Here is a 72,089-nt window from a genome sequence, read left to right on the forward strand (position 1 = left end):
ATTAAAAATCAATCAAAGAGAAAAACACTTAGGTATCCAATACTTCAGGACGTCCAGTTACAATGAGTAGTAGATTTTGGAGCAACTTAATATAGTAAAAGAGGTAAGAAAACAAAAGAGTTTTCAATCACTATAATGATTCATTGTTCTGAAGAGTGATGATACAAGACAATAGTAACCTCAATTGGCTTTATCTGTTTGAATGTGTGAAAGTGAAAAGACGTAAAGATATATTATAATGATTCTGCGTGTGCTAAATGTAATGCTTGACAGTAATAATTCTAAGCGTTCTGCAAGACTATTAATTAATTTAAATATTATAATATGCTCATAAATAGTACGCCATATTTCGAAACATTTCAATTTAAAATGTTTAATTTGGAAGGAAATTTTGGAAAGTAAATTTGCAGGTGACATTATGCCTGAAATGCACGTTTCCATGCAAGTTGCGACATTCGTATATAACAAGTCTATGTTTTACAAGCATGCGCGAGAAGTGGTAGCATACGTTTGATGAACACTTTTAAAGTTACTATTCAAGCGATTTATTATCTCATTTCAGTATTAATGGTTCGGACATTGCGATAACATGAAGAAGATGGCCAAAATGTTGATTTGAGTTATATTTACAAGAAGCGTCTGTCAAATGTGACATTTTGTGTGATTTAATCGGGTTCGTGACTGTTTGCAAGTATAACTTCAAATGTCTTGTTCAAATGTTATATGGCTTTTCGTCTTAATGTGTTATTTTGTGTCTTTTTAAGTATTCTACCCGAGTGCATTTATAAGAACATACATTGCAATTATATGTTTTATCACCAGTATGTGTCAATTTGTGTGATTTTAGGGTTTGTGAATGTCTGCATGTATAAGAACATACATTGCATGTATATGGTGTTTCACCAGTATGTGTCATGTTGTGTCTTTTCAGGTGATGTGATTCTCTGCATGTATAAGAACACACATTGCATTTATATGGTTTTTCACCAGTATGCGACATTTTGTGTGTTTTCATGTGATGTGAATGTTTACATGAAAACGAACACACATCGCATTTATATGGTTTTTCACCAGTATGCGACATTTTGTGTGTTTTCAGGTGGTGTGATTGTTTGCATGTATAAGAACACACATCGCATTTATATGGTTTTTCACCAGTATGCGACATTTTGTGTGTTTTCATGTGATGTGAATGTTTACATGAAAACGAACACACATCGCATTTATATGGTTTTTCACCAGTATGCGACATTTTGTGTGATTTTAGGCTTTGTGATTGTCTGCATGTATAAGAACACACATCGCATTTATATGGTTTTTCACCAGTATGCAACATTTTGTGAATTTTGAGGTCTTGTGATCGTTGGCATGTGTAAGAACACACATTGCATTTATATGGTTTTTCACCAGTATGCGACATTTTGTGTGTTTTCATGTGATGTGAATGTTTACATGAAAACGAACACACATCGCATTTATATGGTTTTTCACCAGTATGCGACATTTTGTGTGTTTTCATGTGATGTGAATATTTACATGAAAACGAACACACATCGCATTTATATGGTTTTTCACCAGTATGTGTCATTTTGTGTGATTTAAGGTGATTAGACAGTTTGCATGTATAAGAACATATATCGCAATTTAATAGTCTTTCGCTCATATCTGTTTTCTTATATATTTTAACACTACGCAAATGGGAACGGCCATGCGTTTCACTATTTTCATTAGTATTATTGTGAATAATTTTGTGACTCCTTAAAATACTTGAGGATTCTAAGACTGCATTACAGATATTGCAAATAAAATTTCGCAGATAATGCACTACTCTTCTCAACACCATTGCAGCCACCTTCGGAGTATTGGCTGCGGATATTTCCTTTTTTATATTTTGTTCATCTATAGTTATTTCTGAATAGTCTATCACCCCATCTTGGTTTCCATCAGTTGTTGGTTGTCGGCTACCACATGTATTGGGACACTCTGTAACACACCGCTGGGAAGAAATCTATAACAAGATAAAATATTATATGTATAGACGGAATATACAATATAATGCTATGATTAAATTGTATGCAGCTAATTTTATATCAACAATTATTGTAGTATTGGGACACTCTGTGACACACTGCTGGGAAGAAATCTACAACGAGATAAAATCTATATTATATGTATAGACGGAATATACAATATAATATTATGATTAAATTGTATGCAGCTTATTTTATATCAACAATTTTATATTCACTCTCATACATAAATACCCGGCATGCGTTGCAACGCCACACAAAGAAAAAAAGTGTTTGTGTTTTCATTTTGTTTATTGAAGAAGCACGAAAATTCTACAAAATTGACAACAATTACTAGTATTACTAGGATACTAGTACTATTATTACTACCACAATTACTACTAGTACTTTTACTACAGTAGTATTACTACTAGTGCTAGACATACCATATTTTGATATAATGTATATTATCACTAAGAATAGTCTGAAGGTATTTATAACTCATTATAATAATTAATAAATTTAATAACATTATAAACTCGAAAGATCCAAACCGCTGAAAAAGCCCAAGGGTATTATACATTTGAGAAGCAAAGCCGAAATTCAAACCGAACTGATAAATAGACTAACATCTTTCCAGGATTAAAATGATTCTATCTCCCTCTCGAATGCAGAAAGCATAACGCGCGTAATACTAAAATCTGCAAAACAACCAGACAAAGTTGCATCAGAGCCCGCACCCCCAACAAAGCTTTAACCAATACGTTAAATCTAATGAAACAGCGAAGGGAAACAAAGAGTCATATTCAAAGTCAAACGACCCGAATACTCTACTCTTTGCAAAACTCTCCGTAAAAACATACGTGAAGACCTCCGTAGAATTAATATGACGCTGATACAGGCTACTGTGGAAGCAGGGAGAAGTCTGAATAAAAACAAACAACGATTGGTTATAGGGAGAAGGCAAAAAAAGCACTAGAAGCGGAAGACGGCACTACTGATTTGCGAAACTGGAATAGTTTATTGAACAGAGTGGTGGAATTCTACAGTTCGCTCTATAATGACAAAAATGGAAAAAATGCGACTAGTTTAAACCATCTGAGGATGGATGATGATGAAAACTGTCTTATTGAAGTCACTAACTACGAAATAGAGCATGCAATAAGAGACATGAAAAATGGAAAAGCTCCAGGAGAAGATGGGCTTGCGATCGACATTCACAAGAGAGCCGGACAGACCGTGAACGAAGTGCTAGCACGGCTGTTCACAACCTGCCTGCGCGAAGAAAATGTCCCAGAGACGTGGAAAAGTGCCTCGATCATCATTCTCCATAAAAAGGAAAATCAAGAAGACATGAAAAATTATCGGTCAATCAGCTTATTGCCAATTCTGTACAAAGTCTTTACAAAAATACTCTCCAACCGCCTAGAAACTGCTCTAGATGAGAATCAACCGAGATAGCAAGCTGGGTTCAAAAGAGGCGATGGACCACATCCAAGTCGTCAAAGAAGTTATAGAAAGGTATCAAGAATACAGACTGCCACTATACTTTGGTTTCATTGATTATTAGAAGGCATTTGATTCAATAAAAAAATCTTCTATTATAGACGCCCTTAGCAACCAAGGAATTTCCAGACACTACATAAACATATTGAACAGTATATACAGTGATGCCAAAGCATGCGTGAAACTCCACAAACGGTCGTGTAAATTCTCCATTAACAAAGGTGTCCGGCAAGGTGATACCATTTCACCTAAACTATTCACCGCTACTCTTGAGGACTTATTTAGAAGACTTGATTGTGAGGAAAAAGGTGTTCCAATTAATGGGGAGCACCTCAGTCACCTGCGCTTTGCAGATGATATTGTTATACTTTCACAAGACCCGAAAGACTTCCAAGGTAGAATGCAAGAACTCGCGGATGTCAGTCAAACGGTTGGCCTAAAGATAAACGTCTCAAAGACAAAAGTGATGAGGAACTGTTTTTCGGACCCTGCGATTATCTGTATTAATGGCACCCAAGTCGAGCAAGTCAGCCGCTACGTCTATCTCGGACAGCAGGTGTCCATAGACGGAAGCATGCACGATGAAATTGCTCAAAGAACAAAGCTAGGATGGAGTGCTTTCGGACGTCTGAATAGTATCTACAAGAGCGACCTAGCATTGTGTCTTAAGCGTAGGGTGTTCGACACATGTGTGCTACCCGTACTCACGTATGGCTGCGAGACGTGGACCCTCAATAAGAGAGATGTCCAAAGGCTTAGAGTCGCACAACGAGGCATGGAGAGGTGTATGTTGGGCATCACGCGAAAGGACCGTAAGAAGACCGAAGAAGACAGGGGTACGCGATGTAATAGACGTTGCCAAACAGCTGAAATAGAGATGGGCGGAGCACGGAAGGACGGCCGCTGGACAAATGTCGTCATCCAGTGGTATCCAAGGGGCACGAAACGGCTACAGGGTCGCCCTAAAAACCGCTGGATTGACGAACTGGTTAAGTTAGGCGGAAATACGTGGCAGCGAATGACACAGGACCGAGAGAGTTGAGAGAAGCTTGGGGAGGCCTTCATCCACATCCAGGCAGTGGATTGACCCTGGCTGATGATGATGATAATACTATCGGCCGAAAGTACTTGATGGAATTTCAATTTATATTCAAATGGATTTAAGTGTTGTACCATTTGAGTCGTTTTTTGCGACCCAGGTTTCGCCTTTCGACATTTCCAGGCGCTGTGTATACTCACCAAAGGCAAACACACACTGTCAACGAACACTATTTACAATTCTTACTTATATAATAAATCAATACAATAAAGTAGGTAAAAACTCAATTACCTACCTATCAAGTCAAGGGTCACAATAAAAAAAATAACAAACAATTTATGAAGAGTTCAAGTGTTGGTAAAACACCCCCTATCGTATTAATAATAATAATACATTTGATAAGCATAATATTAAAATAAATCATTAAAATTTAATAATAGATCATTAGTGCTTATAAACAATAAAAATACTACACTCAAGAGGTGTAAAATCGTGCATTCTGGGAACAATGGTAACGTATTCGAAATTAATGGAGTTAACTTATGAGATATTATATAAATATGATATCACTCTTTAAAAGTTATTACTGATTTAAACAATTTATTAATTGCAGTTTCGCAGATTTAATAAATTATTTACATGCATGTTTCTAATTGCAGGTATTGCCAAAATAATACCCCATTTACACATGCATATTATATGTACTTCTGACAATACGTATTATCGCGGCCACAACAATACAATGTACATGTAAACACGTATTATCATGCAAGTTGTAAGGTCGCATGCATGAATCAAAAATGTTCGTAAGCGTCTGAATGTTTACACGACAGTTGGTAATGTTCAAATTTGCGCCTGCGTAGTAGAACAATAGTGGTGAAAATGCCGGAAAAAAACGAACGCGCAGACTCATTTTGAGGTTAACCGAATTTCACGACCTGTCAAATAATACTATATAATGTCTTGTTTACTCTGAATAAGATTGGCGAGAAAGCATTTTGACGGGTAAAGAGTTAGATATTATTGCAATAGTTTAAAATACACACTATTGCTGCAAGTAAATCCATGCACGTTTACTAAATGGCGCTATAAGCCTCGAATACCTATGTAAGTATATAATTTATAGCATTGGCTAGTATATAATTAGATTTGAGTTCAATTTGATATTTTACGCAAATCGCATATTGCCATATCAGAGAAATAGATCGACCATTGTTATTAAGATGAGTAATCACGTAAAAAACCAAGAAATGCATGCGTAGATTATCGTCAAGTCACAACGCAAAACATCCGTATGTTTTCAGCACACTAAACTTTGTAAGTCATACTTATTTATTTTCATTGAATTAAGAATACAATAATTTGCAGATGGTGGTGGTTACTTTTTACAATTCAATTAAACCCTAAACCAAAAAATAATAATAATTTAGGTATTTATACTTATTTGTTTTCATTGATTAAGGATACATATAACAGCTAGAGTCTGTATTCTATAAACTAGCGTACACGTCACACGAAACGCATTGTGCCATTGCGTTCAAATATTGCAAGTTTTCACTGGGCGGTAACGAGATGGATGCTGAAGCGGGCTGGGAAGGAGGGAACCGCAGGCCAGCTTATAGAAGACATACTCTGGTGTTGGTAGTTTTTTAAAATTCATTAGGCCCTCAAAAACCAAAACATAATCGATAAAAAAAATCTTCCATTTATAAAATACCTAGGTATCTAAAATAAAAATAATATATGGTTTAATGGCATAATTTTAGATGTTTTATTGATAAACGAATATTTTCGATTATTATTTACTTTGGCTTGGATTAGGCAGGCTTAATTGAATTTAAAAAACTAACAAACACTTTTTACACATCGTACCTTTAGTTCAATGAAAACCAATATTTTTGACATTCGAAGTTTAGTGTACTCTATGATCGATCTCAACAGCCTACATCCACCCTTTGCTATATTTACCAGTATCAGCTTGATTCGAATATCAAACCGTCTTCAAAATTTCAAATACGGACTCATTCTATACAGAATTGTTGGATATAACCATTGACATATTTATTGAAAAACTAACCTCAAATCCCTGACCGGCTTCATACAAATGTTTGTTCGTAGAATCTATGGCGTCAGAGCTGTTTGATCGCTTTATCGGAACGTCAAGCCAGACGGGACTTCGCGGCCGTTCTTCGATATTATATTCATTGTCTTCTGGTTCCTGCTTTATATCCATTTTTCGACTTAAATTAATTCGTTTTATTCCGTACAGCAGGACAACGTTGTCAGACATGTTTGACAGTTGCCATAGACCAGTGTTGCCCTCTTTTTGTCATCGAATTCTAGCACTGGCAGTCATGCGGTCTCAGCGGGTCTATTCTATACACACGCCTGCTTTCGGTCCACTACGGCAGCTAAATAGGGTAGGAAAGTGTCGAATCATTAACACTACTTATTGTAACAATTACAATAAGTTAACCGTCTGAACTGTCTATATTGGTCTAAAAATTATCACAGGGGAGACAGGTGCTGTTGAAACATGGCACTTATTCTAACAATTTATAACTAAAATATCGTAATTGTTACTATAAGTTAGTGTTAATAATTCGGTACTTTCCTAACTTATGTAGGTGCCGTATCGGACCGAAAGCAGCCTTGAAAGAATAAAAATGAAAAAATGAATAAAAATATTATAGTAGGTAGGTATGTACCTACTAAAATAAGTACATTTTTTTTTAACATTGATAAAATGTATTTGTATTACAAATACAAAATAGGTAGGTACGCCAAAAGGATTACAATTTCAATATTTCTGTCCCGTAAAATTGGTGCAAAGTACCTATTATAATTTCGTTGGTAGGTAATTCTAGAAAATTTGGCAAGCCGGGGAAAAAGTTGGTCGGAAAAGGTGAAATCAGGCATTGACTTTGATATAATAAACATACTTTTATTCTTGTTGTATGTAGACATGTAGATCGTATTTTTTCGCCTTGTGGTCTTTTGTGCTGGTCTTTTTTACCCGTTTTTCATGTTTTCACTTGCTTTTATATCACTGGTCACATTCTTCTTGCTATCGTTGAAAAAAGCCATTGATTTGATAAATAGGCATTTTTGGTGGGAAGGCGTCCCTCAATAGAACCCGGCCTAGTGATTTCGGGATTTTAGGAAAAACCAAAAACCCTATTGGCAACAATCATGATATGTCCCTACATGATAGGTTTTTTACCGAATGGACCTGACAAAAAAATGGCAACACTCATTTTTAATGTGTGACGTCATGCTATGCTGTCAAAGTGTTCCTTTCAACTCAGTCGCTGAGTTGAGTTGCATAGTTATTCAAATAAATTCCATTATTATTAACTAACTAACAATGGATATAAAGCGAGAACCAAGCGAGGAAAAATCCGATTCAGAAGGTCAACCCTTTTATGATGTGCCAATTGAATGTTCAAACTTTCCTGACGACAATATTGATCTAAAACAAGAGAATTTCGACAATGCTGATTGCAGTTTTGAGGTTTGTTTTTGACAGAAGCTGATAATTAATGTTTATACAATACGTTTGATAAGGAAATCTTTAAAAATGTGATTGTCATTCTTAGCTGCAATGTTAATTCCAGGCAATAAACATACTTGTATAACAGTAGGTACTACTTAATATCAACAATTATTGAGTTTCATATGATTGAATTATTAATACAAATGCACGACCAAGTTGATGAAGTCGACTTTAAAATTTAAAATGGGATCGTAAATTCTACATAACTGTGTGTGTGTCTCTCTCTTTCTCTTGGTCGTTACCTCATGGCCGAAGATCGTGACCACATTTAAATTCCGTTGTCTTCTGAGCGACCAACACAAACATGGACCCTCCAAACTATCCCGCCTCGTACCACACTTTGTCTTAATCGAGCGTATCACGAGACCCTACATTACGTTGGATGTGAAGCATCAGCAGTTGTCCACGCCCGGGTATGTCTCAGGAGCAGATACCCAAGTGGGCTTTGGCTGGGTTTACTGAAAGACGCAATTTAATAATAAAAAAAAGTACTATAGCAGAGAAGGGCACGGAGACTTGACAGAAAAGAATAGATTTAATGATATAAATAAGATACAAAGTTAAAACATTACAGACAAAGAAACTATGTGAAGAGATCTTCATGTCCGCAATAAGACGCTGCATTTTTTTTAAATGCAATATAAGTGGACATTGTGGCGACCATTTCGGTCGGCCCGATGGGCCCAACAGCTAATTGAACCAACTTTAAGCATATCTTCTCTCCCTGAGCTTCTCTTCTGAGCGTTCTCGTCTGTCCATTCTGTCCACAGTAAGTTCATTCACTTGATTGCTCCAGTGCGCCGACCCTGTCCTCTCCTTTGCCTTCTCTGGAGACTACCCAAAACCACCAGCATCCAGGTTATGCGGTCCGTACCGAACAGTATGTCCATATAACCTGAAGATGGCTCAGACATATTGTGGAGAGCTGTTAGTTTATCTGTAGTTTTTGGATAATCGACTGCTTCATCCTGTGCTCCGTCCAAGAAACATGAAGCGTTCAGCGCCTATACTACATCTCACTACCGCATCTCCCTTGCCCTCAGGGTCCATGATTCGACAACGTACATAAATTTGGAGGACACCAATATTCGCAAAAGCATAACTCGCACCCCCAGTAAAATACTGTAGTAAGTCAAAAATTGGCATTTTGCAGGAGAGCCATTTGAAGTTTCAAATATTCTTTGTAAATACAGGAAAAGTATGAATGTAAAAATTATTATTTATTTTTATGGAAAAACATGATCTATTTTCAACTGTATTCATCATTTTTCTCTAAAACATATACAAACGGAGATATTTGAACATTTCTGAGTTACGATTGTATTTTATTAGGATATTTGACAATTTCATGGTAAAATTTGAATCAACTCAATACTTTCTATGTAAATTTCCCTACCATCACTCTAATAATTTCAACTAATTTGTTGGGCACTGTAAAGGAAGGTTTTCAAAATATCAAATTATGGTACAATCTTTAAAGATTTATTGAAAAAAAAAGAAAAATACAATTATTAGTTCAAAACAACAAAAAAATACTTAATTATTTAATTTAATGGGAAAATATTTTTTTTACATACGATTTTTAATTTTTAAACATCACTTGGAAGAGAATCAAAAAATCATAATAAAATTCACGATGTTTAGCGGTGCAGAGGAAAGCAAATCCTTCTTTTTAATTGTCGTTATTTTTGGCCACTCTTTATATGCTTTGGATATATTGAGACCATCCATTGGTAACGGTTTGCCTATTTGCTGTTGTCGAACATTCAATTTCCTACATTCTTCATGATAACTGGTTTTAAAAAAAATAATGTATGGATAGTCTCTGTCTACTTTTATAACTTTAATCTTCTGCCACAAAACTTTTTCTCCATTTTCATCCGTGTTGTAATTTTTACCGATTTCATCTGCTAGTTTTTTCATGTTGAGAAAATTATTTGTCGTCATGGGTTTAACTATGCATGGTTGTCTTGTTTTCTTACTTGTTTGTACAATGGTAATCATTTGGCTGGGCACAAATATTGGTCCACTTTTTAGAGCCCTGGCCTTCTGCTGCTCAATTGTAGAATGGACGATATCGCCTTCATTTTGTTTATGCCCCGTGACCAAAAACTTATGAGAGATCGTTGTATTTTTTGTGAATTCCCGGTGGCATATAAATACATTGCAGCAATGTATTTATTTTTATTCTGCCCGGCACAATTGTCACTGTAAAAAACAAAATGCTCATTGTGGTGATATTTTTTATATGCATTGTAATCGAGTACACAGCTACCAATTTTATTGGATCCTCATGCAGCTTGACTCTCGTCTCACATGTATCAGTTTGCAATATTTTCAGTGATATTATAGACTGTACGATTGTACATTGCCAAACTTTCGTTTATAATAGAAAGTTGACACATTGCTGACACACGCTATTTTGGCCTCGGGACTCTGCTACGTCTTTGATCTTTTCATCTCTTGCCTCTTTTTTCCAGGTTGATGTGTCTCATATTTTTCTTGAAGTTGTTTTTTTTCATCTGGTGGTGAAGAATTATTGTATAGGTCGCATTCAACGCACAAATCTTTTTTTAGGCTTAAAGAAGCCAATATTAAATTCGTCATTAAATATGGATGCGTATAATAGTGTTCTTTTCCAAATGGCATATTGCTGTCAGCTTGTTGTTTTTTGTATAACCGATACATTTCAGCAATTGTTAATTTACCATCTAAATACAATTTGGACGTATGTATGTGCACGCAAATAATGTTACTCGATCACTGGCAAAGACTTAATGTGAGCTCTTATATCATTTTTTTAAACATCACTAATTTTTTTGTGATTTTTGTGATCTCTTTGTTCTGGAATTGGCGTTCCGGAAAGAAGATTTCTTGTTTTCCATGCAGTGGAGCAGTACCTTTCACTCACCCCAAATGTATTGATAAAGTATTTTTTGCATACTTCTTGTATTTTACTTCCATTTAATTGTTGATAACAAAAATTGTTGCCTCTGCTGCTTCCAGTTTTTTTTGTTTGAATACTTTGGAACAATAATATCCATGCAATTAGTGAGAAAATTACGCTGTATCTCAAGATTTTCCTGTAGTAACAGAGTTACAACAGTATTTTTTTGAAAAGTATTGTTTTAGTTTTTTAGAAAGCTTCTTGTAAAATACTGTCGTAACTTAGGTACAACACTATTTTATTATCTATTCAACAGTTTTCGGAAAGTAATGTACTGTATTAAGTGCTTTCTCTCCGACACTATTTGAGTTTGAGATACGATAGTATTTTATTAAAATAGCAAAAAAAAATACGAATCCAACCACATCCATAACTCGAAAACGCCCATTTCAGACTTACGACAGTATTTTACTGGGGGTGCGAACTATTTTAACATTTTATAAATCAGCGCATCAATTCATACACAAAGCTGGTATCGACAGCTATCAAGGGTACCTAGTTTATCGTGTTTTTATATTGAAGTAGGTATTATAATTGTTACACAAAGTATGCCGTCTAACAATGTAAAAAATTGACAATATCGCTCTAAAAGTTAACACAGCCAAAAGAATTGCTGTTAAAACATAGCACTTTTTGACAGTTCAGACGAATAACTTCTTGTAACAATTAACCGTCTCATTACATACATATGATAAACTACCCTCGAATTGGCGCAAAATTCATGTCTTGAGTGAATTTTATATCATTTATTATATTATTACATTATTAATTATATTATTTCCAGAAGCTTGAAAACGATCTGATAAATTTAAAGTCTGAGAATGATAATGAGGCAGTCGTCATCAAAGAAGAAATTGTTGACAACGCAATCAGCCTAATTATCAATGAGAATCCTCGAACAGGCTGCTCTTATTCAAAATACAGGCCAGATCAGGTACGTTCAATTATAAAGTTTATTTTTAAGCTCGACAGAACTTTAAATAGTAAAAGTAACACACGATAACTTTTAATCATTTTTACACTTTTTTTATTACTTTTAAACAATTAATTGTCAAACCAAATAGTACCTATCTAACCGATATTAGGGAACAAAAACACGTTTTATTTAATTTAATATAATTGAATTGATAATACCAACTCGATGCTTTTTACAGATCTCTACTCAGCAGTATTTCACAGTGCGTTACAGTAAACCACTGGACATCGTGAGAAAAGATACAGTTGACAATAACCTGGTCAACAATAAAATAGCACATGCAACCAATTACGTCAGAGATATGACAAAACACCATTCAGAGATAACAATAGATGAACAAAACATCAAAAAGGAAGTTCAGAAATCATACGTGCAAAAGGAAGTTCCAATTATGTTGAGAAGATTTACATATTTTCCGCGTAACTTTATTTGCAATGATTGTTGTCGAGTGTTTGGTTCTGTAAATCATCTAAATAGTCATTTCAATTCGTGCATGAAGTCTAAGCAGATTGAGTCATATGATACGCATACTGGCGAAAAACACAGTGAATGCAATGATCGATCATATAAAATATCGAAGCGTGGTATTCAGAAGGTATATATTGGTGAAAAACTACATCAATGCGATGTATGTCTTAAAAGTTTTCAGCGAATTGATAATCTTAGAATACACAAGAAAACACATACTGGCGAAAAACCTCATCAGTGCGATGTGTGTTTTAAAAGATTTCTACATACGAGTGATCTCAAAAAACATAAAATGACACACACTGGCGAAAAACCACATCACTGCGATGTGTGTTTTAAAAGATTTCTGCAAATTTGTAGTCTTAAAATACATAAAATGACACATACTGGCGAAAAACCACATCAATGCGATGTATGTTTTAAAAAATTTCAGCGAATTGATAGTCTTAGATCACACAAGATGACACATACTGGCGAAAAACCACATCAATGCGATGTGTGTTTTAAAAGATTTCTGCTGAATGGTAATCTCAAAAAACACAAAATGACACATAAAAATGAAAAGCCACATCAATGCGATGTCTGTTTTAAAAGATTCCTGCGAATTGGTAATCTCAAAAAACATAAAATGACACATTAATGCGATTTATGCATATATAAATGTACGAAGCTCAGTTATCTTAAAAGGAATAAAATGAGACATTCGAGTGAAAAACCATAACAGTTTTGTTTGTTGTTACATTAAAGGGTACATTGTTGTTTGCTATCAATTTGTTACATCGATCACAAATGAAAACAACCTAGCCATCCTTACTGATAACATTTTTCAATTTTTATAGTAATTCTAATGCAACTACTAGCAATGAAGATGTTTTAGAAGTGTATGTGGCAATATTTTTAATGTATATCCCTTTAAATAATATTTGTCACTAGTGTGTTATACTAGGATTTGTCGCAAAGTTAATGATATTATAAAATAAAATGAGTTAAAATTGTAATGAACAATGTAATATAGTTAAAATGAAATTGCCAGCTAGTTTATCGATAGAACATGAATTATAGTACTTTTTAATCTCAAAGCGTATAGACTCGGCTTTCGGTTAACTTGAATTTTCTGCAAGGAATGCCTCATCTCATTTCTCTCTTAACTTTAATAAAATGCCATTTGTAACCTCGTTTGTAATATGAAAATATAATATTTGGGCGCCTTTATAAAGTGTATTTTACAAATAGAAATGAACAATGAATTAAAAACATTGCGTAGATTGTTAAAAAAAGTTATTCAATTATACACAATTACGTACAACATTTAAATTTTGAAATGATAAAGAATAAATAAAAAAAATAATACAACGTTGAGATATATTCGATTGGTACAGTGAAATAGAGTTTAATTGGTTTTAAATTGTATTTAGCTTTATTTTAAGTTGAAGACTGCATTTTCAGCTTGGCTGGATCTGTTGTTTGTAAACTTGTCCCCATCCGAAAAGGGAACATTAACATGGCGTAGAACTGTTATCTAAAGTTAAACCGGGAGACATCCATCCTGTATCGATTCTAATCTTGGAATGTAATGTTCCGTGGGCGGAAATAGTGATTTGGTCCTGACCCCTTCCACATAACAGCTTATTGCATAATCTACCAAAAGCGGGAAGAGTTCTTATTGGTTGATTTTTATAACACTCATTATCAACAAGGATGTGTCGAATAATATTTATTATTTGTTAATTGTAAGTTGCGTTAAAAGATGTAGACATGTCACATGAAATGTAACATGACAAGTGTTTATAATAATTTATTTTTCTGTTTTAATTGGTTTTCATTATAATACTTTCACTTAAATATAAGTTTAGTTAAAACTAATAGAAACGTCTGCTATTAAAATGCAAAATAATCTGTTTCCTAAATGTTATTTGTTGTTGTTATTTATAAAAAAAGTGTAATGAAAAAAAAATGCGGTCCGAAGAGAAACAACTACACTACTGTCATTAAGTTTAGTGGCCTGTTGTTTTTAAAAAATATATATTCAATATATACCTATCTAAAATTAATAAAAAATATATGATGCTATATTGCGATTTTCAATAAGAAACCCTAAACCCTAGATGACTAACAGTAACAATGTTATAACATGATTGTTATTTCTCATTTTTTAAAACAAAAAAAAAGTAAAAATAAATCGGCACATTGTTCAATTCAAGTATGCCTACCACCACTTGGTAATCAGACGAATCGACCAATCAATATAAGAGAAGGACGGAACTTTGTGGTGGAATTCAAGTTTGAACACAAGTCTGTTCGGACTCTAAGCCATGCTTCTTCCCGAGAAAAGCACTCTTTCTTCGATTTTCGGACATCATGATCACAAAGAAAATTCAACGCCATGGAGTTGAAAAATATCTCGTTTTTATTATTTGTAATGTTTCTTTATGGATTTGCAAGTTTTTTTATGTCAGTTTTTGTTTTCAAGCCTTATGCAAACCGCAACCGTTTAACAATTACCTAGTAGGTAAACCTTGTAAATAAATGTTTTAATATAGATATTTTTTTGTTCTGGCAATTTATTTGTTAATTTCTGTATTAAATAACTGATATAATAATTCCAACCTCTTGGATCTGATATTTATGGCTTATAAAAACTTCTCTTCATACCCACACTCCTACAGTACATAGGACAGTAGCTTAACTTTGCTCTTGGTACCTATATAATATCATCTTCAAAGCAGGTACTATGTCATTTTACAACTACTTTACTTACTAGTTTATCACCTAAATACTTTGCCCCAGGTTGAGTGGTGTACCTATTCAAACAGTGAATTATTCTTGACCGTCGAGATTGAGCAGTTACTAATATTTGTACCTCAGAGGCAGACGGATGCAAATCCAAATACCCAATTGTTCAGGAGAGCCAAAAAACAATTTTTATTTTAAACGAATACTCATAACTTCTAAGAAAATATACATAGAATGATCATTATTTTTTTTATTCTAATTCAATTAAAGTACTTCTGGAATATGTAAGAAAGGAATAAATATAATACAATTTTATATCTAAAAAAAAAAAAAAATAAGAAACGTAGTGTGGATTTGCAACCTTCTGCCTCTAAAGATATTTTGTTAATGTGGATTTGCATCTTATTTACGAGTACCTAGCCAAAATAAAACAATTTATATGTTAAAGAAATTTATAGGTATAAATATAACAAAGCAAAACACATTTTTTTTTTAAATTTTTTATTATGTCATCATCATCATCACCAGCCTGAATCTATTTACTGCTGGATGAAGGCCTCGCTAATCTCCAAGCTGATTCCACTTCTCTCGTTCCTGTGCGTTGCGTTGCCAAGTTTTTCCGCAGAACTTTATCATTTTTTCGATCCAGCGGCCTCTAGGTCTACCTTGCGGATGTTTTTTACCTCTTGGATATACCACTGGATGACTAAATTTGTCCAACGATTCGAGCCATGTTCCAGCCCATTTCCATTTGAGGTTTTTAGCAAACTCTATCACATCATTCATCCTTGTCTGTTTCCCTATCCACTCATTCTTTTTTTTGTCCTTTTGCGTTATGCCCAGCATGCACCTTTCCATACCACGTTGTGCTACTCTAAGTTTCTGGATCTCTCTTTTACTTAGGTTCAATGTTTCACACGCATGTGGTTACGGGAAGTACACACTGGTTGAATACTTTGCACTTTAGGCATTTTCGAAGAAATTATTCAGGCGGCCAAAAGCACTCCAGCCTAGCTTTACTCTGCGAACAATTTCATCAAATATACATCCATCTATAGACACTTATTGTGCCAGATAGATGTAGTTTCTCACCTGTTCGAGCTGAATGCCATTGATGAGGATCTCTTTTTGGCCCACAAAGCAGTTTAACATGACTTTATTCTTTGATACATTTATTTTCAAGCCTACTTTGTTGCTTACTCCAGCGAGTTACTGCATTCTGCTTTGGAGGCCTTCTGAGTCTTGCAAACTACTATTTATTGTTATCGGCAAAGCGTAGATGACTCACGTATTCTCCATTTATGGGGACCCGTGTCATTCCAGTCAAGTTGTCTAAATAAGTCTTCAAATGTAGCTGTAAATAGTTTAGGTAAGATTGTATCACCTTGTCGGACTCCTTTGCTGATAGGAAATGCGCGATGGTTTATGGAGTTGTTGTTGTGCTACTGTATATATTATTGAAAATATTTATATAGCGCCCTGGGATTCCTCGATTTCTGAATGCATCGAGTATTGAAAATTTCTTTATGGAATCGAACGCTTTCTCATAGTCTATAAAACCCATGGATAGCGGCAGATTGTATTCCTGTTACCGCTCTGATTTCTCTGATGACTTGGATAATATGGTCCATAGTGCTGTATCCTCCTCTAAAGCTCGTTCTCCTGGCTGGTTCTCGTCTAGTACATATTGCAGACGGTTTGAGAGAATTTTATCTTAGTGTATTATTGGATTTGCATCCTTCTGCCTCTAAGGTAGGTATGGCACTTGCATCTTTATTCTATGAATATCTTGGACTAGGACTTTCATCTCTCTGCCACTAATAGATAAAGCCTTTAGCATGACAATTCTTAAAAAAACTCATTTTCCCCAAAAACGGAGTTGCATCCGTCTGCCTCTGAGGTACAGATATTGATACGCCTTTATCTCAGATCTAACATTGCGAGTGTTGGCGATGGACCAAAGGAAAAAGCGCGAATTTGTGCTTATCCATATGGTCGGGTGAGACAGAGTGAAGTAGTACTTATCTCAGATCCGTACTCCTTTTGCTCATCAGGAATCTTCGTCACTTGCTAGTTTTACACGTCACATTACCCAACATTACAGTTGTTATTATTCAATTCTTAAAGTTTACCAGTCAGTCCAGTCAGTAAGATGACTTATAACAAAATATATGTTCCTCTGCTAACAATGAATCAATACTTAGAAATAAAACCTTTAACAATTGGATATGTAGTTTCCCTTTCTATGGCTATATCACCATCGTTCTCAATTGATTCTCATTCCGTCAAAATACTAACCTACGTAAATTTAAATCAATACCTACCTGCCTTAAATTATCAGTAATATAAACGAGTCACGGAAAACCAAGTTTAGAGAAAATCACATAAATGTATTGTGACGTCACCGCGGTCGAACTCGGATACCCCGGATGTATGTCCAGCGCATTACGCACTACACTACGAGGGCCGCTGTAATCTTAGACATCTGGTAACTATATGTTGGTGTCACCACTGTGGTGTTCGATATGTGGGTTATGGTGTTGAGGATGACGATGAAGAAGTCGAAGATGTATGCAGGAACGAGTTTGATTTGCAGCGTAACGATCGGTACAATAGTATAAATACAATGACAATAGGTAGGTACATAATATTATCTACTGAGATAGTTACGAGCCAAGTACTTAGATTCGAGTGACATTTTGATAAATCAATAATCGTATTTTATACAGTCAAAAGTAATACGTAAACATTATATTCCCGTACATACTTATATTGAACGACTCAGCGGTTTAAATACTTAATAATAAGCTTATAAATTGTATTTATTATTACAGTCATAATATAATATGATTTTTCTTGAAAGAAAAAGTAAGAATAAAGAAGAAGAAGAAGAAAGAAGAATATGATACTATGGGAAAGGATTATTAGACTAATTTTCTTTTGCGATACCGTATTTCATATCGCCAATCAATCTGCTGATCCAGCTAAACAGTAAACTTGTTTACCTCTATATGAGTCGCTGAGAAATTATTATTGCGGTCGAATAATTTGTTACATTAAAAAATAGATATTTGATCACTGACATACTGACAGCTACATATCAAATTGATGCAAGAAAAGTACTCGTCTTGATTTCGTTCTAAGGGAGAGGTGTGAATGAAAAAATTATAAATTCCCGAGCGTAACCACAAGTTATTTTATTTATGCACAGTTTTTACATTCTTACAAGTATTTTATTTTTTACATAATATGTTATACATAAACATAAATTATAATAGGCGGGAAGAAAGGAATCGTACTAGTATACCTACACAATAGTGGGGTTTTACATTATATAAAACCAACAACATTATGTGGCCAGCAGGTGTTTGTTCACCCTATCAGACGCCTCTGAGTAATTTTCTGCAGGTAGGTTAATAAGTACTATTTGCAAATGGTGGGACATTTTGAAGTTTGTCAAATAACTAGTGTTTGAAACAATCACGACTATAATAATGCAATGCTTTACGATTCTCGACGTCGCATATTTAAGATGAAAAAAATACAAGTAAAACATTGAACATAATTAATATATACCTACCAGTAACTACCAGTAAAGAGGAGGAAAAAGCTACTTGAACAAATTTAGATAAAGCACACATTTTTATAATGACTAATAAACCTGTAAAATGACATGCTTAAACTATTTATAAAATACGCTGATCTATCTATGGTAGATATTTATTTTTAATTATAAATAACCATGTCCTGGCTATTTCGTACAAGGTGGTATTTAGTAATTTTGAACAATCATAAACACCCAGGCTTTGAGAAAAACACATAAATATTGAGTCCTGACCGGGAATCGAACCCTTCTCGGGTGAAAGGCAAGCTCCTAACGCAGTGCAACACGAGAGCCGCCTATGGTAGATATTATAATTACACTACATATTATATTTATGGAAATGGACCACACATCAATTTGCAAGGCACACTATTTTGCAGTATAATATAATAAAAATTATTTTATTTTTCTTTTAATATTTATGTTTTTAAAATATCATGTGCTATAAAAGGATTGACTGGATATCATCATCAACAACTGACGTCGATTCACTGGTTGATGAAGGCTTCTCATAGCTCCTTCCACTCTTCTCAGTATCGATCATCGCTGTCTATCGAACATTATTAGTTCGTCTATCTAGTGGGTTTAAGTGTCTTTGTGGTCATTTAGAGACCTATGGAAAACACTACCGATATGACAGGATTTACCCATCAGTTGTCCACTCACCGAGCAACATGTCCAGCAAATTATTATTTAATCTGGTTGGCGACATTTCTATCACATCGCGTACTATCACGCAATGTCACGGTATTTCGATATTTGTTTGATGTATGTCAATCGCAAAATAGTATAATAATCGGAATTAGATACAAGAAGAATTTTCAATTTTTCAATTTATTTCAATTTACAAATCAATCAAAGTGAAAAACACTTAGGTATCTAATACTTTAAGACGTCCAGTTACAATGACTAGTTGATTTTGGAGCAACTTAATATAGTAAAAGAGATACGAAAGCAAAACAGTTTTCGATTACTACAATGATTCATTGTTCTAAAGAGTGATGCCTGAAGACAATAGTCATCTCAATTTTCTTTATCTGTTTGAATGTGTGAAAGTGAATGGAAGTAAAGATATATTATATTGAATCTGCGTGTGTTAAATTTAATGCTTGACAGTAATAATTCTAAGCGTTCTGAAAGACTATTGATTAATTTAAATATTATAATATGCTCAGAAATAGTACGCCATATTTCGAAATATTTGAATTTAAAATGTTTATTTTGGAAGGAAATTTTGGCAAGTAAATTTGAAGGTAATTGATTAGTGACTCTATGCCTGACATGCATCTTTCCATGCCAAATTGCGACATTCGTATATAACAAGTCTATGTTTTACAAGCATGTGTGAGCAATGGTAGCATACGTTGGATGAACACTTTTAGAGTTACTATTCGAGCGATGTATTATCTCATTTTAACACTTATGGTTATATTATTATTATTTGCAAGAAGCATCCCTCATATGTGACATTTTGTGTGATCTTAACAGGTTCGTGACTGTTTGCAAGTATAAATGCAAATATCGGCTTTTCATTTTAATGTGTTATTTTGTGTCTTTTTAAGTATTCTGCCCGAGTGCATTTATAAGAACATACATTACATTTATATGGTTTTTCACCAGTATGAGTTTTTTTGTGTGATTTTAGGTTTTGTGATTGTCTGCATGTATAAGAACACACATCGCATATATATGGTTTTTCACCAGTATGCAACATTTCGTGAGATTTGAGTTCTTGTGATCGTTGGCATGAATAAGAACACACATTGCATTTATATGGTTTTTCACCAGTATGCGACATTTTGTGTGTTTTCATGTGATTAAAATGTTTACATGAAAACGAACACACGTCGCATTTATATGGTTTTTCATCAGTATGCGACTTTTTGTGTGATTTCAGGTGGTGTGATTGTCTGCATGTATAAGAACACACTTTGCATTTATATGGTTTTTCACCAGTATGCGACATTTTGTGTGTTTTTAAGTGGTTTGATCGTGAGCATGTATAAGAACATATATTGCATTTATATGGTTTTTCACCAGTATGCGACATTTTGTGTGTTTTCAGGTAGTTTGATCGTGAGCATGTATAAGAACATACATTGCATTTGTATGGTTTTTCTCCAGTATGCGACATTTTGTGTGTTTTCAGGTGATGTGAATGTTTACATGAAAACGAACACACATCGCATTTATATGGTTTTTCACCAGTATGTGTCATTTTGTGTGATTTAAGGTGATGAGACAGTCTGCATATATAAGAACATATATCGCACTTTAATAGTCTTTCGCTCATGTCTGTTTTCTTATATATTTTAACACTACGCAAATGGGAACGGCCATGCGTTTCACTATTTTCATTAATATCATTGTGAATAGTTTTGTGACTTCTTAAAATACTAGAGGATTCTAAGACTGCATTACAGATATTGCATATAAAATTTCGCGGATAATGCACCACTCTTCTCAACACCATTGCAGCCTCCTTCGGAGTATTGACTGCGGATATTTCCTTTTTTATATTTTGTTCATCTATAGTTATTTCTGAATAGTCTATCACCCCATCTTGGTTTCCATCAGTTGTGAATTGTCGGCTACCATATGTATTGGGACACTCTGTAACACACCGCTGGGAAGAAATCTACAACGAGATAAAATCTATATACGGAATATACAATATAATATTATGATTAAATTGTATGCAGCTAATTTTATATCAACAATTTTATATTCACTCTCATACATAGTTCCATCATTTATTAAATGTAAACATAGGTAATTTCTAACCAGAGAGTACCTGGCATGCGTTGCAATGCCACACAAAGAAAGAAAATGTTTGTGTTTTAATTCTGTTTATTGAAGAAGCACGAAAATTCTACAAAATTAACAACAATTACTAGTGTTACTAGGGTACTAGTACTATTATTACCACCACAATTACTACTAGTACTATTACTACTAGTTGTATTACTACTAGTACTAGACATACCATATTTTGATATAATGTATATTATCACTAATTCACGCTACTCTTGAGGACTTATTTAGGAAACTTAATTGGGAGGAAAAAGGTGTTCCAATTAATGGGGAGCACCTAAGTCACCTGCGCTTTGCAGATGATATTGTTATACTCTCACAAGACCCGAAAGACCTCCAAGGTAGAATGCAAGAACTTGCGGATGTCAGTCAAACGGTCGGTTTAAAGATAAATGTCTCAAAGACAAAAGTGATGAGGAACTGTTTTTCGGACCCTGCGATTATCTGTATTAATGGCACCCAACTAGAGCAAGTCAGCAGCTACGTTTATCTCGGACAGCAGGTGTCCATAGACGGAAGCATGCACGAAGAAATTGCTCGAAGAACAAAGCTGGGATGGAGTGCTTTCGGATGTCTGAAGAGTATCTTCAAGAGTGACCTACCATTGTGTCTTTAGCATAGGGTGTTCGACCAATTTCGATCCAAAAGAAATCACATAAATTAATGAAAATTTGGTAATGCATTTGTCGCCACTATTAAATTTAATTTAAACACACGATTAAGACAATTATACTAATAAGATTTTAATTGATTAATAATGTCAAAAAATAACCAAAGTACTCAAACACTGTAATTTTAAAAAAATTTGTAAATTTTGATATCCATTTAAAATAAAAAAAACCCACTTAGGGTTTTCAAAGTATTAATAATATTACAATTAATAACAAGTGTACAAATTCATAATATTGCTGGAACGAATAAGAAAATGTATTCTGTCTCCATATATACACGTATAGTATTTAGGCAAAGGCACACGGCCTATCTGAATAGTCTTGATAACGGTGTTACAACCGAAAAAGCTATCGACAAACCTTTTAAAACCTGTAGAATTTAATATTAATTATATTTTCATTTCTTGTAATAAAAATATTACACCCAAGAGGTGTAAAATCGTGGATTCTAGGAACAATGGTAACGTATTCGAAATTAATGGAGTTAACTAATGAGATATTACATAACTTCTAGCTGAGCCAGCTGGCTCTCGCCAGTCTGTCTCGCTAGGTCTTGCAGACAGCTTTTCGTCATAATGACCTGGTGTTGGATTTTAATATATTTGTAAAGTATGTATAGAAGGCGCCATAGTTTTTCCTTCGGGATGGATTTTCATTCACGCGCGTTAATACCATTTTACTCCCTATTTCAATTATAGTTTGTCAATTTATGGCTACGGCCGTATGTTGTAGCTTAACCACTGGGGAATGACAAAAGAAATGGCGTATTTCAAAAAAACACTACCTTATTCTTAGGTCAATAATTATTATAAAGCAATCATTATTCATAAGATGTTTATCACACTTGAATGGTCAAAGACATAGCTTATAATGAATATCTTAAGAATTATCTTCAAATTTGTTAATCTTGCCGATTTTTGAATAATAAAATGCCTAATTCTTGTCAAATTTGGGATCACAGAGATTATCGATATAATTTTTTATCGTAAATATTTCAATATAATAATGTCGATATAAATTATACTGATGGTTTTATAAATGCGTTTAAAAATTAATAAATGTAAAAAATCTTAACACCACTGCACAGTTATGTACCGAAATATGACTATATTCTAAAACATTAGAGCGAGAGGTTTAAAAGAATACTATTTTATGTAACAAAAATACTTTATAAAGTCATCAAATGTTTAAAATAAATATGAAGGATAATAAGGCTTTAAAATTATATAAATAGATTATCTACAACGTTTAAGGAGTGTCCAGGATCATGGTTTGAAAATACAATAAAAACTCAATTTTGACCTACGACGAGCATGTCCCCCCTATAGTTTTCCGGTGCGGGACATTCATATCAAGACAAATAAATGTTGATAAATAATAAAGCAATATTATATATGAGTCTATTCTAGACCAATTCTGATAAGAATAGGAATTTATAAGACCTAAAGATGTGGAATCACCTTAAAGAGACCTTCATCCAGCAGTGGATTGATACAGGTTGGTGACGATAATGATGATATAAATGGGTAGGTATATAAAATCACAAATTTAAAAAAAATATAGCAGTTTACATGACCAAGAAGAGTAGAATTATGTTGGTATAACCTTCATCCAGCAGTGGATTGATCTTGGTTGATGATGATAATAACGATATTTTGAATGGGTAAATTTAATATCAGCAATTTTGATAAATATAGCAATTCATCTAACCGACAGAAATGCAAACGGATTGATTCAGGCTCATAGGCAATATAAATAGATATAATTTATTATCACCGATTTTGATGATAGAGAACATTAGCATTTTTATAAATAAAGAAATTAAAGACTGTCAAGAATACAATCAACGTTGAGAGGCCTTCATCCAGCAGTGGATTTATTGACGTTCGTGATAATAACGCATTATATTATATAGATAGGTAGATAATATAATATCACTGATTTTGATAAATATCACAATTCATGTGTAAGTAAGGAGTAGAATAAGGCTGAGGAGGCCTTCATCCAGGAGTAGATAGGTCCAGATTGATGATGATAAGGACGATAAAAATAGATAGATATTATACTATATCACAAATTTTGATTAGTATAACAATTCGTATCAATTTCTTTCATTGTTTGCAATTGCAACTTTGTTAGTTTAATATGATTATATTAATCTATGGAAATAAATTTGGAATTCAATTATGTTATCTATGGAATAATTCCACATGTTGTTGGTTAGTTTTTTTTATAATTTATTAAACCCTGCCTAAACCAAACAATAGTAGTTAAAAATGTTATTCTATCTATTAAAATCCTTACAGCACATCTGTTGTGTCCGCATTAGATATAATTAATATGTTATTTAAATGTGGTAATTAAATAATCCGCGGCGAATGAGATATTAAATATCCAAAATAATGTATGATTTAATGGCATAATTTTTAATATTTCATAGACAGATGCGTATTATGGCTTGATTTTCCCAGGTAATAATTGAATTTAAAAAACTAACCAATACCATCTGTAAATTAAAGTCTTATTTAAATGTAAACAAATACGTATAACTGGCAAAGCTTAGTCTGCAGTATCTATGGTGGATCCACCCTACCTCCACCCAGCGCCACAGCAGGATAGTCTAATTTTTCATACATTTAGATTATTGCGTTACAATACGTTTTATTTATCCAATGGGGGAAGATCCCATTAGATTGAAAAAATGTAAAATCTATTTCTCATAATGTCTTTTAAGATACATAATCGTAATTACCACCCTGAAGGGGTGTGTCCATATGCTTTGCTTCGGAGCAAAAATGGTATTTTATTTTAAATAAGTAAGTTCTTAATAATACTACTCAATAAATTCCAACATGCTTAATTTATTATTTAACAAATTATCTGGGCGAGGAAATAAAAATGATATTATTTTTATCACGTACAAAAATGGAAAAATAGTAGCCACTTACGTATGGTACCTACCTAATTATGGTGTAAAATAGTAAAAATTGACTATTAGAATATTATTTGCCAATAAGCGATAAGATATAAGCGATGTTACTTACATGTGATAAAGAATAAATGATACGTAATGTCATTTTTTACAATATTAGTAAGAAGAAACATTATTGCAATTTAATTATTATTAATATCATCACGATTTAATTATTATTTGGAATAAACGTTACATTATTTCATTTACCTACCTACCTTAATGTAATAATAATACTAATGCATACTATATCAGGATAATCAAGGTATCTGAAATTATTATTCATTGATAGTACCTAGTATTAAAATTCTCCATTATTATTATTGGCAATGAATACACATATAATATTGCAATAAATGTCTATGCTATTTGAAATGTCACATTACTGTTCGATGTTTTCCAGGATTTTCACAAATTCTAAATTTGAAAATATTCTGACGTGTCATCTTAATAAGCGAAAGAAAACGATTGACAATCATTAGTCTATTAGTTTGACAGATAAAAAGCAGTGACATGGTTTTAGATTATATTTTCGTAGTAATTAGTGAGGAAAGATGTATTTATTTCTAGTTAAAACTCAATAGTGTGCCAATGTCCTACTTACAGATTTGAATAGATTTGTGGAATATTAATTCTGATTTCTGAAATATCGATTAAACAGAAAGTATTAAGCGACATTATAATCAATGTGCGGTGGATAGACAGTAAAGTAGCGAAAATGTATGGTGACGGATGTAAAACGCGATTTAAAAATGATTTTATCTGTGATTGTGTCGAGTTTTATCAGATTGTACCCGATTCAAATGGAAGTAGATTCGGGACTCCAAAAATTGAAATGAATTCCTTTAATAATCAACAAAGTGGTATTTGAATAAAAAAATTGACGTATTTTCCAAAATCTCTTAGGATAATAATATATAGGAGACTAGCTGAGCCAGCTGGCTCTCGCCAGTCTGTCTCGCTAGGTCTTGCAGACAGCTTAGCGTCCTAATGTATGGTATTGAATTTTAATAAAATTGTGAGGTATGCAGAGACGGCGCCGTTTGACATTTCGCTGATTTTTCACTTTTACAATTTGAAAGTCGTTACTTTCAATATAAATTTGAAGTCATATGCAGAGTCTATTCTGGATTCATCATCCCAGGCTGCTAGACCTAGCAGAATAGCAGGTAATTTGATTGCGATTCAATAATATAACGTTAATATTAATCTCACGCGTATCCCCTTGAGGTAATAGATGAAGATTATCCATATAACTATTAAATTATTTTGTTTAATTGTCTAAAAAAATGCTTGCAGCTATAGAATAATATTTAAAAAAACAAATTTTGAATTAACATTTTATATAATGTTTGCCGGTGCGGGACGTTCATATCGAAACAAATGTTGATAAAAGAAGGAACTCATAGATCTGAGAGGAAGTACCTAATTGGGTTAGAAAGGACTTCGTCTATATATGTATTGATCCAAACTGATTATGATAATGGCATTATAAATATTTAGGTAGATATATGTATGTATATGTTACGCCTACGTGTGAAATTGCGTATTACCTACATGAAATCGGCTAAATTTTGCCTATTTCATGAAAAATGCAAACCCGTTGCCTTATTCATGAAATATTCAAAACATCTGTCGAGTGCGTGAATTCGGCAGTAATTTTTCTGCCTAGTTCATGCATAGGGCAAATTAGATATTGGCGCTCAAATGTGTCAAATGCTCATGCATTGGTCAATATAGATAGTGGCGCTCCGGTGTCAAGTGTTATTGATTATATAAAAATATGCCTATTAATAACTACAATGACGTTCATTTCCAATTACTATGCCCAAAAAAATCTAGAACTATAATATGATAACGGGAGAATTTTATTAAAAAGTATTTTCGCGATTTGATTTGTGCTTGGGTATCAGACAATAGTCGATTGTTTGTTTGAGATAGTATGATTAAATTTGATAGTTTGTTGACAGGTGTTAGGTAACCTTAAAATGGATATTCAGTTGAATTCAGAATTACAAAACCTAACCGAACCTAATAATAATATTATAATATTATGTCCAATTATAACTAATAAAACCGTCCGTATTAAATTTACTTTTTCTACTATCATGTTGACAGTTTAAGAATTCTATACCCTGCCGAATTCACGTACTTGGCAGATAATTTGCCTAATTCATGAATAAGGCAACGGGCTTGCATTTTTCATGAATTTGACAAAATTTTGCGGATTTCATGTAATACGCAATTTCACAAATTCGGTTCAGTTTAATTCATAGAACAAAAAATAGTGGACTCAGCTTAGAGAGGCCTTCATCGAGCAGTGTATTGATCCGGTCTAATTATGATAACGACGAAATGAATATATTATTATTATATAAAAATGTTTGATAAATGCAGCAATGTATATAAGAGGAATGGAATTAGTTCTGAGACGGCTTCATCGAGTAGTGGATTGATCCTGGTGCATGGTGATAATGAGGATATAAATGGGTAAGTACATCAATTTTGATAGATATAGCAATTCATATGACTAAGAGGATTATTGGAATAACCTTCACCCAGCATGGAATCCTAATAAGCATAGTGATTAGTGACACATATTAATTCTTCTATATAGTAATCACATGAATGCAAATAATAGATAATATGATGTAGGTACTTCATAGTGTGATTATGGGATGAAATGATCATAATTAACTTTTTTATTTTTGTATAAAACATGGATTTTTCTTTGGAATAACCTTCATCCAGCAGTGGAATCCTAATAAGCATAGTGACACACATTGATTCTTCTATATAGTAACCACATGGATGCAAATAGTGGATAATAATATGACGTAGGTACTTCATAGTGCGATGAAATGATCATAATTGACTTTTTTCGTTGTCTATAAAGCATGAATTTTTCTTATATTGTGTAATAAAACGTTTAATTCAACATTATATAAATACTATCTATTAATAAAATTGTAAAAACCTTGTGTATTAATTACGTATAGTTAACGTCATTTTTAATTTACCTACCTACGTTGTCTATGAATATGACAGCTAAAATAAAAGTATTTTGTCTATGGTTCAAAATAAATAAAAATACATGCGTAAATGATGCTCCGTCAATATTTTTTTAGGATAATTTGATTAATCAACGTAGTTTTATATGTAGTTTTAATCTTTGATCATGATGATAATCGTTGAAATGTGGCCTTATTATTAAATTTAAATAAACTCATCGAATATTGTGAAGAGGCAAGGCAATGACGTACCTATTAAGGTGACGCATCAGTGAAACGCCAAATAATTTTCAACTGTACGCGCGACGAAATTTTGGACTCGCTGCCATTCAGTGAGAGAATGTTGACCCAGGAACACGTCACTTTGCTGCGTGATGGCGACGGGTCAATTAATTCTAAAATCGTGTAAAGATGACTAAAAACGTTACCCATTTACTTTAAAAAGAAAACATGTAAATGAATATATTATTATTGTTACTAATAGAACAATAAACAGAACATAAAATGGACGTATGTTGGATTTATATGACAAATAATATTTCGTTTGACAGGCGTCATTTTCACCCGCCACCCGCAATCCGCGCATCGCCTAGCAACGATCTTTTTAGACCGTGCCTCAACTAATGCATGGCCTTAATACATTGTTGTGTGATTTGTGACTCTGAGTTGTGTGACTGTGAGTTGTGTGATTGACGTATTTTCCAAAATCTCTTAGGATAATAATATATAGGAGACTAGCTGAGCCAGCTGGCTCTCGCCAGTCTGTCTCGCTAGGTCTTGCAGACAGCTTGGCGTCCTAATGAAATGATATTGGATTTTAATAAAATTGTGAAGTATGCAGAGACGGCGCCGTTTGGCATGTCGCTGATTTGTTACTTTTACAATTTGCAAGTCGTTACTGTCGATATAAATTTAGCGTCATATGTATAGTTTATTATGGATTTTGGCCTTCAGGATGTCATCTGATACCATCCCAGGCTGCTAGACCTAGCATAATACCTGACAATTTGATTGCGATTGAATATAATGTAATAGAAGAAGGTTAGCCATATAAAAAATAAATTTAAACTATTAAGTTGTTTTGTTTCATTGTCTAAAAAAATGCTTGCAGCCATAGAATAATATTTAAAAAAATTAAAATTTGAATTAAAATTTTAGCGATAATATGTTTCACGCTGCGGGACGTTCATATCGAAACAAATGTTGATAAAAGAAGAAACATATAGATCTGAGAGGAAGTAATTATTAGGTTGGAAAAGAATTCGTCCAGCAGTGTATTGATATAAACTGATTATGATAATGGCATTATAAATAGGTAGATTATGTATATTATATAGCGATTATTCATAGGACCAAAAAGAGTAGAATCGGCTTAGAGAAGCCTTCATCCAGCAGTGGATTGACCTGGTCTAATGATGATAACGATGAAATGAATATATTATATTGAAATATTTGATAAATGCAGCAATGTATATATGAAACAGGAATGGAATTAGTTTTGAGAGGCCTTCATCGAGCAGTGGATTGATCCTGGTTCATGATAATAATGACGATATAAATGGGTAGGTAAATTTTAATATCACCAATTTTAATAGATATAGCAGTTCATATGACCAATAGGATTATTGATAAAACCTTCATCCAGTAGTGGAATGCGAATAAGCATAGTGATACATATTAATTCTTCTATATAACCACGCGAATGGAAATAATGGATAATACGACGTAGACGACTCATAGTGTGATTAGGGTATGAAATTATCATAATTCACTATTTTATTTGCTTATACGCACGCATGCATTTTACTTATATTATATAATAAAATATTTACAATATAAAATGAAATAATATTATATACGTTGTGTAATAATTACCTATAGTAAATGTCATTTTTAATAATTTACCTCCCTAAAAATAATTATGTTTACGTTGTCTTTGAATATAAAAGTTCGAATAAAAATATTTTAGTCTATGTTTGTTATTGTGAATTATTGTGAAGCTGATAAAATAAATGACAGTCGGATAAATGTCGAAAAATGCAATTAATAAGATTCTGCGGTACAGTTCTGTTATGAGGTATTCAGCGGAAAACACATTTTGAAAATAGCCGATATGTTAGGTTTGGTTAGGTTAACCTAACAAATAATCCAGTATCTCAGCTATTTTCAAAATGTGTTTTTCGCTGTATTCCTCATAACCGAACTGTACCAGTATGGACATAATAGGTTAACCGAGTGGCTAACATCCATTTATCGTAAACATAAAAAAATCTGTAGTAAATGTGCCGCAGAGGTGGACATGAGATTTTACAACTTTCTTTTTAGACCAAACCAAACCTAACCTGGAGAGTGAAAATAGTTAGTTTTATCACCACATTTCATAATTGGGGAAAGAGAATAATTGACCTCAATACTTATAATAAATAAATTTACTTCAGTGGGTCCAATTTCAAACAGTTTGAAAAATGTAACACTGATCGGTACTATCAACCATAATTGAAAAACGTGAGCAGAATAGTGCATAATATTATTATTTTAAATAACTTAATAATTTGAAAGTCAAGACAACGTACCTATCACAAAATATGTTATATATTAAATCCATTACAATTTAAATTCAAATACCATCGTTATACATTAATATATACATATCTACGTACTCACCGTAATTACTATATTACCAGATAAATAGAATTAGGTTGGAGAGAACTTCATCTAACAGTAGATTGATCGAGGATGATGGTGATAATAATAATGAATTGAATAGGTACCTAGGTAAATATTATCACAAATTTGATAACATAATTTGTGAACGAAAGGAATGGAATTACTTTGCTTGAACAGTTTGATGAAGGTTTGGATTGATTCAGGTTTTTGAAACCCACAATGACTGAGTGGCTAACATGTCGGCTTATAATGTCGTGGACCTGACAAATACATATATTGTTTTTCACGGTCTAAAAATATAATATCAGTTATGAATGTGACCGTAAATAATATACGTCAAGTGTTGCATTAAAATAATGTCATAATGACCAGAAAACCAGAATGATGTTTTAAACCAGGAGCATATGCACTTACCTGGCGTATAACTTCATCAACAGTAGATACACAATAGGTATTTGCTTCACAACTTAAATTAGAATGGTGACGGTGACACATCATAAACATACAGCAGCTGTCAGATTGATGTGACATGGTATACTTCGCCGGTAATATGAATCTAATATTATAATAACAACTTCAAACGATTGAATGTATTATTAGGATAAGTATAGTGTTTTAATATAATATAGGTACACATGTATTAGGTAGTTTTATTTAACCTCTACTGAAAGGGTAATATTATGTTAATTAAGATCGCACCAAATCGCTTGATTGAGAATAATATCCGGATTAAAAATTCACTAAAACATAAACAATTCGCCAAATCTCTTGATTGAGAGTAGTATCCGTTTCTAAAAGTCACCAAAACCTAAATAAACATCTTTTGTTTCTAATACAAAGGCATTATTTATCATATTGTCATTACGATTGACGGAGTAGCCGCCATTTTGAAATATAATATTTTCAGTGTTGCAAACACATCGAAAAAATAAATTCCCTAATTAAAATGTGTTGTAAAAAAAGTCACGTGCCGATCGAAAATCTATTGTAAAACAGTCAAAATAACCCTAAAAAACCCTAAAACGCAACGAAATTTATCAAATTCCATACTTTTATACTTGAATAAAGAACGTTTCTCTACTGAATTTTTCATTTAAACCTATTGGACATGACGAATAAGTCACACAATCGCTCGCAAAAACGGGCACAGCTGTAGGATAATAATATATAGGAGATGATACCAGTCTTTAAAAGTTATTTCTAATTTAAACAATTTATTAATTGCAGTTTCACAGATTTATTAAATTATTTACATGCATGTTTCTATCTGCAGGTGTTGCCAAAATAATACCTTGTTTACAATCGCGTGTTATATTTACTTCTGACAATACGTATTATCGCGGCCATAATAATAAAATGGACATGTAAACACATATTATCATGCAAGTTGTAAGGTCGCATGCATGAATCAAAAAAGTTCGGAAGCTTCTGCATTTTTACACGACAGTTGGTATTGTTCATATTTGCGCCTGCGCAGTAGAACGATAGTGGTGAAAATGCCGGAAATAAACGAACGCGCAGACTCATTTTGAGGTCAACCGATTTTCACGACAGTAGGTAGGCAATAGTTTAAAATACACACTATTGCTGCAAGTAAATTCATGCACGTGTACTAAATGGCGCTATAAGCCTCGAATACCTAATGTAACCAACTGTAATTCATAGCATTGGCTAGTATATAATTAGATTCGAGATCAATTTGACATTTTACGCGAATCGCATAGTGCCATATCAGAGAAATAGATTGACCATTGTTATTAAGATGAATAATCACGTAAAAAACCAAGAAATGCATGCGTAGGAATTGAGAATACAACAATTTACTTAGATGGTTTACTTAGATTTATTTAGATGGTTGAGGTTAGTTAAAATTCAATACAATACAATAGTCAACTAGGGCATACTTTTTAAGACATACTTATTTGTTTTCATTGATTAAGAATACATATTATAACAGCTAGAGTCTAGAGTAATTTATAAACTGGCGTACACGTCACACGGAAAGCATTGTGCCATCGCGTTCAACTGTTGCAAGTTTTCACTGAGAGCGAACGAGATGGATGCTGAAGAGGCTGGGGGGGGGGAACCGCACGCCAGCTTATAGGAAACATACTCTAGTGTTGGTTAGTTTTCTAAAAATCATTAAGCCCTCAAAAATTAAACCATAATCGATAAAAAATTCTTCTATTTATAAAATATCTATCTAAAATAAAAATATATTATATATATGATTTAAGATTTTTGATGTTTTATTGATATACGAATATTTACGACTTTAACTTGGATAGGCGGGCTTAATTGAATTTTGAAAACTAACAAATACTTTTTATCCATCGTACCTTTAGTTCAATGAAAACCAATATCTACCTACACTATTTATTTATGTCGGATCTCAACAGCCTACATCTACCCTTTGCTATATTTACCAGTATCAGCTTGATTCGAATATCGTACCGTCTTCAAAATTTCTTATACGGACTCATTCTTTATAGAATTCTTGGTTATGTTATAACCATTGTCATATCTATTGAAAAACTAACCTCAAAACTCTGACCGGCTTCATCAAAATGTTGGTTTGAAGAATCTATAGCGTCAGAGCTGTTTGATCGCTTTATCGGAACGTCAAACCAGACGGGACTTCGCGGCCGTCCTTCGATATTATACTCATTGTCTTCTGGTTCGTGCTTTATATCCATTTTTCGACTTAAATTAAATCGTATTCCGTACAGCATGACAAAGTGTCAAACATGTATGACAGTTGCCATAGACCAGTGTTGCCCTCTTTTTGTCATCTAATTCTAGCTCTAGCAGTCATGCGGTCTCAGCGGGTCTATTCTATACACAACCCTGCTTTCGATCCGCTACGGTAGGTAGGTAGCTAAATAGGGTAGGAAAGTATCAAAAATATAAAACTACTTATTGCAACAATAAATTACAATAAGTTGGTCTAAAATTTATCACACGGAAGAGAGGTGTTTTTGATACATGGCACTTATTGTAACAATAATTATTAATTATAACTAAATTATTGTAATTGTAACAATAAGTGTTAATCATTCGGTACTTTCCTAACCTATTAAGTAGCCGTAGCGGACCGAAAGCAGCCTTGTGTATAGAATAGACCCGCAGAAATGAATAAAATTATAGTATGTACCTACTATGTAAAGCCAGTGCTCACCTCCGCATCGGAACCCTGAACATTTTTTAAAGAAAATTTCTGGACCGATCAGGGACGGCACCAATTGGAGGAGAAGATAAAATGCTGAGCTCTACGGGCTGTACGAAGATTGCAGCGCAGTTCAATCAATTAGGATTGAGAGACTGCGATGGCTAGGTCATGTGCACCGTATGAATGACAATAAACCGGCAAAGAGAGTGATATCCAGCAATGCAATATGGCATAAAAGAAGAGGCAGGCTAAAGATTCGCTGGTTACGTGGAGCTGCCAGTGGGGAAGTACCGAATTGGAAAGCAGCCACACTGGATAGAGACAGGTGGAGGGAGCTGTTGGAGGAGGCCAAGACCCACACTGGGTTGTCGCGCCCCTGATGATGATGTACTACTACTATATGTTTTGTCAGTTAGATAATTAATTATTATAAGGTACTTATACATAGTTCGAACGAAATAAGAAGGTACATTTTTTTTTAATATTGATTAAATGCATTTGTATTAAAATAATTACAAAATAGGTAAGTACCCCAAAAGGATTGACATTTCAATATTTCCGTCCCGTAAAATTGGTGCAAAGTACTTTAATTTCGTTGGTAGGTAATTGAAAATTTGGCAAGGCGAGAAAAAAGTTGGTCGGAAAAGATAAAAAAAAAACCCTTGACTTTGATGTAATAAACCTACCATTATTCCTGTTTACTCATTATGTAGAGTGATTTTGATCGTATTTTTTCGCCTTGTGGTCTTTTGTACTGTCCTTTTTTTACCCCTTTATCATGTATTCACTTTATTTTATCTCACTGCCCACATTCATCTTGTTGAAGTAGGCATTTTTGGTCGGAAGGCTTGCCTCAATAAAACCTGGCCTAGTGGTTTCTCAATTTCTCCGTTATATTTTTAGAAGAAACCAAAAACCCTTTTCTCAACAGTGATGATAGGTCCTTACTAGAGATTTTCAACGCGTTCAATATTTTTACCGAATGGACCTGACAAAAAGATGGCAACACTGATTTTAATTTGTGACGTGGGCTGTGCTATCATGTTTTCCAGTTAATTCAGACCATTGCCGACTGAAAAGGATTATCTTTATAATGATATTAATCTAAAGATGGCGGTGTTCAGACGCTATACGCCGTGTTATTTCGTAATAATGACAGTTGGATAGTTATTCGATAATATTTGATTATTATTAACCAACTAACAATGGATATAAAGCGCGAACCAAGCGAGAATAAATCCGATTCAGAAATACAACGCTTTTACGATGTGCCAATTGAATGTTCAAACTTTCCTGACGACAATATTGATCTAAAACAAAAGAATTTCGACGATGCTAATTGCAGTTTTGAGGTTAGTTTTTGACAAAAGCTGATAAATTAATGTTTATATAATAAGTTTGATAAGAAAATCGGTACTGTTCGGTTATACCGGAGGCAGCGGAAAACAGCCGATAAACTGGATTATTTGTTAGTTTGGGTTAGTTTAGGTTCGGTTAGGTTGGGTTAGGTTAGGTTTGGTTAGGTTAACCTTACAAATAATCCAGTTTATCGGCTATTTTCAAAATGCGTTTTCCGCTGCCTCCGGTATAACCGAACAGTACCAAAAAATCTTAAAAAATGTGATCGTCGTTCTTAGCTGTAATGTTAATTCCAGGCAATAACATACTTGTACAACAGTACTACCTACTTATTATCAACAATTATTTAGTTTCATATGATTGAATTATTATAAATACAAATGCACCGTTGACCAAGTTGACGAAATCGACTTTAAAATTAAAAATGCAGTTGTAAATTCTACATAACTGTGTGTGTCTCCCTCTTTCTCTTGGTCGTTACCTCATGGCTGAAGATCGTGACCACATTTAAATTCTGTTGTCATCTGAGCGACCAACACAACCATCCCTCCAAACCAACCGGCCCCGCACTATATTCTGTCTTAATCGAGCGTATCACGAGACCCTACGTTACGTTTGGATGTGAAGCATCAGCAGTTGTTCACGCCCGGGTATGTCTCAGCAGCAGATACCCAAGTGAGCTTTGGCTGAGTTTACTGAAAGACGCAATTTTATAAAAAAAAAACTAGGTACCATGGGAGAGAAAGGCACGGAGACTTGACAGAAAAGAATAAATTTAATGATATAAATAAGATACAAAGTTAAAACATTACGGACAAAGAAACTATGTGAAGAGATCTTCACGTCAGCAATAAGACGCCGCAATTTTTTTGAATGCAATGTGGCCTTTGTGGCGACCATTTCGGACGGCCCGATGGGCCCAACAGCTGATTCAATCAACTTTAAGCATATCTTGTCTCTCTGAGTTTCTCTTCTGAGTGACCAAGATGTTCCATCCCTCTCGGTCTTCTTCTCTCTCAGGTGTGAAGTCTGTCTACAGTAAGCTCATTCACTTGATTGCTCCAGCGCGCCGACCCTGTCCTATCTTTTGCCTTCTCTGTAGACTACCCAAAACCACTAGCCTCTAGGTTATGCGGTCCGCACCGAACAGTATGTCCATATAACCTGAAGACGGCTCAGACATATTGTGGACAGTGGCGGCCGGTGGTTACCAAAATTGCTTTCATAGGTGGTGCACTAAAAACTTTCTTACCTTATTTAAAGAGAAGATCAATTCGGCGTTGTTTCTGCTTAGCGAACACCTCAATCACTTTCTCATTAAAGTCTGGAACTGATTGTAAAAGTTTTTTCTCGATGCTTAACACAGATAGACAATTAAGTCTGTCCTGGTTCATGGTATTTCTTAAAAACGATTTAATTCTTTTAAGGGTTAAAAAACACCTTTCACTTTCCACAGGTGTCATCGGAATTGTACAAATGATTTTTAAAAGTTTAGTACATTGGGAAAATGATGTCATTAAATTATTATTATAAAACAATTGTAAAATAGCTATAGCACCATCCGCGTTTCTAAAATCGTCCCTATTGTAAATAACTGATAATTCGTGTTTAAGTTTAAATTTATCCAATAAGTCATATGATTCCAGGGTCATTTTAAAATCATTCTCAGGAAAATTAACCCTGTGTCCTTCAAAATGTTCACAATAAAAAAGTTTCGCCGCTAGCAAATGTTTATTATATTCAAACCTATCTTTCATTTAGACTAGGTAATATTAAATCACAGACATCTTTACACATTTCTATAATTTCTATAATGTTAAATTTTATTCTTTTACTGGGAGGCTCGGATAAACTTTCAAGGGAACTTTTAACATTATTAACAGACACTTCAAAATCACAAATAAAACGTTTTATCAATACGGAGTCTCAGTTTCGAGATTGCAATTGTTTAAATAAAATGTCACAATGAGGCATTATCCGCCGAAAAAATGATAGCCAAAACATGAATTAATGTTCATCTGTGAGATACCGCAGAAGCATATCTGCTTGATTAATTGTATTGCTATCATTTTCACTGTTTAATATATATTCCATACACTCTTTAAGTGTCTCGTAATATATTATGTAAACGGTTTTAACAGTTTAAATGTTAAAATTCCACCTCGTTTGTGGGGACACTAGATCGCGGCAGCAGAAACTAAACTGAACTCGATAGAACTTTAAATAGTAAAAATAACACACGTTAACTTTTAATCATTATCACACATTTTTTAACGTTTTTATTAGGTCGTATTCTTATTTGTACAGTGGTTGTTTATCCAGTACAAATCTTGTAATCGAGTTTTAACTAACTTTCCGACTAGCTAGATATTTAAACACTTTTAGAATACATCAGAACACGATGCCAATGCATTCTTTTAATTCTTTTAGCCATGTTTAAATATGATTGAATTCATTTTAAGTTAATTCTGGTTTTTATAAAAAGTTATTTCGGAAGAAATCCGTAATCCAATCCACTATTATTGGTTGCTAGGGTCTGGGGTCCTAGCAGCTAAATTATTATTGTATAATGCGTTACTATGGAAATCATTATAAAATTTCGAAATGACATTTCAGTAATATTTCTACCAAATACATTTTTTTTATCGTTTAAGCTAGTTATGTTTATATGATTCAAGAGAAAATTTAAAGACGTTTATAAAAAGTTCTTTTTATCTTGTAATTATTTATTATTTTTAAACAATTAATTGTCAAACCAAATAGCACCTATCCAACCGATATTAAAGAACAAAATCATATTTTATTTATTTTAATATAATTGAATTGAAAATACTAACTCTATGCTTTTTATAGATCTCTACTCAGCAGTATTTCACAGTACGTTACAGTAAGCCTGGACTGGACATCGTGAGAAAAGATACAGTTGACAATAACCTGGTCAACAATGAAATAGCACATGCAACCAGCGTCAAAGATATGACGAAACACCATTCAGAGATAACAATAGATGATCAAAACATCAAAAAGGAAGGTCAGAAATTATACGTGCAAAAGGAAGTTCGAATTATGTTGAGAAGAGTTACATATTTTCCGCGTAATTTTATTTGCAAAGACTGTTGTGGAGTGTTTGGATCTGTAAATCATCTAAATAGTCATTTCATTTCGTGCATGAAGTCAAAGCAGATTGAGTCATATGAGACGCATACTGGCGAAAAACATAGTGAATGCAATGATCGATCATATAAAACCTCGAACCGTGGTATTCACAAGGTATATTTTGCTGAAAAACTACATCAATGCGATGTATCTTTTAAAAGTTTTCAGCGAATTAATAATCTTAAATCACACAAAATGACACATACTGGCGAAAAACCACATCAATGCGATGTGTGTTTCAATTTTTTTCAGCGAAAAGGTGTCCTCAAAAAACATAAAATGATACATACTGGCGAAAAACCACATCAGTGCGATGTGTGTTTTAAAAGATTTCTGCAAAATGGTCATCTCAAAACACACAAAATGACACATACTGGTGAAAAACTACATCAATGTGATGTGTGTTTTAAATTTTTTCAGCGAAATAGTGTCCTCAAAAAACATAAAATGATACATACTGGCGAAAAACCACATCAGTGCGATGTGTGTTTTAAAAGTTTTCAGCGAATTGATTATCTTAGATCACACAAGATGACACATACTGGCGAAAAACCACTTTAATGCGATGTGTGTTTTAAAAGATTTCTACAAAATGGTCATCTCAAAACACACAGAATGACACATACTGGTGAAAAACAACATCAATGCGATGTATATTTTAAAAAAATTCTACAAATTCATAATCTTAGATCACACAAGAAAACACATGCTGGCGAAAAACGACTTCAATGCCTTGTGTGTTTTAAATTTTTTCAACGAAATGGTGACCTCAAAAAACATAAAATGATACATACTGGCGAAAAACCACTTCAATGCGATGTGTGTTTTAAAAGATTTCTGCAAAATGGTCATCTCAAAACACACAAAATGACACATACTGGTGAAAAACTACATCAATGCGATGTGTATTTTAAATTTTTTCAGCGAAATAGTGCCCTCAAAAATCAAAAAATGATACATACTGGCGAAAAACCACATCAGTGCGATGTGTGTTTGAAAAGTTTTCAGCGAATTGATAATCTTAGATCACACAAGATGACACATACTGGCGAAAAACCACTTTAATGCGATGTGTGTTTTAAAAGATTTCTGCAAAATGGTCATCACAAAATGACACACACTGATGAAAAACCACATTAATGCGATGTGTGTTTTAAAAAATCTCTACGAATTTATTATCTTAGATCACACAAGAAAATACATACTGGCGATAAACCACTTCTATGCGATGTGTGTTTTTAATTTTTTCAACGAAATAGTGACTTCAAAAAACATAAAATGATACATACTGGCGAAAAACCACATCAGTGCTATGTGTGTTTTAAAAGTTTTAGCGAATTTATATTCTTAGCTCACACAAGATGACACATACTGGCGAAAAACCACTTTAATGTGTGTTTCGAAAGATTTCGGCAAAATGGTCATTTCAAAACAGACAAAATGACACATACTGGTAAAAAACCACATCACTGCGATGTGTGTTTAAAATGTTCTCAGCGAAATATTGATCTCAAAAAACATAAATTGATACATACCAGCGAAAAACCAAGTCATTGCGATGTGTGCGCATCTGTAATCATGGATATATCTAGTAACTTTCAAATTTATTCAAGAAAAATACTCGTGATTTCGTTCTGAGGGAGAGGTGTGAATGAAAAAATCATAAATTTCCGACCGTAACCACAAGTTATTATGTTTATGCACAGTTTTTACATTCTTACAAGTATTTTATTTTTTACATAATGTGTTATACATAAATATAAATAATTATAAGAGACGGAAAGAAAGAAATCTTTCTTATATACACAATAGCGGGGATTTACATTATAAAAAACCACCTTCCCTCTTCGCAGCATTATATGGCCAACAGGTATTTGTTTACCCTATCAGACGCCCCTGGGGGATTTTCTGTAGCTAGGTAAGTACCTTCTATTATTGCAAATGGTGGGACATTTTGAAGTTTTTCAATTAACTAATGTTTGAAACAGTCACGACTATAATGATGCATTGCTCTACGACTCTCGATGTCGCATATCTATGATGAGAAAAATACAAGTAAAACATAGAATATAATTTATATATACCAGTAAAGAGAAGGAAGAAGCTACTTGAACAAATTTAAATAAAGCAAACACATTTTATTATTAACTACTGAAGCTGTAAAATTACATCCTTAACCTATTTATAAAATACGCTAATCTATCTATGGTAGATATTATAAATTACATTCACACTACATAATAATATTATATATCTAAGGAAAACCATATTGCAGTTTTCTGCAATATAATAAAAATGAATTTACCATTTTTTAAATTGATGTTTATGAATATTAATTTTTATTAAAGGATTGACTCGATATCATCATCAACAACTGGCGTCGATTCACTGGTGGATGAAGGCTTCTCGTGGCTCATTTCACTCTTCTCAGTATCGATTATCGCTGTCTACCGAACATTATTAGTTCGTCTATCCAGCGGGTTTAAGAGTCTTGGTGGTCATTTAGTGACCTATGGAAACCACTACCGATATGACAGGATTTACCCATCAGTTGTCCACTCACCAAGCAACATGTCCACAAATTATTATTTAGTCCGGTTGGCGACATCTCTATCACATCGCGTACTTACACGTAATGTCACGGTTTTGGATATTTGTTAAATGTATGTCAATCACAAAAGAGTATATTCGTAATTATATATAAGAATAAGTGATGGTCCTTACCATAGGCAAACACAGAGAGCATAGATTAAAAATCAAACAATAAATATAGTTCTGAAATATACAAAGGAGAGCTATTATAAATCAAAGAGAAAAACACTTAGGTAGGTATCTAATACTTTAAGACGTCCAGTTACAATGAGTAGTAGATTTTAGAGCAACATCATTTAGTAAAAGAGGCAAGAAAACAAAATAATTTTTGATCACTATAATGATTCTGAAGAGTGGTGCCACCAGACAAAAGTAACCTGAATTGGCTTTATCTGTTTGAATGTGTTAACGTGAAAAGACGTATGGATAAAACTATTGAATCTGCGTGTGTTAAATCAGTTATAGTTCTAAGCACTCTGAAAGACTATTGATTAATTTAAATATTATAATATGTTCAGAAATTGTACGCCATATTTCGAAAGATTTGAATTTAGAAGGAAATTTTGGCAAGTAAATTTAAAGGTGACATTATGCCTGACATGCATCTTTCCATGCCAACTTGCAACATTCGTACATAACAAGTCTATGTTTTACAAGCATGCGTGAGCAGTAGTAGCATACGTTGGATGAACACTTTTAAAGTTACTAATTAAATTCAAGCGATTTATTATCTCATTTCAGTATTTATGGTTTAGACATTGCGATAATGTGAAGAAGATGGCCGATTTTGTTTATTTGAGTTTTATTTACAAGAAGCGTCTGCCATATGTGTCATTTTGTGTGATTTCAGGTGTTGTGATTGTCTGCATGTATAAGAACACATATTTCATTTATATGGTTTTTCACCAGTACGCGACATTTTTTGTGTTTTCAGGTGGTCTGATCAAGAACATGTATAAGAACATACATTCTATTTATTTGGTTTTTAACCAGTATGTGTCATTTTGTGTGATTTCAGGTGTTGTGATCGTTGGCATGTGTGAGAACACACATTGCATTTAAATGGTTTTTCACCTGTATGCGACATTTTGTGTGTTTTCAGGAGGTCTGATCGTGAGCATGTATAAGAACATACATTGCATTTATATGGTTTTTCACCAGTATGCGACATTTTGTGTGTTTTTAGGTTATGTGAATGTTTATATGAAAACGAACACACATCGCATTTATATGGTTTGTCACCAGTATGCGACATTTTGTGTGTTTTCAGGTGGTCTGATCGTGAGCAAGTATAAGAACACACATTGCATTTAAATTGTTTTTCACCAGTATGCGACATTTTGTGGATTTTCAGGTGTTGTGATTGTCTGGATGTATAAGAACATACATTGCATTTATATGGTTTTTCACCAGTATGCGACATTTTGTGTGTTTTCAGGTGGTCTGATCGTGAGCATGTATAAGAACATACATTGCATTTATATGGTTTTTTACCAGTATGCGACATGTTGTGTGTTTTCAGGTGGTCTGATCGTGAGCATGTATAAGAACACACATTGCATTTATATCGTTTTTCACCAGTATGCGACATTTTGTGGAATTTCAATTGTTGTGATCGTTGGCATGTGTAAGAACACACATTGCATTTATATGGTTTTTCACCAGTATGCGATATTTTGTGTGTTTTCAGGTTATGTGAATGTTTACATGAAAATGAACACACATGGCATTTATATGGTTTTACACCAGTATGTGTCATTTTGTGTGATTTAAGATTATGAGACAGTTTGCATGTATAAGAACATATATCGCACTTAAATAGTCTTTCGCTCATGTCTGTTTTCTTATATATTTTAACACTACGCAAATGGGAACGGCCATGCGTTTCACTATTTTCATTAGTATCATTGTGAATAGTTTTGTGTCTTTTTAAAATACTGGATGATTCTAAGACTGCATTACAGATATTGCATATAAAATTTCGCGGATAATGCACTACTCTTCTCAACACCATTGCAGCCACCTTCGGAGCATTGTCTGCGGATACTTCCTTTTTTATATTTTGTTCATCTATAGTTATTTCTGAATAGTCTATCACCCCATCTTGGTTTCCATCAGTTGTGGGTTGTCGGCTACCATATGTATTGGGACACTCTGTAACGCACCACTGGGAAGAAATCTACAAAAAGATAAAACCTATATTATAAATGTATAGACGGAATATACAATATAATATTATGATTAAATTGTATGCAGCTAATTTTATATCAACAATTTTATATTCACTCTCATACATACATACCCGGCATGCGTTGCAACGCCACACAAAGAAAAAAAGTGTTTGTGTTTTAATTCTGTTTATTGAAGAAGCACGAAAATTCTACAAAATTAACAACAATTACTAGTATAACTAGGGTGCTAGTACTATTATTACAACCACAATTATTACTAGTAGTATTACTAATAGTAGTAGATATACCATATTGTGATATAATGTATATTATCATTAAGAATAGTCTGAAGGTATTTATAACTCATTATAATAATTAATAAATTTAAACTCGAAAGATTCAAACTGCTGAAGAAGTCCAAGGGTATTAAACACTTGAGAAGCAAAGCCGAATTTCAGACCGAACTGACAAATAGACTTACATCTTTCCAGACTTAAAATGATTCTATCTCCCTCTCGAATGCAGAAAGCATAACGCGCATAATACTAAAATCTGTAAAACAACCAGACAAAGTTGCATCAGAGCCCGCTTCAACAAAAAAGCTTTCAACCAATAAGTTAAATCTAATGAAACAGCGAAGGGAAACAAAGAGTCATATTCATGTATCAAACGATCCCGAATACTCTGATCTTTGTAAAACTCTCCGTAAAAACATACCTGATGACCTCCATAGATTTTATATGATGCTGATACAGGCTACTGTGGAAGTAGGTAGAAGTCTGAACAAAAACAAACAACGGTTGGGGATAGAGAGTAGGCAAATCACAGCACTAAAAGCGGAGGACGGCACTACTGTTTTGCGAAACTGGGATAGTTTATTGAACAGAGTAGTGGAATTCTATATTGACGAAAATGGATAAAATGCGACTTAAAACCAATTGAGGAAGGATGATGACGAACACTGTCTTCCTGAAGTCACTACCTACGAGGTAGAGCATGCAATAAAAGGCATGAAAAATGATAAAGTTCCAGGAGAAGATGGGCTTACGATCGACATTCTCAAGAGAGCCGGACAGACCGTGAACGAAGTGCTAGCACTGCTGTTCACAACCTGCCTGCGCGAAGAAAATGTCCTAGAGGCGTGGAAAAGTGCCTCGATCATCATCCTAAATAAAAAGGGAGATCAGGAAGACCTGAAAAAATTTCGGCCAAACAGCTTATCGCCAATTCTGTACAAAGTCTTTACAAAAATACTCTCCAACGCCTAGAAACTGCTCTAGATGAGAATCAACCGAGAGATTGCTTATAATAAGTATCTTTAGAATTATCTTCAAATGTGTTAATCTTGCCGATTTTTTGAATAATAAAATGCCTAATTCTTGTCAAATTTGGGATCACAAAGATTATCAATATAATTTTTTATCGTAAATATTTCACTATAATAATGTCGATATAAATTATACTGATAGTTTTATAAATGCGTTTAAAAATAAATAAAAGTAAAAAATCTTAACACCACTGCACAGTTATGTACCGAAATATGACTATATTCTAAAACATTAGAGCGAGAGGTTTAAAAGAATACTATTTTATGTAACAAAAAAACTTTATGCAGTCATCAAATGTATAAAATAAATGAGGAATAATAAGGCTTTAAAATTATATAAATAGATTATCTACAACGTTTAAGGAGTGTCCAGGATCATGGTTTGAAAATACAATAAAAACTCAATTTTGACCTACGACGAGCATGTCCCCCCTTAATGGGGAGCCCCTCAGTTACCTGCGCTTTGCAGATGATATTGTTATACTTTCACATGACCCGAAAGACCTCCAAGGTAGAATTCAAGAACTCGCGGATGTCAGTCAAATGGTTGGCCTAAAGATAAACGTCTTAAAGACAAAAGTGATGAGGAACTGTTTTTCGGACCCTGCGATTATCTGTATTAATAGCACCCAACTCGAGCAAGTACAGCTACGTCTACCTCGGACAGCAGGTGTCCATAGAAGGGCGTGCACGATGAAATTGTTCGAAGAACAAAGGTGGGATGGAGTGCTTTCGGACGTCTGAATAGTATCTTCAAGAGTGACCTACCATTGTGTATTAAGCGTAGGGTGTTCGACACATGTGTGCTACCCGTGCTCACGTATGGCTGCGAGACGTGGACCCTTAACACGAGAGATGTTCAAAGGCTAAGAGTCGCACAGCGAGGCATGGAGAGGTGTATGTTGGGCATCACGCGAAAGGACCGTAAGTGAAACGAATGGGTTAGGAAGCAGACAGGAGACTCGATGTAATAGACGTTGCCAAACAGCTGAAATAGAGATGGACGTGGCACGGAAGGACGGTTGCTGGACAAATGTCGTCATCCAATGGTACCCAAGGGGCATGAAACGGCTACAGGGTCGCCCTAAAAGCCACTGGATTAACGAACTGGTTAAGTTCGGCGGAAATACGTGGCAGCGAATGAAACAGGACCGAGAGTGTTGGAAGAAGCTTAGGGAGGCTTTCATCCACATCCAGGCAGTAGATTGAACCTGGCTGATGATGATGATGATCATGATAATACTATCGGCCGAAAGTACTTGATGGAATTTCAATTTATATTCAAATGGATTTAAGTGTTGTACCATTTGAGTCGTGTTTTGCGACTCAGGATTCGCCTTTCGACATTTACAGGAGCTGTGTATACTCACCAAAGGCAAACACACACTGTCAACGAACACTATTCCTAAATCCATACAATAAATTAGGTAAAATCTCAATTTCCTACTTATCAAGTCAAGGGTCACAATAAAAAAAAATAACAAACAATTTATGAATAGTTCAAGTGTTGGTAAAAAAAACCCCCATATCGTATTAATAATAATACATTCGATAAACATAATATTATAATAAATCTTTAAAATTAATAATAGATCATTAGTACTTATAAACAATAAAATACTACACTCAAGAGGTGTAAAATCGTGCATTCTAGGAACAATGGTAACGTATTGGAAATTAATGGAGTTAACTAATGAGATATTACATAAATATGATATCAGTCTTTAAAAAAGTAATTACTAATTTAAACAATTTATTAATTGCAGTTTGACAGATTCAATAAATTATTTACATTCGTGTTTCTAATTGCAGGTATTGCCAAAATACTACCCCGTTTACACTTGCATAAATTTACTTCTGACAGTACGTATTATCGTGGCCATAACAATAAAATGCACATGTAAACACGTATTATCATGCAAGTTGTAAGGTCGCATGAATGAATCAAAAAAGTTCGTAAGCATCTGAATGTTTACACGACAGTTGGTAGTGTTAATATCTGCTCCAGCGCAGTAGAACAATAGTGGTGAAAATGCTGGAAAAAAACGCGCAGACTAATAATTTTGAGGTTAACCGATTTTCACTCCCTGTCAAATAGTAAGTACTACAAAATGTCTTGTTTACTCTTAGCGATAGCGCTCACAGAACGCGTCGAGCGGGCGTGCAGTGTTTATTCATAACCATAATCACACGTCTCTTCCCGCGCATTACCCTTCACCTCTGTAATATGCGGCCCAAGCAGCACAAAATAAATATTAATTACAGCGCCTCTCATAACAAAGCAATAAAAATATTATATTATTTCGGGCTTGTAATTAAAATTTACGACGACATTATTCAACCAGCGAAATATAATGACACGAATAAAATAAAACAATGGGTCTCTGTTATTAAGTAATTGCTTTTCGCCCGTCCATCGACAACGCCACGAGCAGCGTAATTTTGGTAGCCGTATTCAATGAATGGACTCTATTGTATTTTCTTTCATTCGTATCGCCGAGAAGCGGTGGTTCGCGAAATTCATGCGGCGCGCGCGTATAATGCGTCGCCATATCCAGTGGGCGCTGGCGTATTATTTGATTACGTTGTATTTTCAATGATTTATGCGCCACTTGTAGAAATTTTGCGCGAGTGCGGCGCTTGACGCGTTCTGTGGGCATCATCGCTTAAAGCATAAGATTGGCGCGAAAGCATTTTGACGTGTAAAGAGTTAGATACTATTGCAATAGTTTAAAATACACACTATTGCTGCAAGTAAATCCATGCACGTGTACTAAATGGCGCTATAAGCCTCGAATACCTAGGTAAGAATATAATTCATAGCATTGGCTAGTACCTATATTATTAGATTCGAGTTCAATTTGACATTTTACGCAAATCGCATAGTGCCATATCAGAGAAATAGATTGACCATTGTTATTAAGATGAGTAATCACGTAAAAATGAAGAAATGCATGCGTAGATTATCGACAAGTCAGAACGCAAAACATCTGTATTTTTTCAGCACACTAAACTTTGTCAGTCATACTTATTTATATTCATTGAATTAAGCATACAATAATTTGCAGATGGTGGTGGTTAGTTTTGAAAATTCAAGTAATCCTTCTTAAACCAAATCATAATAATAATTTAAGTATGCTATGGGCGATCCAACAAAAAAGGGCATACTTTTTCAGACATACTTATTATTGTTTTCATTGATTAAGAATACATATAACAGCTAGAGTCTGTATTGTATAAACTGGCGTACACGTCACACGGAAAGCATTATGCCATCGCGTTCAATTATTGCAAGTTTTCTCTGGGAGGGAACGAGATGGATGCTGGAGCGGGCTGGGGTGGGGATGAAATCCCACGTCAGCTTATAGAAGACATACTCTAGTGTTAGTTAGTTTTCTAAAATTCATTAAACCCTCAAAAACCAAACTATAATCGATAAAAAAATTCTTCTTTTTATAAAATACCTATCAAAAGTAAAAATAATATATGGTTTAATGGCATAATATTAGATGTTTTATTGATAAACGAATATTTTCGACCATTTTTTACTTTGGAATGGATTAGGCAGGCTTAATTGAATTTTAAAAACTAACAAATACTTTTTAGACATCGTACATTTAGTCGGTGAATGAAAACCAATATTTTTGACATACGAAGTTTAGTGTACTCTATTTATGTCGGATCTCAACAGCCTACATCCACCCTTTGCTATATTTGATTCGAATTTCGTACCGTCTTCAAAATTTCAAATACGGACTCATTCTATATAGAATTCTTGGATATAGCAGCTATTGTCATATTTATTGAAAAACTAACCTCAAAACTCTGACCGGCTTCATCAAAATGTTTGTTCGAAGAATCTATGGCGTTAGAGCAGTTTGATCGCTTTATCGAAACGTCATACCAGACAGGACTTCGCGGCTGTCGTTCGATATTATATTCATTGTCTTCTGGTTCCTGCTTTATATCCATGTTTCGACTTATGTTAAATCGTATTATTCCGTACAGCAGGACAACGTATCAGACATGTATGACAGTTGCCATAGACCAGTGTTGCCCTCTTTTTGTCATCAAATTCTAGCTCTAGCAGTCATGCGGTCTCAGCGGGTCTATTATAGACTAATGCCTGCTTTCAGTCCGCTGCCGCAGCTAAATATGGTAGGAAAGTATCAAATTATAAAACAAATTATTGTAACATTTACAATAAGTTGGTCTAAAATCAATCACAGGGAAGAGAGGAGCTGTTTAAACATGGCACTTATTATAACAATAATTAATTATTACTTAATTATTGTAATAATTGTAACAATAAGTGTTAATCAATTGGTATTGGAAACCTGAACATTTTCTCTGCGAAATGAACCAGCCCTGAACATTTTTAAAAGAAAAATTCTTCGCCGTAAATATGGACCGATCAGGGATTTGAGGAGGAAAAGGTTTAATGCTGAGCTCTACGGGCTGTACGAAGATTGCAGCGCAGTTCAATCAATTAAGATTGGAGACTGCGATGGCTAGGTCATGTGCACCGTATGAATGACAATGAACCTGCAAAGAGAGTGATGTCCAGCCATCCAATAGGGCGTAGAAGAATAGGCAGGCCCAAGATTCGCTGGTGACGTGGAGCTGCCAGTGACAGCCGTATTCTGGGGGTACCTACCTAATTGAAAAGCGGCCACACTGGATAGGGACAGGTGGAGGGAACTGTTGGAGAGGCCAAGACCCACACCGGGTTGTCGCGCACCTGATGTTGATGTACCTACTATATGTTTTGACAGTTAGATCATTGTTATAAGGTACTTAAACATAGTTCGAATGCAATAAGTACAATTTTTTTATAACATTGATAAAATGCATTTGTATTAAAATAATTACAAAATAGGTAAGTACCCCAATAGGATTGACATTTCAATATTTCCGTCCCGTAAAATTGGTGCAAAGTACCTACTATAATTTCGTTGGTAGGTGATTAAAAATTTGGCAAGCCGAGACAAAAGTTGGTCGGAAAAGTTGAAAAAACCCCTTGACTTTGATGTAATAAACCTACCATTATTCCTGTTTACTCATTATGTAGAGTGATGTTGATCGTATTTTTTCCCCTTGTGGTCTTTGTGCTGTACTTTTTTCACCCCTTTATCATGTATTCACTTTATTTTATCTCACTGCCCACATTCATCTTGTTAACTATCGTTGAAAAAAGCCCTTGACTTTTATAAGTAGGCATTTTTGGTCGGAAGGCTTGCCTCAATAAAAACGGGCCTGGTGGTTTTTCAATTTCTCCGTTATAATATTAGAAGAAACCAAAAACCCTATTGTCAACAGTGATGATAGGTCCTTACTAGATATTTTCAACGCGTACAATATTGTTTAACGAATGGTCCTGACAAAAAGCTGGCAACACTGATTTTAATTTGTGACGTGTGCTTTGCTGTCATGTTTCCCAGTTAATTCAGACCATTGCCGACTGAAAAGGATTACCTTTATAATGATATTAATCTAAAGATGGCGGTGTTCAGACGCTATACGCCGTGTTATTTCGTAATAATGACAGTTGGATAGTTATTCGATAATATTTGATTATTATTAACCAACTAACAATGGATATAAAGCGCGAACCAAGCGAGGATAAATCCGATTCAGAAGTACAACGCTTTTATGATGTGCCAATTGAATGTTCAAACTTTCCTGACGACAATATTGATCTAAAACAAGAGTATTTCGACGATGTTGATTGCAGTTTTGAGGTTAGTTTTTGACAGAAGCTGATAAATTAATTGTTGGGAATAATGGATCGTTTAGGATGTTAAATTATGAACATGGTTTTCTTTATATGATTAACTTTATTATTATCATCATCATGAATAATAATATACAGAGTAATAGATTACATTTTGTTATGCGACCGTTACAATAGACCTTCGAGTACACACTGATGTCACGCCGGACACTCAAGTGAACATTTAACTGTAATTAGTATTAATTAGTATTTAGCATTGGCGGACAGCCAGTGCCGTAGTTAAACGTATTAATAATATTCTTATATTATTACTTATAATATTTAGTTATGTTATTATATTAGACGGCTATATATCAACACGCCTCTTAGCCGTTTAATTACTTTTGTACTTGTACATTAGATTAACTTCAGTCTTTGACGATTTTCCAGGAAGCTCGTCTTATCCAATGCTTTGGTAAAGATGTCCGCTATATTATTTTTTGAATCAACTTTTACTATGTCAATCGTCTTGTTTTGGTAATGTTCGTTTACATAATGAAATTGAATTTCAATGTGTTTAGAGTTTTTTGTAAAATTTCCAAACTTTGCAATAGCGACCGCTCCGCTATTGTCCTCGTGAATTTTGATTGGTGTATTTATTTTTAAATCAAAACTTTCGTTACATATATTTCTCACAAATAAAATTTCTGTGACTGCTTCTGACAGTGCTATATACTCTGCGAAAGTGGAGCATTTTGTAACCACATTTTGTTTTTTTGACTTCCAAAAAATTAAATTTCCGTTTAGTCGAATTGCGTAACCGCTCGTCGATTTTCTGTCTATATTGTCGCCCGCATAGTCCGAGTCGACGTAACAATCAATTTTATCGTTCTTTTCGTTTTTGCCATATCTTAATTTTAGATCTTTGGTCTTTAATAAGTATTTTAGAATTCGCATCGCATACTTGTAATGGGTTTTGTCGTAGCAGTTTTGAAAACGGCTTAAGTAATTAACGCTGTACGCGATATCAGGTCTATTGCCTGAGCTTATGTATAAAAGTTCGCCGATCAAGTTTCTGTATTTTATTTATTCGTCTGTTTCGCTCGCTTGATCAATTTTTAGGTTTGTCTCCATTGGAGTTTCGTATAGTTTAGAATTTTCTAACTGATATTTAGAGGCTAATGATTCGATATATTTTGTCTGGCTTAGCTTCATGTTGTTTTGATCTTTATTGTAATCAATATCGATGCCTATATAACTTTTAACCTCATTAAAGTCTTTCATCGTAAATCTTTTCATTAAACTTTTCTTAATTAAGTCAATTTTTAATTTGTCTTTCCCACAGATCAACAGATCGTCTACGAATACCAGGAGATATATTGATTCCTTATTTTCTGTTTTTACATAAAGACAATTATCGTATTCGCTTCTCTTGAAATCTAATTTTTTTACATATTCATCGAATGTTTCGTACCACGCAAGTGGACTTTCTCGCAAACCATATAACGCTTTCTCTAGTTTGCAGACTTTATTTTTTTCCTTTTGATAGCCTTTTGGCTGGTAAATATAAACTTCGCTTTTAACTGGTCCATTGAGAACTGCGGTCTCAACGTCCATCTGGTCAATGAAGAGATTATTCGTTGTGCAATAACTCACAAGAATTTTAAAAGTTAACATTTTTCCCACGGGGGAATAAACGTTTTCCAAGCGTTCTCTTTGTTGAAAGCCGCGTACTACTAGACGCGCTTTATATGTATCATCGCTCTTTCTTTTAAATATCCATTTATCATCGATTATTTTCTTATCAGTCGGCTTTTCGACTAGACACCATGTTTTGTTTTTATTTAGACAGTTAATTTCTGAATCCATCGCCGCTCGCCAATGGTCAGAGTCGTTTGAGGTTATAGCTTCCTCATATGTACTTGGCGCATTTGCGTTTATGTAATTAACGTATATACAGTGAGCTATAGGATTTCCGTAACGCTCGACTGTCTTTTTTTCGCGTGCGGATACTCGTCTAGTTTTAACTTTGACCGATTCGCTCGCCTGTTCATTTTCAACAAATACTTCATTATCATTATCATTTTCACGCTCATTTTCACTTTCGCTCAATTCGATCTCCGAGCCCTGCTCATTTAGATCAATGTTTACACGGTTTTGTGATTCGTTATTTCCGTCGAAAGTGTTTTCATTAGTCTGATTTTCTAGGCATATTAGTCTTGTACCTTTTTCGATAACCTGCACATGTCTTGCCTCGATCACCTTATTTTTAACCAAAACTCGGTACCCGAAATGTGTATATCCTACGAGTACTCTGATTTGTGACTTATCGTCCCATTTTTTTCTGTTTATTTCCGGAATTCGGACAAAAACTCTTGAGCCATAAATTTTTAAATGTTTGGCTTTCGGCTTAACCCCGAAAAATATTTCATAAGGCGTTTTATTTTCGCACGTATTTGCGATAGTTCGATTTTTTAAATAGGCAACTGTATTTATTGCCTCGGGCCAATAAATTTTACTTATGCGCGCCTCTTTAATTAAACTTGCTATATCTATCGCCGATCTACTATAACGTTCAGCGACTCCATTGAGTTCGTGAACGTTTGTCGGACATGGTAAAATTTCGATTCCTTTTTTGTTTGCAAATTCATATATTTCTCGATTTAAATATTCGGTCCCCTTATCGCATTGCAATCTTTTTATTGATTTCCCGAATTGATTCTCTACAAAGTTAATGTGATTTTTGAGACACTCGGCCGTTTCTGATTTATTTTTTATACAATAAATTTTTGCACATTTGCTGTAATCGTCTATGACAGTCAAAAAGTATTTTTCACCTTTATAGCCCACAATATTGTGCGGACCGTTTAGATCGGTGTGTATTATTTCGTTTATCTCTGTTGTATTCGCGCGATGATTTTCAAAAGGTTAATTTGCCATTTTACTTTCAATACATGTCGCGCATTTCATTTCTTGTTTTTCAAGATGGTCTGGTAGTCCATCAAGTAACTTATCTTTTACTATTTTTTTCTAGATATCTAAAGTTTACATGGCCTAACGCACGATGCCACTTTTCCTTTTTTGTTAATCTCGTTGAATTTGTGAAGGCTTCATTTGGATAATCATTGTATGTACTAATCTTGCTTGAATCTTTAGGATTTTTTACAAAGCTAGTCATGTAGTATAAATCATTTATTTTATTAGCCACTGCTATAAGGTTTCTGGTTTTTTTATCAAAGATTTTGGCGTTTGAATCGCGCGCTACTATTGTGCAATTTTGTGTTATTTTTGAAAAACTTAACAGATTTTTCTTTAAGCCATCTACAAAATAGACGTTTTTTAGTTCTACTAGCTCAACATTGTTATGGTTTTTAAAGTAACTTACAATATTTCCCACTTTTGTTGCTCGCAACTTTCTTCCGTCGGGTAGGTTTACGTCGATTGGTTCTTTAAGCTCAACGCAACTTGAATAGAACTTATCGCTTTTCACTAGGTGATCTGTGCACCCGCTATCGAGTAGCCACTTTATTTCACTCTCACTTGTTTCTTCACTGTTTACACTGAGTTTATGATGATTAACTTGAAGAGCCCACGTCTTCAAGTTTTGTTGTTGTTGCTGCTGCTCGATGCCTCTGCCTCGGCTGCCGCCTCGCTGGTATCTTGTGCCTCTGCCTCTCTGATATCCAAATTTCTCGTAATTGTTTTTGTTCGTCGGCTGTTGTGATGTATTGCCGCTGTTTCTGGTGCTGGGCCCATATCCCTGCTGTATATTGTCGGTTTGATTTGCGAACCACGACTGTTGCTGTTTGTGTCCTGGCTTATTGCATATATAGCACAGGCCTTTTGTTTTTGTTTTCGTATTGAACGTTCTGACATTCGTCTTTTGTGGATTTTCCGTGTTTGTTAGGCTATTTTCCTTGATTTTTGATTTGACATATTCCATTGTTTGTTTTTCCGTCGGAACTATGTCGATGAAATCACCAATCGCACTGTAGCTTAACGGTAGTGCCTTTATTAAATATCTAATTTGTTCTTCTTGATGAAGTGTACCTCCTGCATTTACATATTCATTGCAGGTTTTCTGAAAGTCTAAGAAGAAATCATCGACTGTTGCATAATTCTTCATTTTAATTTCCTCGATTTTTGACCTACAGATTATCTGCATCGGCGTTGATTTCGTTGAGTGGATTTCATCTAGTTTGTTTAGCATTGTCAAAGTCGTGTCGCAGTTCTTGATAAATTCCAACTGGCTATCGGAAACTGCACTAATTAGAATGGTTTTGGCTTTTAAATCGAGTTTTTTCCATTCCGCATATTTTTCAGTTGTTTCCATTGTTCGGATTGCTGGCGCTTGACACTCGTTGTATTCTAGAATGTTCAGCAACCTGTATTTCCAGCTGGTGTAATTCCTTCCTTCGAAGATTGGTATATTTACCTCCGTGATCTTCGTTAGATTTGCCATTTTCGTAATAATAATTTTATTTATTATTTATTTATTTTTATTTATTATTGAATTATTTTGCAGCCTTACGCCGCCACTGCGTTTCACTTAAACAAGCGGTCGGTTTTCTGATCCGCTGTGATCGCACTTTTATTATTGTTACCGGGAACCCGCGGTACAATTTACGGAGCACTGGTTTTACGTTTTAAACCACGTTGCACTAGTTTTATATTTCAACCACGTTCTGCTACCATGTTGGGAATAATGGATCGTTTAGGATGTTAAATTATGAACATGGTTTTCTTTATATGATTAACTTTATTATTATCATCATCATGAATAATAATATACAGAGTAATAGATTACATTTTGTTATGCGACCGTTACAATAGACCTTCAAGTACACACTGATGTCACGCCGGACACTCAAGTGAACATTTAACTGTAATTAGTATTAATTAGTATTTAGCATTGGCGGACAGCCAGTGCCGTAGTTAAACGTATTAATAATATTCTTATATTATTATTTATAATATTTAGTTATGTTATTATATTAGACGGCTATATATCAACATTAATGTTTATATAATACGTTTGATAAGGAAATCTTAAAAAATGTGATTGTTGTTATTAGCTATAATGTTAATTCCAGGCAATAACACACTTGTATAACAGTACTCCTTATTATCAACAATTATTGAGTTTCGTATGATTGAATTATTAATACAAATGCACCGTTGACCAAGTTGATGAAATCGACTTTAAAATTAAAAATGCGTTTGTAAATTCTACATATCCGTGTTTGTGTCTCTCTCTTTCTCTTGGTCGTTACCTCATGGCCGAAGATCGTGACCACATTTAAATTCCGTTGTCTTCTGAGCGACCAACACAAACATGGACCCTCCAACCTAACCGCCCCGCACCACACTTTGTCTTTATCGAGCGTATCACGAGACCCTACGTTACGTTTGGATGTGAAGCATCAGCAGTTGTTCACGCCCGGGTATGTCTCAGAAGCAGATACCCAAGTGAGCCTTAGCTGAGTTTACTGAAAGACGCAATTTAATAAAAAAAAAGTACCATAGTGACAGAAAAGAACAAATTTAATGATATAAATAAGATACAAAGTTAAAACATTACAGACAAAGAAACTATGTGTCCAGATCTTCACGTCCTCAATAAGACGATGCAATTTTTTAAAATGCAATATTAGTGGCCTTTGTGGCGACCATTTCGGACGGCCCGATGGGCCTAACAGCTGATTGAACCAACTTTAAGCATATCTTCTCTCCCTGAGCTTCTCTTCTGAGCGACCAAGATTTTCCATCACTCTCGGTCCTCTCCTATCTCAGGTGTGAAGGCTGTCCACAGTAAGCTCATTCACTTGATCCAGCGCACCGACCCTGTTCTCTCCTTTACCTTCTCTGGAAACTACCCAAAACCACTAGCCTCCAGGTTATGCGATTCGCACCAAACAGTATGTCCATATAACCTGAAGACGGTTTAGACATATTGTGGAGAGCTGTTAGTTTATCTGTAGTATTTGAATAATGGTTTGCTTCATTCTGTGCTCCCTCCAAGAAACATGAAGCGTTCAGCGCCAATACCACATCTCCCTTGCCTCAGGGTCCATGATTCGACAACGTACAAAAATTTTGAGGACACCAGTATTCGCAAAAGCATAACTGTTTTTAGCATTTTATAAATCAGCGCATCTATTCATACACAAGGCTGATATCGGCAGCTATCTAGGGTACCTAGTTTATCATATTTTTATATTGAGGTATTATAATTGTTACATTAAGTAAGCCGTCTAAAAATGTCAAAACTGTCAATCTCGCTCTAAGAGTTAACACACCAAAAAAAAGTGCTGTTAAAACATGGTACTGTTTGATATTTCAGGCGATTAACTTATTGTAACAATTAACCGCCTCATTACATACATATGATAAACTACCCTCGATTTTATATTATTACATTAAACATTGTTATTTGCAGAAGCTTGAAAACAATCCGATCAATATAAAGTCTGAGAATGATAATGTGGTAATCGTCATCAGAGAAGAATTTGTTGACAACGCAATCAGCCTAATTAACAATGAGAATCCTCGACCTGGCTGCTCTAATCCAAAAAACAGGCCAGATCAGGTACGTTCAATTGTAAAGTTTATTTTTAAGCTCGATAGAACTTTAAATAGTTAAAGTAACACATGTTAAATTTTAATGATTTTTACAGATTTTTTATTATTTTTAAACCATTAGCTGACAAAGCAAATAGTACCTATCCAACCGATATTAGGGAACAAAATCATATTTTATTTATTTTAATATAATTGAATTGAAAATACCAACTCTATGCTTTTTACAGATCACAGTACGTTATAGTAAACCACTGGACATCGTCAGAAAAGATACAGTTGACAATAATCTGGTCAACAATACAATAGCACACGCATTCACTGACGTCAAAGATATGACGAAACAGCATTTAGAGATAACAATAGATGAACAAAACGTCAAAAAAGAAGTTCAGAATATATACGTGCAAAAGGAAGTTCGAATTATGTTGAGAAGAGTTACATATTTTCCGCGTAACTTTATTTGCAAAGATTATTGTGGAGTGTTTGGAACTGTAAATCATCTAAATAGTCACTGCATTTCGTGCATGAAGTCTATGCAGATTGAGTCATATGATACGCATGCTGGCGAAAAACATAATCAATGCAATGATCGATCATATAAAATAGAGAAGCGTGGTATTCAGAAGGTATATTTTGGTGAAAAACTACATCAATGCGGTGTATGTTTTAAAAGATTTCTGCATATTGGTAATCACAAAACACACAAAATGACACACACTAGTGAAAAACCACATCAATGCGATGTGTGTTTTAAATTTTTTCAACGAAATAGTGTTCTCAAAAAACATAAAATGACACATACTGGTGAAAAACCACATCAATGCGACGTGTGTTTTAAAAGATTTCTGCAAAATTGTCATCTCAAAACACATAAAATGACACACACTGGTGAAAAACCATATCAATGCGATGTATGTTTAAAAAGATTTCTGCAAATGAGTGATCTCAAAAAACATAAAATGGCACATACTGGCGAAAAAACACATCAATGCGATGTGTGTTTTAAAAGATTTCTGAAAAATGGTGATCTCAAAAAACATAAAATGACACATACTGGCGAAAAACCACATCAATGCCTTGTGTGTTTTAATAGATTTCTGCAAATAAGTAATCTTAATAAACATAAAATGACACATACTAGTGACAAACCACATCAATGCGAGGTATGCAAGTATAAATGTACAACGCTCAGTAATCTTAAAAGGCATAAATTAAGACATTCGAGTGGAAAACCATAACAGTTCAGTTTGTTGTTACATAAAAAGGTATATTATTGTTTGCTATCAATTGTTTCATCGATCACAACTGAAAACAACTTAGCCATCCTTATTTATAACATTTTTCGATTTTGATAGTAATCCTAATGCAACTACTATCAATGAAGATGTTTTAAAAGTGTATGTGGCAATATTTTAAATGTATATCCCTTTAAATAATACCAGTCACTAGTGTATATAATAATTTATTTTTCTATTTTAATTGGTTTTCATTATAATACTTTTACCTAAATATACATTTGGTTCAAACTAATCGAAACATTCAGCCATTAAAATGAAAAATAATCTTTTACCTGCTTGTTATTTATTAATTAGGTTTGTGAATTTATAAAAAAAGTGAAAACTAAATACACAATGCGGTCCGAAGAGAAACAACTACACTACTGTCATTAAGTCTTGTGGCCTGTTGTTTTAAAAAAGAATATAGTCAATGTATACCTATCTAAAATTGATAAACAAATATATGATGCAATATTGCGATTGTCAATAAGAAACCCTAAACCCTAGATAAATAACAGTAACAAGGTTATAATTGGATTGCGAGAAAAGCAGTCTCCGATTTTCAAACATCATGAGGCTGCACGCATAGAAAATTCATCACCATGAAGTTGCAAAATATCTGTATCTGGAATATATGGATTTGCAACTGTTTTTATGTCAGTTTTTGTTTTCAAGCCTTAGACAAGCCGCAACCTTTTAATACTTACCTAGTAGGTACTTTCGCTTTGTTATTTAAACCACTTACCTTGTAAATAAATGTTTAATACAGATACATTTTTGTTCCGTCAATTTATTTATTAATTTCTGTACCTACTAAATAACTAATCTAATAATTCCAACCTCTTGGAGCTGTTATTTATGGCTAATAAATACTTCTCTACATACCCACACTCTTACAAGTAGCTTAACTTTGCTCTCGGTATATCATATCATCTTCAAACTTAGGTTACTTTCTCATTTTACAACTACTTTACTTACTAGTTTATCACCTAAATATGCGGCCGCAGGTTGAGTGGTATACCTATGCAAACAGCGATTTATTCTTGACCGTCGAGATCGAGCAATCACTAATATTGATACGCCTTTATCTCAGATCTGCCATTGCGAGTGTTGGCGATGGGCCAAGGTGAAAAGCGCGAACTTGTGCTTAGCCATATGGTGGGGTGAGACAGGGTGAAGTAGTACTTATCTCAGATCCCTACACCTTTTGCTCACAGGAATCTTCGTTACTTGCTAATTTTATACGTCACATTACCCAACTTTACAGTTGTTATTATTCAATTCTTAAAGTTTACCAGTCAGTCCAGTCAGTAAGATGACTAATAACAAAATATTAGTTCATGAATGAATGACTATGAATCATTACTAAGAAGTGAAACCTTTAACAATTAGGTATCTAGTTTCCCTTTCTATGGCTATATTCCCATCGTTCTTAATTGATTCTCATTCCATCTGAATACTAACCTACGTAAATTTAAATCAGTATATACATGCCTTAAATTATCAGTAATATAAACGAATCACGGACAACCAAGTTATGAGGCAATCATATAAATGTATTGTGACGTCACCGCGGTCGAACTCGGAAACCCCGGATGTAAGTCCAGCGCATTACTCACTACACTACGAGGGCCGCTGTAATCGTATACAATATCTGGTAACTTGCTTTTCCCTCCACCACCCGCCACGTCTCCACACCCGTTATGCAGGCGTATACCGTGGCGTAACGAACGATAGGCGCTGTTCAAATTTGTGCCGAAAGTGTCCCAGGAGCAACTTCCCAAGACCTTGGTTGGCGTGCACTAGAGTGTGCGTGATCCCTAATTCCATATAATGTATTACGGTCAATTCTCGATGAGAAAAGACCTTCTCGCTTGCCGTATAATGCCGCAAACTTTTTAAAAGCTGAGAAATTTTCCCTCGTAGATACCAAGTCGCAATGGCCGACCGGTCCAACTGAGGGTCGGACCGACTTGAGAAGCTCTTCCCTTTCAACCGACATATAGGGACACTCCCAGAGGATGTGATCGGCATCCTGCAATTCGCCACATAAGCAAGTCGGAGATTCTATTAGGCCAAGCTGACAGAGCTTGGAGGCAAAACCACCGTGTCCGGTTAAGAACTGAGAAGTCCAATGGTCTGGAGTCAATCTGGTTATCTCCATGCGCCACTTAATATTAGGAAAGAACAAATGCGTTTGTCTGCCCTTGGAAGAAGTGGTCCATCGCCCCTGCCACACACGCAGCGCCGTGTCATACGCCAGGTCGCGTACAATAACTTTTCGAGCGCACTGGCTCATGGATCCAAGACCTAAAGGCGGCGATATAAAGATACCGCCAACCTCCGCCCCCAGACCCCCAAGCAAGGCGGTCGTGGCACCGCGGACTTGAATGTGCAGGTCTAACGGAAGCACTCCAGCAAGGACAGGCAACGCGTCGGTAGAAGTCGTCTTATAAGCCTTAGTGAGGGCAAGTAATGCTGAGCGTTGACCGCTGAGAAGAGTTTTCCGGATGGACAATAACTTACATCTATGATACCACGTGCTGGCGGCATATCCAGCGATACTCATAAATATTGCATCATAAGCTATTTTAAGAGATCTGAACGTAAGTCCCCAATTACTTCCAGTAAGCCAGGAGACCCGATGGTAAGCTGCTTTGGCTTTAGCCACCGAAGTTTTGGCGTGTTGCATAAATGATAATTTGTCATCCAATAAAATGCCTAGATATGTAACCTTATCTTTGACTTTAACTAAAGTACTACCCATACGGATGGTGGGCGACCTTGAAGTGAGGTTGGCTGCTCCCTTGAGGAGGATGGATTCTGTTTTATGCGGAGCAAAAGTGAGTTTGTTAGTAAAACCCCAGGTCATAATGGTTTCCAAAGCCTCGTTAGCAGCTAGTTCAAGACCATTGCGGCTGTTCGCACTCACAAGGAGAAGCGCGTCATCCGCATAGGCAATAATACTACAGTCGCTTGGAAGCGTGATCGACAGGAGGTCATCAAAAAGGATATTCCATAGAAGGGGTCCAAGAACTGATCCCTGGGGACACCCCATTGTGGATTTCCTATATATTATTGTATTGCCAGTATCATATAATATAGATCTGTCACTGAAATAATTTTGGATTAGTGCATATATGTCTCCCGGTACACGTTTTAATCGAAGTTTACGAAATATTAATGGCCAGGAAGCACTGTCGAAGGCACCCGCTATGTCTAAAAGAATGCCTAGTACGTATTTACTTGTTGCTGTTTCAGTGTAGTTGATAACTTTTCGAATCGCATCCTCAGTGGATTTACCCGGCCTGAAACCATATTGGTTCGGGGAGAGTGGTGCAGTCTCTGCGAGGTGAGTCTCAAGTCGTGTACACATAAGACGCTCCAGTACCTTGCTGAATGTAGGCAAGAGTGTCAGAGGGCGGTAGGCCTTAGGGTCAGAGGGAGGGCGGCTACCGGCTTTAGGGATTATCCTAAGTATTCCTTTTTTCCAGCAATCCGGAAAAATACCACTGGAAAAGCATTCGGAAAAAAGAGACGTTATTTCTGGCGCTGCAACAGCCCAAACATGCTTGGCCATCAAATTGTCAATACAATCATGGCCAGGTGCTTTCCCAGCGAGAAGGCTTTGAAAAATGCCGCCAATTTCATGCTCGGATGGCAATGGCGAAGAGGTGACTTGGTATGGGAGCGCTGCTACAAAACGGGCTTGTTGAAGAATCGTATCATCCGTGGAAGGATCATCCTGTGGTATGAGGGCATCAAGTAATAGCGTGGCTGTTTCAAGCTGCGTAGTGGTGAATCCACGACCTAGAGGTCGCTCAATGCCACTAACGATCTTGGTTGGTCGAAGTCCAATCTTAATCGCGCGATACGGAGGACCCCAGGGGTCCGAGCCACCCTCAGTAGTGACAAAGTCGCGCCAGTGATCCTTTTTTGCTTGGAGAATGGCGTCCTTGTATTTACGTCTGGTACATCTGTGTGCTGAAGCCAGCAGTTCAATGGTATGCAGTGGTAGTCTGGAGCGGTGCGCAGATTGAAGTCGCCGCCTAGCTTTTTTGTTGAGTGCTCGGAGATCAGAGATGTGTTCCGTCCACCAGGCTGGTAGGCCTGGAGGTTTGGGATTGCAACGACCCAAAGAGGATTCTGCAGCATTAATAATGATGTCAGACAGTCGTGAAGCAGCCATATGAGCAGTGGGAAGAGGTTTCCTGGAAGCTCTATCTAGTTTTCTAGTGATGATACTTTCGAAATTTTCCCAGTCCCCATGTTTCGATCGAAATCGTCGTGCAAGTCCTGGGGATGCGACAGATACACCAACCGGTGTGGAGCACATAGCAAGCGTAAATGTTAACAATTTGTGATCGCTAATGGAGGAGTCTTCTTCCACCCGCCAGTCACTGATTCGACTGAGGGTTCGGACAGACACCAGCGTAATGTCAATATGAGAACTCCCTCGCCTCGTTACGAAAGTAGGCGGGCTGTTAGCGTTGTTGATAATCGAGAGATCGCGCTCTGCTATCAGTTTTTCGATATATTCGCCGCCACCCGTGGGATGGTCAACAGGTGCCCAAAGTGGAGATTGCGAGTTAGCGTCGGCACCAATGACGACGTCTCTGTCGCTGATATCGCGGAGTATTGCATCTAGTAGCATGGCCATTTCTTCCGTCGGACTCATATAGTTGAAATACATTGAGATTGCTATAACTGCACTCCCTCCAGGGGCGGTGATTTCAGCACACGCAATATATTCATTTGAAAGGTGAGAGAGGTGGAGTACCCCTAACTGAGGGTCAGCAACAAAGATACAGGCTTTGGATGAAGGGGAGGCACTGACGACACGGCCGGAACCAAACCCCATTTTAGAGCACCAGCGATATGGCTCTTGCACAAGCGCTACATCCAGGCCCTTCTTGAGCATTAAGGTCTCCAACTCCAGTGTACTGACCTTTCCCTTGCCCACATTTAGTTGAGCAAAGCAAATCATTTTAATTCATAGTCTGTCATTGCCCGTTCTCGTTCCTCCGCATACAGACGAGCTGTGCAAGAAGTACTGTGAGTCGGATGATCATTTTGACGTTTATGGCGGTGGCAGGCGACACATTTTGGAGCAATCTCTTTTCCGGGACAGTCTGCGCGATCGTGACCTACCTCAGTACAGTGAGCACACGTTGGAACCTTGGCGGAACACAGTTTTGCCATATGTCCGTACAAGTGGCAATTAGAACATTTTATAACCCCCAGAAAGTCTTGGACTGGGTAAGATTCCCATCCCATGAAGAGACGATCATCAGTAATCAAGGCATGCCTTACAATGGGTGGGACAAATGCAATAAAATGGCACTTTTCCGTGCCCTTTGGACCTGCCTTATGGCTGAGGCTGATTTCCTTAACGCAGTCTGCTTCGGAAAGGCCCGATTTGTCTTTTGTGGACTTAAATATAGCTTCCTGGAGCTCTTTTTCGGTTGTTGTCGCCGGCAAGTTAAATATAATTACTCGGGGTTTCTTGCGTCCGGCGATTTCAGCGCGCAAGCCAGCCTCAGCAATACCAGGGGCAGTGAGTAGGCGTTTTGCCTCATCTTCTGTCCGGGGATGGACAATAATTCCACCATTTCTAATGTTCCGGATTCCAGTGATCTGAACGCCCAAAGCTAAGGGGGCAACAGTAGATTTTAAAATAGTTTTAGTCGATATTGAGGTTTTGTTGCCCTCCGTCGTTGGGAAGAATAAAACACCCGGACGAGCCTGGTGTTGGCTAGGTGGTGGTGGAGCTAAAGGAGGCACTGAACGTCGGCTGACTACCGTTGACCAGGTCGGGATGGTTAATTGAGGCTTCAACTGGTGCTTTGAAGTCTTGAGGACTTCGATCTCCGCACACGAGGCTGTGATTGTTTTGGTTTTTTCTGAGAGCAAGTCCTGCATTAATGCCATCCGAAGGCTCAGGTTTTCTAATTCTATTCCTCGGGAGGCTGCTAGATGTTCTGCTTTTAAAAGGTTTGCGTTCATATCTCCGATAGCCAGTGCCAAGGCTAGTGTTGCTTGGTATACTGTCTCGTGCATTGCTTTAGGAGCAGCCTTTGAATTGAGCGCCTCTTGAATGGCCTTCAAATGGGTTATTGCAGTATTATTTTTGTCAGTCTGACCTGGTGGGGGAGTGATGGAATCTAGCAGAGCTGGCTGTATAGTGGTTGATGGTACTAGGACATCAGAGTCTGCTGGGGAATCCCGATGTATTTTGGACGAGTCTTCATCAGTATCAGGTTTCCAGGAACGTAGAATCTTTTTTTTGGGAAGTTCCAAAGGTACGCTCTCCATATTCCCAACCACCTTTCGGGCCGAACTGGTGCTTGGTCCAGGATCAGGTGGTGTCCGTTGCAATATCTGGTAACTATCATATTGATGCAAGAAAAGTATTCGTCTTGATTTCGTTATAAGGGAGAGGTGTGAATGAAAATATCAAATATTCCCGAGCGTAACCACAAGTTATTTTATTTATGCACAGTTTTTACATTTTTACAAGTATTTTATTTTTTACATAATATAATGTTATACATAAACATAAATAATTATAATAGGCAGAAAGAAAGGAATCTTACTAATATACACAATAGTGGGGTTTTACATTATATAAAACCACCTTCACACTTCGGAACATTATATGGCCAACAGGTGTTTGTTTACCCTTGTTCAGACGCCCCTGAGTAATTTTCTGCAGGTAGGTAAGTAATCACTATTTGCAAATGGTGGGACATTTTGAAGTTTTTATATAACTATTGTTTGAAACAATCACGACTATAAATAATGATGCATTGATTTACGACTCTCGACATCACATATTTATGATGAGAAAAATACAAGTAAAACACAGAATATAATAATGGATATATGTCAGTAAAGAGGAGGAAAAAGCTACTAGAACAAATTTAAATAAAGCTAGGTGGTTGTTAGTAATTTTGAACAATCACAAATACCCATGCTTTGAGAAAAACATATATTGTGTCCTGACCGGGAATCGAACCCAGAACTCTTGGGTGGAAGGCAAGCGCGTTACGCACTGCACCACGAGAGCCGCCTATGGTAGATATTACAATTACACTACATATTATATTCATGGAAATGGACCACACTTCAATTTGCAAGGCACACTATTTTGCAGTAGGTATAATATAATAAATATGAATTTACTTTTCTTTTATATTTTATGTTTATATAATATCATGTGCTATTAAAGGAATGACTCGATATCATCATCAACGACTGGCGTCGATCCACTGGTTGATGGAAGGTTCACATAGCTTCTTCCACTCTTCTCAGTATCGATCATCGCTGTCTACCGAACATTATTAGTTTGTCTATCCAGCGGGTGTAAGAGTGTCTTTGTGGTCATTTAGTGACCTATGGAAATCACTACCAATATAACAGGATTTACCCATCAGTTGTCCACTCACCGAGCAACATGTCCAGCAAATTATTATTTAATCTGGTTGGCGACTTCTCTATCATATCGCGTACTATGACGTAATGTCACGGTATTTGGATATTTGTTTGATGTATGTCAATCACAAAAGAGTATAATATTCGGAATTAGATACAAGAATAAAAGTGATGGTCCTTACAAAAGGAGAACACAGAGCATAATTTAAATATCGAACGATAAACATAATTCTGAAATATATAATGGAGAGCTATTACAAATCAATCAAAGTGAAAAACACTTAGGTATCTAATACTTTAAGACGTCCAGTTACAATGAGTAGTAGATTTTGGAGCAACTTAATTAAGTAAAAGAGGGAAGAAAACAAAATAGTTTTAATTTTTTTAATAGTTAGATTCATAGTTCTGAAGAGAGATGCTACCAGACAATAGTATCCTGAATTGGCTTTATCTGTTTGAATGTGTAAAATTGAAAAGACGTAAGGATAAATTTAATATTGAATCTGCGTGCGTTAAATTTAATGCTTGACGGTAATAGTTCTAAGCGTTCTGAAAGACTATTGATTAATTTAAATATTATAATATGCTCAGAAATAGTACGCCATATTTCGAAATATTTGAATTTAAAATGTTTAATTTGGAAGGAAATTTTGGCAAGTAAATTTGAAGGTAATTGATTAGTGACTCTATGCCTGACATGCACCTTTCCATGCCAAATTGCGACATTCGTATATAACAAGTCTATGTTTTACAGGCATGCGTGAGCAATGGTACGAGGGTGGGTCAATAAGTCCTTAGAAAAGCCGACAGGTGGCGCGACTAGTACTGTAAGCGGTTTGTTTTCATGCAGCGGCACTACCGATTCAGTATGCTGCGAAGTTTCAATCAGATTGGTCGGGTTGTTGTGTGTTTCTCGTACATTTAAAAAAAAATTTGCTTGTTTACAAAAATGGAGAAAATTGAGTTTAGAGCTGTTATTAAACATTTTAATATAAAAGGATTAACAGCAAAGGAAATAAAAAAATGAGTTGGATTTAGTTCACGGCACATCTGCTCCATCACTTGCAACTATTTATAACTGGTTAAATGAATTTAAACGTGGTCGTACATCAACAAAGGATGAACCACGCTCAAGACGTCCTGTATAGGTGACTACACCAGAAATGATCAATAAAATCCACGATATGGTGTTAAGTGACCAAAGATTAAAGTTGAGTGAGATAATTGAGGTTACAGGGATCTCAAAAGGTAGCGTCATTTCTATTTTACATGACAAATTGGGCATGAAAAAAATTTCTGCAAGATGGGTGCCGCGTTTGCTCACAGTCGACAATAAACGCAATAGGGTGGTGGCCTCTAAAGCCCTGTTGTCGCTCATGCAACGCAATCCGGATGAATTTTTTCGTCGCTTTGTGACTGTAGATGAAACATGGATACACCACTATACTCCCGAGACGAAAGAACAGTCAAAGCAGTGGATTGCGAAAGGCGAACCATGTCCAAAGAAGGCGAAAACCGTAAAATCAGCTGGTAAGGTTATGGCTACTGTATTTTGGGATGCACGTGGAATTATTTTCGTTGACTATTTGGAAAAAGGAAAAACAATAACAGGGGATTATTATGCATCTTTATTGGACCAGCTAAAAAACAAAATTGAAGAAAAACGGCCTCATTTAAACAGGAAAAAAATCCTCTTTCATCAGGACAATGCCCGTGTTCACACATGTTAACGATCAATGGCTAAAATTGAAGAATTGAAGTTCGAATTGGTCGACCACCCACCGTATTCGCCAGATTTAGCCCCCAGTGACTTTTTCCTTTTCCCAAACTTAAAAAAATGGCTAAGTGGACAACGTTTTTTTTCAAATGAAGCAGTCATCGATCGGACAAATGCTTATTTTGAGGACTTCCGGAAACTTATTTTTCTGACGGTTTAAAAAAAATTGAGAAACGTCTAACCAAGTGTATTGAGCTCCAAGGAGATTATGTTGAGAAATAAAAAAAAAAAAAAAAAACTGTTTTAATGGTTTTATCTAAGGAATTATTGACCCACCCTCGTAGCATACGTTGGATGAACACTTTTAGAGTTACTATTGAAGCGATGTATTTTCTCATTTTAATACTTATGGTTATATTATTATTATTTACAAGAAGCATCCCTCATATGTGACATTTTGTGTGATCTTACTGGGTTCGTGACTGTTTGCAAGTATAAATAATGTAAATATCGGCTTTTCGTCTTAATGTGTTATTTTCTGTCTTTTCAAGTATTCTGCCCGAGTGCATTTATAAGAACATACATTGCATTTATATTGTTTTTTCACCAGTATGAGTCTTTTTGTGTGATTTTAGGTTTTGTGATTGTCTGCATGTGTAAGAACACACATTGCATTTATATGGTTTTTCACCAGTATGCAACATTTTGTGTGTTTTCAGGGGGTTTGATCGTGAGCATGTATAAGAACATATATTGCATTTATATGGTTTTTCACCAGTATGCGACATTTTGTGTGATTTCAGGTGTTGTGATTGTCTGCATGTATAAGAACACACTTTGCATTTATATGGTTTTTCACCAGTATGCAACATTTTGTGTGTTTTCAGGTGGTTTGATCGTGAGCATGTATAAGAACATATATTGCATTTATATGGTTTTTCACCAGTATGCGACATTTTGTGTGATTTCAGGTTTTGTGATTGTCTGCATGTATAAGAACACACTTTGCATTTATATGGTTTTTCACCAGTATGCAACATTTTGTGTGTTTTCAGGTGGTTTGATCGTGAGCATGTATAAGAACATATATTGCATTTATATGGTTTTTCACCAGTATGCAACATTTTGTGAGATTTAAGGTATTGTGATCGTAGGCATGTGTAAGAACACACATTGCATTTATATGGTTTTTCACCAGTATGCGACATTTGGTGTGTTTTCATGTGATGTGAATGTTTACATGAAAACGAACACACATCGCATTTATATGGTTTTTCACCAGTATGTGTCATTTTGTGTGATTTAAGGTGATGAGACAGTTTGCATGTATAAGAACATATATCGCACTTAAATGGTCTTTCGCTCTTGTCTGTTTTCTTATATATTTTAACACTACGCAAATGGGAACGGCCATCCGTTTCACTATTTTCATTAGTATCATTGTGAATAGTTTTGTGACTTCTTAAAATACTAGGGGATTCTAAGACTGCATTACAGATATTGCATATAAAATTTCGCGGATAATGCACCACTCTTCTCAACACCATTGCAGCCACCTTCGGAGTATTGGCTGCGGATATTTCCTTTTTAATATTTTGTTCATCTATAGTTATTTCTGAATAGTCTATCACCCCATCTTGCTTTCCATCACTTGTGGGTTGTCGGCTACCATATGTATTGGGACACTCTGTAACACACCGCTGGGAAGAAATCTACAACGAGATAAAATCTATATTGTATGTATAGACGGAATATACAATATAATATTATGATTAAATTGTATGCAGCTAATTTTATATCAATAATTTTATATTCACTCTCATACATAGTTCCATTATTTTTTAAATGTATACATAGGCAATTTCTAACCAGCGAGTACCCGGCATGTGTTGCAATGCCACACAAAGAAAGAAAGTGTTTGTGTTTTAATTCTGTTTATTGAAGAAGCACGAAAATTCTACAAAATTACCAACAATTACCAGTTTTACTAGGATACTAGTACTATTACTACTAGTACTAGACATACGATGTTTTGATATAATGTATATTATCATTAGGAATAGTCTGAAGGTATTTATAACTCATTATAACAATTAATGAATTTAATAACATTATAAACTCGAAAGATCCAAACTGCTGAAGAAGCCAAAGGGTATTATACACTTGAGAAGCAAAGCCGAATTTCAGACCGAACTGACAAATAGACTTACATCTTTCCAGGCTTAAAATGATTCTATCTCCCTCTCGATTGCAGAAAGCATAACGCGCGTAATACTAAAATCTGCAAAACAACCAGACAAAGTTGCATCAGAGCCCGCACCCCCAAAAAAGCTTTCAATCAATACGCAAAAGGACCGTAAGAGAAACGAATGGATTAGGAAGCAGACAGGAGTACGCGATGTAATAGACGTTGCCAAACAGCTGAAATGGAGATGGGCGGGGCACATTGCTCGCCGAAAGGACGGCCGCTGGACAAATGTCGTCATCCAGTGGTACCCATGGGGCACGAAACGGCCACAGGGTCGCCCTAAAAGCCGCTGGATTGATGAACTGGTAAAGTTCGGCGGAAATACGTGGCAGCGAACGACACAGGACCGGGAGAGTTGGGAGAAGCTTAGGGAGGCCTTCATTTAGCAGTGGATTGACCCCGGCTGATGATGATGATAATACTATCGACCGAAGGTACTTGATGGAATTTCAATTTAAATTCAAATGGATTTAAGTGTTATACTATTTGAGTCGTGTTTTGCGACCCAGGTTTCTCCTTTCGACATTTCCAGGCGCTGTTTCACACTGTCAACGAACACTATTATTTATAATTCTAACTTATATAATAAATCAATACAATAAAGTAGGTAAAAACTCAACTCTACCTATCAAGTCAAGAGTCACAATAAAAAAATAACAAACAATTTATGAAGAGTTCAAGTGTTGGTAAAAAACCCCCTATCGTATTAATAATAATACATTTGATAAGCATAATATTATAATAAATCTTTAAAATTTAATAATAGATCATTAGTGCTTATAAACAATAAAAATACTACACTCGAGAGGTATAAATCGTCAATTCTAGGAACAATGGGAACGTATTCAAAATTAATGGAGTTAACTAATGAGATATTACATAAATATGATATCAGTCTTTAAAAGTTATTAATAATTTAAACAATATATTAATTGCAGTTTCACAGATTTAATAAATTATTTACATGCATATTTATATTTGCAGGTATTGCCAAAATAATACCCCGTTTACACTTGCATAGATTTACTTCTGATAGTACGTATTATCGCGGTCATAACAATAAAATGCACACGTATTATCATGCAAGTTGTAAAGTCGCATGCATGAATCAAAAAAGTTCGGAGGCTTCTGAGTTTTTACACGAAAGATGGTAGGTATTGTTCATATCTGCGCCTGCGCAGTAGAACGATGGTGGTGAAAATTCCGGAAAAAAACGAACGCGCAGACTCATTTTGAGGTTCACCGATTTTCACGAACTGTCAAATAGTACTATAAAATGTCTTGTTTACTCTTAAAGAATAAGATTGGCGCAACAGCATTTTGACGTGTAAAGAGTTAGATACTATTGTAATCAAGGCCTGAACAAAAACGATGCATAAGTGCGAGTGAGAAAGTATTCGGCACCCTTATAATCTCTGCAACATTGCGACTGCGTCTAAGATTGCAATAGTTTAAAATACACACTATTGCTGCAAGTAAATCCATGCACGTGTACTAAATGGCGCTAAAAGCCTCGAATATCTAGGTAAGTATATAATTCATAGCATTGGCTAGTATATAATTAGATTTAAGTTCAATTTGACATTTTACGCAAATCGCATATTGCCATATCAGAGAAATAGATTGACCATTGTTATTAATATGAGTACCGTAAAACCCCCTAACTTCGCCAAGTGTCCCTAACTTCACCTAAATCAATTAAACACTAAAAACTCATGTTTTTACTATCGCACCAATCGCAAAAAATCAAGAAATGCATGCGTAGGTTAATGTCAAGTCATAACGCAAAACATCGGTTTGTTTTCAGCACACTAAACTTTGTCAGTCATACTTCATTGAATTAAGAATACAATAATTTATTTACAGATGGTCGAGGTTAGTTATTAAAATTCACTACAATACATTCAACTAGGGCATACTTTTTTAGACAGACTTTTTTGTTTTCATTGATTAAGAATACAAATAACAGCTAGAGTCTAGAGTATTTTATAAACTGGCGTACACGTCACACGGAAAGCATTGTGCCATCAAGTTCAACTGTTGCAAGTTTTCACTGGGAGGAAACAAGATGGATGCTGAAGCGGGCTGGGGGGGGGGCGCACGCCAGCTTATAGAAGACATACTCTAGTGTTGGTTAATTTTCTAAAATTCATTAAACCCTCAAAAACCAAACTATAATCGATAAAAAAATTCTTCTTTTTATAAAATACCTATATAAAATAAAAATAATATATGGTTTAATGGCATAATTTTAGATGTTTTATTGATAAACGAATACTTTCGACTATTTTTTACTTTGGCTTGGATTAGGCAGGCTTAATTGAATTTTAAAAACTAACAAAACACTTTTTAGACATCGTACCTTTAGTTTG

The 72,089-nt window shown here is 35.1% G+C and overlaps 2 long non-coding RNA genes across 2 annotated transcripts; both read left to right on the top strand.

Moving 5' to 3' along the window:
* Positions 1–7,833: 7,833 nt before the first annotated feature.
* LOC147076637 (uncharacterized) lies at positions 7,834–14,569 on the top strand. The gene is made up of 3 exons (XR_015069674.1): positions 7,834–8,068; positions 11,842–11,991; positions 12,212–14,569. It is a non-coding gene; the product is annotated as an uncharacterized LOC147076637 (long non-coding RNA).
* A 35,452-nt stretch (positions 14,570–50,021) lies between these two features.
* LOC147076638 (uncharacterized) lies at positions 50,022–59,089 on the top strand. The gene is made up of 3 exons (XR_015069675.1): positions 50,022–50,487; positions 56,899–57,048; positions 57,269–59,089. It is a non-coding gene; the product is annotated as an uncharacterized LOC147076638 (long non-coding RNA).
* The last annotated feature ends 13,000 nt before the right edge of the window (positions 59,090–72,089 follow it).

The sequence above is a fragment of the Rhyacophila brunnea genome, unplaced genomic scaffold (assembly GCF_057557595.1).
Source record: "Rhyacophila brunnea isolate RB1 unplaced genomic scaffold, BYU_Rbru_1.0 scaffold_13, whole genome shotgun sequence".
Taxonomy (NCBI): Eukaryota; Metazoa; Arthropoda; class Insecta; order Trichoptera; family Rhyacophilidae; genus Rhyacophila; species Rhyacophila brunnea.